The sequence below is a fragment of the Apium graveolens genome, unplaced genomic scaffold (genome assembly GCF_009905375.1).
Source record: "Apium graveolens cultivar Ventura unplaced genomic scaffold, ASM990537v1 ctg4555, whole genome shotgun sequence".
Classification (NCBI taxonomy): domain Eukaryota; kingdom Viridiplantae; phylum Streptophyta; class Magnoliopsida; order Apiales; family Apiaceae; genus Apium; species Apium graveolens.
The window spans coordinates 20658-92746 of record NW_027418593.1 but is presented as its reverse complement, the minus strand read 5'-3'; the positions used below and the strand labels follow the sequence as shown (position 1 = coordinate 92746).

General features: G+C 36.4%; 1 protein-coding gene and 1 pseudogene across 1 annotated transcript; both read left to right on the top strand.

The window, feature by feature from the left end:
• The first annotated feature begins 32723 nt into the window (after positions 1–32723).
• LOC141702033 (E3 ubiquitin protein ligase DRIP2-like) lies at positions 32724–39671 on the top strand. The gene is made up of 8 exons (XM_074505738.1): positions 32724–33049; positions 36335–36494; positions 37270–37369; positions 37659–37980; positions 38111–38502; positions 38591–38641; positions 39019–39091; positions 39233–39671. Exons 2-8 carry the CDS (start codon positions 36362–36364, stop codon positions 39404–39406), a joined length of 1245 nt encoding a protein of 414 aa, XP_074361839.1. The 5' UTR covers positions 32724–33049; positions 36335–36361; the 3' UTR covers positions 39407–39671.
• A 663-nt stretch (positions 39672–40334) lies between these two features.
• On the top strand, positions 40335–41762 carry LOC141702034 (acyltransferase-like; annotated as a pseudogene).
• Positions 41763–72089: the final 30327 nt, after the last annotated feature.

Genomic DNA, 72089 nt, shown 5'->3' with positions numbered 1-72089 from the left:
GAGAACTTGATAAAAAATTATTACATGCCTGCCTTTAGTGGATACATTAAATCAATTTCTTGTCAGGACAAGAAAAGTTTTTATTTTAATTTAAATAAACAATAGTTGTTTATTTTATTTTAATGATAAGGCTTATAATGTTGCACAATTAGTTAACAATTTATATGTTCTAAGTTGACTCAAATCAAACATTACCTCTAGCATTGTCGTTAAGTCATATTAATGAGAAACCCATTTCTGAGTTACATATAGATGAATACTTGGATAAGTTTGATTTTGAATCATACGGAATATGCGAACTTTGTCTCATTGGCAAAATAACTAAAGCTTCTTTTACCTGATCAGGTGAAAGGGCCACCAAACGATTAGGACTTATACATAATGATGTATGTGGTCGAATGCGTATGATGGCAAGGGGTGGCTTATACTACTTCATAATGTTTACTGATGATTTTAGTAGATATAGATATGCATGTCTTATGAAGAACAGATCCGATTCTTTTGAAGTGTTCAAAGAATATAAGGTCGAAGTAGAAATGCTAACAGAGGAAAGTATAAATGTTCTACGATCAGATCGTGGAGGAGAATACTTAAGCCTCAATTTCAAGAGTTTCTTGAAGGAGTGTGATAGTGTATCATAACTTACTCCTTCTGGAACACCTCAATGGAATAGGGATTCTGAGAGGAGATTCGTACCTTATTGGACATAGTGCGATCGATGATGAGTTAAGCGGATCTTTCACTCAGTTTTTGGGGTTATGCTCCAGAAACGGCTGTATATACACTTAACCAAGTTCCGACTAAAGTGGTTCAAAATACTCCGTATGAGATATGGACTGATAAATGTCATAGTGTGTCATTTATGAAAATTTGGGGATGTGAAGGGTTTGTAAAACGTTTAGCCTCTAACAAGATTGGACCGAAATAAGATAGATGATATTTTGTGGGATATCCAGGTGAGACTAGGGTATAGTTTTCATAATCCTTATGAGAACAAAATGTTTGTTGCTCGGGCCGCTTTATTTTTTGAGGGAGAACTACTTTCTAAGAAAATCAGTGGGAGGATAATACATCTCGATGAAGATCGAGAACCACATGATAATATTGAACCAGATTTGGAATAAGATCTGGATGTACATCAAAATGTTGAAAGTAATCTTGTCCAAGAAACACAGGTTATTCATAGATCTGATAGGATTCACCATGAGTCTGGTAGAAATTATGGATTTCTTTTGACTCAAAATGGTGATGTGATGCTTATGGATAATGATAAAGCCTTTCACCTACCAAGATGTTATGAACCGTCCGGACTCCGAGAGATGGTGAAGGCCATAAAATCTGAGATGGAATCCATGTATCAAAATAAAGTATTAAAGTTGATCCACTCGAAGGGGTAAAACCTATAGGGTGCAAGTGGGTTTTCAAGAAAAAAACTGACATGGAAGATAAAGTACAGACCTATAAGGTGCGACTAGTGGCAAAAGGTTTCAAACAAATTCATGGTATAGACTATGATGAGACTTTTTCACCAGTTGTTATGGTCAAGTCCATCAGGATTTTGTTAGCAATAGTTCTTACTTTGACTATGAGATTTGGCAAAGGGATGTGTTTGCAAGAAGGTTAGTGGTAGCCATGTGACATTCCTAGCATTATATGTAGATGACATATAACAGATATGGAATGACATACCTTCTCTATAGACTATTAAGACTTGGTTGAGAAATAGTTTCTCAATGAAAGACTTAGACGATACTACCTATATATTAGGGATCAAGATCTATAGAGATAGATTAAAGAGATTAATCGACCTAGTCGGAGTACATACATTGATAAAGTATTTTATGATGTAAGAGATAAAAAAGGATATGTTTTGATGTCTCATGAGATAGTGATCTCATAGGATAACTGCCCTAAATCATTAGATGATAAGGGTCATCTTAGAAAAGCTCCATATGCTTTGGCAATTGGATCTATAATGTATGCAATGATATGTACTCGACCTGATATTTTGTATGCTTTGAGCATACCGAACAGATACCAGTCTAATCCAGGTGATGGTCACTGGATATTGGTCAAGAATATTCTTAAGTACTTAAAGAGGACTACATATTTATTTTGGTATATGGAGAAGATAGGGAACTGGTTGTAAAGGGTTACACTAATACTAGTTTCTTAACGTAATTTCTAGATAGTCAATGATGATTATGTGTCTATACTTGGTTTGTGTTTTGTCTAAATATAAGTGATGTCAGCTGGAATAATTTACAGCAAGAACAATGATGATTCTATAATAGAAGCTGAATATATTGATATTTTTGAAATAATGAAGGAGACTTTTTAGGCATGCCCGTAAGTGATATCACCTTACTAATGAGATTAATAATCAAGGAGATATAAATGTAAAGTGCATAGTAATGATAGTGTTGCAGACGCACTGACTAAGGCTTTGTACCAGCAGAAGCACGATGGTTATACTAGTTTCATGAGTATTAGATACATGTGTGATTGGCTCTAGCGTAAGTGGAAGATTGTTAGTGTTTGTGCCCTAAGGACAACAATATGATGTTTTAGTTTAAGACATTAGGATTATTAATGTTTATGTTCTATCGATTATTCCCTGTATAGTTTATTAATTCTTGATTTACTGCGATATAAATGTTAGATTAATAAATATCCTTGAAATATGATATGCAATTCTATATCTCTAAGTATGTGACTTAGAAATGAGATTTTGAGAATAGTATCGATATTCCTAAAGGTCCCAAGTCGAGTATTATTATTAAGGGACAATAATAATGCACTAAGACTAGTATGTTTGTTGACTGATGATCACATCTCATTGATCATAGGTATAGTGATACTAAAGTCAAAAACACAGGCATATGTATATGTACATGGTGATGGACAAACCCAATGTGATATTCTACATGTCTGTTGTGTCATAAGTAATTCTCACAGTGATAATGATGTAATTGTCCTTGGACCTGAAGTCATTATATTTCTATACGAAAATTAATATACATTGATTCTATTAAAAGTTATCCTTGACCGGGTAATGATAAAAGTGTACATTGGGTATATCATGAATCGTATGAGAAATATGAATGATCTAGATGGAATTTAACCCTCCTATTTTAGGAGTAATATTATTGGCCTCTTGTGTGAGCTAAACTATGAAATGCGTGGCCACGCTCAAATGTTGATTTTATATGATAGTCTACTCATTGATCAAGGAAACCTGGATTAAACATTGATGAGGATGACACATAACATGCCTCTAGTTTAATCTATAATATTTGGTTAAAGGGATTATATTACATTGTACATTATTCATGAAAGATTTAATCGATCACCGATTCAATTATTATTACTTGGGTAGCAATGATGTATTACTAGATGCCGCTCATTGTTTACGGTTTAAATTAGATTTAAATTTTGTTGCCAAAGTAATAATAACCTATAGGGTCACACACCAAGAATGCTTGAATGATTATTTAATTTAAATTGGATTTAAATTATATTAAAGTAATTCGAATTATTTATAATATTAATTAAGTAAGACTTGATTAATTAGATAAATATTTTTATTCAAATTTATTAATATTAATTATGAAATTCAGTTGTTAAATAATTAAGTGTGACTTAATTATTATACAAATAGGAATTTTGAATTAGTAATAACTCCTAATTAGTTAAGAGTTATAACTCTTTTTCTACTCTCTATATAATATCTCTTGTGTGGCTGATTCTGTAAGCAAGACTTTTACGAAAAACCCTAGCCACCAAGAGAGAAGACGGAGAGAGTAAGAAGAAACGATTTTGTGCTAGTACACATCAAATCCTTGAGTTCAAGCATTCGTGTGGATACCGATAGAGCGTAGATCACGAGAGCGGGATGGGTGGTGATTGAACAAGCTTTGGATTTCCATTAGTCAACCAATTCGTAAAGCTTCTTAAGGTAAACAATCTGATCTACGAATTAAATATTTGTTTTTCACATGGATCCTGCGGTAGGTTTCGAAAGTTCTGATATTTCACGTTTTTAATTACTGTTTCCGTTGCATTTATGTGCTCGAAACCCATCACTTGAATCTTTAACTTGTATGTATTCTGTACTTAAGAGACATGTCGAGATCTCCAGTTTGTTCTATAGAGAAGTGATATCTCCATAAGTATAATGACTTATCGAGATCTCTGAGTTCTCTATGGTATAATTGACTTGTCGGGGTCTCTGAATCTTTGCATGTGAAATGACTTGTCGATATGTCTGAGATATCTACATCTAGAATTGACTTGTCGATATTTTTGGGATCTCTATAGAATATTTTGACTTGTCGATATCTATGGGATCTCTATATGAGAAATTGACTTGTCGATATCTCCAATTCTTCACATCTTCATTTGACTTGTCCATATCTCTGAGTTCTCTACATGTAGAAATGACTTGTCGATATCTCCAGTTCTCTATATCTTCATTTTGAATTGTCGATATCTCTGAGACTTCTTTATAAGCCATTTTGGAATTCACGATAAGTCATTCTTGACTTCTCGAATGATATCCCGATACAACTTGATCTGTGACTTGTCGATAGTTTGACTTAAAATATTTTTCATAGAACAGTTTTATTCAACTCCAAGCTTCTACACTTTTTTCTGAGGCATGATTATGGCTTGATCTTCTTCCAGAGTTTATTCCTTAGCTTGAATATGTTCACAGTAAAATACTCCAGTCTAATCTTCTAACCTTTTACAGACTCAAGAAATACAATACATAATACAAAATTTATTATCGAACAACTAAATCTCAGGGTTGTCAATGTGACTCAGTCTTGTTATTATATACGCATGTCTTGGACAAAAATAATCATTAATTATTCTGGAACTTCCGCTAAAATATAGGATCGATCGGTGACCGAAATTTTTTACTATTCATCTCATTGTTATTATATAAGTGATTTACATACACTTATTTATAGTATGGATCACTAATGCAGATTTCGAATTCCTTTCTACGTCTCACAACATAGGTGTCACAATATATATTTACTTATACAGTAAAGTTACTATTCATTAAATTTACACCAGAAAAGACTGATCCTCAAATACCGATGGAATACGCATTCATTTGAATCCCTAGTTATAACACCAAATTTTTAACATCCTTAAAATATTAATACTACTGTGAATACAACTTCTATCTAGTCCTTGGATTTAAATCATTTTATCTTCACGCTATATACTTAATTCATTCGGTGTATAGTGGATTTTCGTGAAAAATCAAAGTGCTCGTTTTTGAATTCTAACGACTATTACATACACTCAAAGTCATTACTGAACACTAATAAGGACTCGAAATTCCAATAACAAAACTTCTATATATGATCTCTAAAAATATTCTCATCAGCAAAATTACTATTCATCCCAAAAATTATAAATTAGTCCAAAATTTCGGGTTATTACATTTAATGACCTTTTCGACCTTAAAGTATGCGATGATGCATTCCTGAAGCATCGATGTATCAAATCGTACCTATTTACCCCATAGTATGAAAAATGTATTATTTAACTCCCACTGCACGATGGAAGCAAAAAAAAATTGAAACCATTACAAATGGACAGAGATAATTGGTAACTTCCCCAAAAGGTAGGAAAAATGGAGAACCTTCTTTAACCGATCCAAATAGGACTACCCCGCACCACGTATATAGGGATAATGGGATTGGAATTTTGCCTCATTAAAATACGGTGAATGTATGGTATTCGCATAATCCCCGCAAGGAAGACATCTCTCACTCGAATATAATTAATATTATATGGACATATAATAATATTAAATAATAAATTTTATATTATATAATAAAATACATTTATTTTATATTATACTTATGATTTATTACAATATGTGTGTGTACACACAAACACTTCTACTCAAATTAGTACTCCTTTATAAGATAACCTTGAGAACTGGTGATTTTCGTGGTTAAAATTGGTGATTTATTAAACTTAAATTTTTAGGTTTGCACAAAATTACTAATTTACCGAGTTCAAAATTTCAACTTTTCAAAAATTACCGATTTCAACTGTAGATATCAGTAGTTCTCACGGTTTTCATTTTAAAAATTTCTCACTGGAGTGCGACCATATGCATATATTATGTAACTAAAATAATATATTGTGTTTTTTAAATTATCTAGGCATTTGCATTTATAATATATGATATATAATAAAAAGTAGTTTCTTATCAATTTTTTGAAAATATTAATAATTAAATGGGATAGGACATATAATTGTTACATTCTTTGTTGAATATCGTTTATCTGTCTTACAAAGTTTTACTATCACTTTTCAAAGTGGAACAAGAAATCAGACTTCTAATATTAACACTACCGATAGAAATTTGTACATTCACTTTCTCATATGACTCATAGTATGGAAAAAACAACAATTTGATATCCGAGTGGTGAAAAGATATGTTTTTATAGTTTAAGGCTTTATACGTGTATCGTTCAACACTTGAAGGCAAAAAAAAATCATTATATAAACCGAGATTTTACCACAGTAAAATGCCCATTTATCCTTGCCAATTTGCACCATTTTGTACTTTGTTGCAAACTAAGAGTTAAAAGATTCATTTCTGGGGCGAAAACGTACATTTTAATACATTTAGACTCTATAAGTAAATCATTACATACCTTAATGGTTAAAATATAGTTAAATCTTAAAAAATAATCAATCAATTCTTGTATTCCAAAACCAAAGTATTAGATATTACTTGTGAGTGATTAATATAAATTTGCAGTACTTGAGGAAAGCTAATTGATAATTAGTACTAGAAAAATTATGCAAAATGTCAACGTTATTAAACTTATTATTCAAATACAATCGTTTTATTAAAAATTCTCTTTTTAAAATTTTATTTTCAAAAGTATGTTATGCAACCTTTATAATGCAAAATGCAACTTCATTTCAGTTTTTGAAAATGTTGAATTTGAATTAGATTTTTGTTACATAGTTGCTATCTAGTCGCAACTTGAGTCAACTTTAAAATCAACTTCGAAAAAAATGAAGTTGTATTTTAGTTTGTCAAAGTTGCAAATAATCTTTCTAAAATGAAATTTAAATATCTGCATTTGGGAAAACTGTTTTTTATAAAACCTTATGTTTGAAAATATATAATATAAAAGGGTATTTTTAAAAAAGAAAACTTATTAGGCAACTTACTTGCGGTTGTGTACACTTGTACACATGCACATCTGGTTTTAACGTCAAGTCTAGATTTTATGCCACTCTATGATATTTGAAGTTTGTATTTATCATTCGAGTACATCAAAATCTTGTATTTATTTATATATATATAATCATTTATTTATCTATCGACATACATTTAATTTATTGTATGTGAGGATAATGTAAATATATATATATATATTTATCATAATATTTGTATGAATAAACTTCTTTCATATATTAAAATTTTCAAGTTACATTTTATATTTAATTTTATACAAAAACATAACACAAATATACTCAATATAAAGAAATATAAACACAAAAAATATACGATTGTATTTAGGATGGTGTTTCTCTTATACAACATCAAACGAATTATCATCTCTATTGCTGACACTTAATTGTAGTCTGGAACATTTCATCTTGTTTGGTATAAGTACTATAAATCCCTAATACACTAATCTATTACTCGTTTCTTCATTTTAATATAAGAGTCATTTTGATTTTTACACATAATTAAGGTTTATAAAATAAATACTTTTACATTATTTTTAAAATTCTTTCTGAATAGTATTTAACATTCATAATTTTATTCAGAAAAATAATGTATGAAATACACCTTCCTTTCATATTTCAAAGTACGTGCTAAAAATTTATAGGGAGTAAAAAATTAAAAGTCACTAAACGTGGCTTTATTAATAAACTCTCTTTACTTTAATCCTGAGATAAAAATAAGTAAATGCAATATATATTATTTCTCTTTTAATATATTTTATTTAAGGAATTTGTTTATTTAGAATATCATCCGGATGATATGTGTTATGGATAAAAAACTAAAGTTATTGTTTGTTGTATTTATTGCTAAGGTTCGGGAGCTCAAGGCCTTTGATGGCTGCTCTCGTGTTTCGTAGCTTAACTCTGCCTTTACGAGATGCCTACGTATCTCTGTGAATTTGAGAATCAAGCCAAAAAACGTAGTTCTGATTTGTGGGGTGAGACCCCTTATATAGATGTTGGTGGTTCTTGAATTGGACTTGGTATAAGAGACTTGGTGATCAAGTCTCTGAATTAGAATGGACTTTGGGGTCCTAAATAGTAGGAAACTGATTCCTTATCCTTCTAGGTCCCTTAGAGGCTAATCTGCAAGGATTTATGTCCTCATTGAGACTCTTTTCAATAGCTGATTTTTTCCTTATTAATTAATTACGAAATTAATTAATTATGAAATTAATTAATATTCAGGGTTTTTGGGCCTTCTTTGTTCCATCTGGCCTGATCAATGTGTTAACCTTTTTGGTCTGAATGTCATACATCTTCTTATTGGGCCTAGTAGCCCAAATCATGTATAATTACTGTAATATTTAATTACATAATCATGATTTATTTATCCCTATCATTTCCTCCCCCCAACTTTTGGGAAACCGTATAAGATTTCGCAATAGTTAAGTTCGTTCATTCCCTTCCAGGGTATCGTTTTGCGTAAAGTGTGGAGCGACGTACACGCTTACAACGATTTGCCTTGTACGCGGCTTCAGGGTCGTTTAAAAACTTCCCCTTCTATTTTCTTACCTTCTCCCTATTTTTAGGAATTTTCTGGTATTTTTCAGGAATTTTCCCTTTTTTTCCGAGATTTTTTCACATTTTCTACAATTTTTCACAAATATTCTCAAATTTTCAGCCCTTTTTTGACCAAGATCCTAGTTGAAATTTCGACCTGGATCCTAGTCGAATTTTGGGCCAGCTTTCCAATCCTGGTCGAAGGACTTCGACTAGGATCCACGACCTGGCTTTCGATCAGGATCCTAGTCGAACCTTCGACCTGGATTTTGGTCAAAAACTAGTGTCTTTCTTTGCTTCCTGCTCGTTTGGTTTCGACTATGATCCACGACCTGGGTTTCGACCAGGATCCTAGTCGAACCTTGGACCTAGATCTTAGTCGAGACTTCTATGCTTATTTGCTTCCTGGTTGTTAGATTTCGACTAGGATTCACGACCTGGGTTTCGACCAGGATCCTAGTCGATTCTTCGACCTGGATTTTAGTCTAGGTTTCTGCACCCCGTTCTTGAAAAACATTGTGCTTGATTCAGAAATTCGACCTCGATCCTGGTCTGGATTTCGACCTCAATCCAGTTCTATTATACCCGTAATTTTCGGGTGTCTGTTCGAAAGAATTCGAACAGAATTCACGAGCTGAAATTCGACCTCAATCCTGGTCTATTATACCCATAATTTTTGGGTGTCTGTTCGAAAGAATTCCAGCAGAATTCACGACTTGGAACTCGACCTCAATCCTGGTCTTATTGGGCTTCCTTCTTATCCAATTTGGATTGGGCCTTATCTTTTTTAGGGCTTTGATTTGGGCCTTCTATTTTCCAAATCCTAATTGGATTTTGGCCTTCTATTTTCCAAATCTTAATTGGATTTGGGCTTTTTCCAAATCTTAATTGGATTTGGGCTTTTTATTTTTCCAAATCCTAACTGGATTTGAGCTTTTTATTTTTTCAAATCCTAATTGAATTTGGGCCTCCCATTGGACCTCTTATTAATCTGGGCTTAATATATTAAAACACCTTCTTTAGAATTCTCTAGAATTATCGGAAATTTCTTTGGAATTCCTTGGAATATTCTGGAATGTTCCTTTTCTGGGCTTTTTTCTTTGGGCCTTTATCCTTACTGGGCTTTTTGTCCCTTCAACTTCACTTTTTCTCCTATATAAAGGAGTGAGTAGAGTCTACTACTCTCACTTTCTAATTTCTAAATTCTCCTTCTTTCTTCTTCTATTAAGAATCTCAGAGCAATAACAGTAGGTCGGAGTATCTTAAGCCCCAAAGCCTTTTTTAGGAGCATTACTTTAGGTAAGACTTCTCTCTTTACTTTTTGTGCTTGTTTTTGCATAGTTTGCGTTTTAAAATTGTCTCCTTATGTGCCTTTTTTTCATATGGCTGATAAGAAAATGACCCATTTGGCCAAGATGAATGTGGCCAGAAAGTCCAATAAATTCCCCATTCGGTCAAGGTACACTTCCTTGATTAATATGATCAACACCCGAGGGGAAGGGTAGCCGTCAGATGCGCATCTAGACGCGCACGACCATATCAGTGCCTTGCGGGATCCAAAGGAGCTGGACAAGTTGAGCGGTTGTTTCAGAATCAAGGATCCTTCCAACCTGCTTGGGGAATCCGGGGCAAGGATTCGATTGTTGGCAACATAGTGCTTGCCAAGGAATGGTCTATGCATTCCATTTCCCCGATTGACTATCAAGACTTTGTCCTTCAATAGGACTTGGAGGCTAACGAGCTTTTCGGAGCTCAGGCTTTGGCGACGGTACGTCTTTTTCCTTTGCCATTCGTAGTTTTTTTTGCCTTTTTGATTTTTTCCATTTCTTACCTTTGTTGTGTATCTTGTAGGTGAACACCCATTTTCAAGGGGAGATTCACAAAGCCAAGGCTTGGAAGGTTGGCCTCGAGGATGCGAACAAGAAGCTGGAGGAGGCCAACCAAAGAATAAAGGCCCTCGAAGCCCAACTTGCCTCATCTACTTCTGACTTAGAAACGGCCCGGGCTGAAAATGTTATCCTCAAGGCTCAAAAGGATAAAGCCTTTGACGGCTGGATGGACACTCAGGAGTTGAAGGATTTAATGGTGGAGCATGATACCCTCCTTCATCCAGTCAGCTATAAGGAAGGCTGGGACGCCGCTGTGGAGGCCATTCAGGACGAGTTTCCAGAAGTCCTTCAACAGTCCTCCTTCCCTTGCCCTGTGCGAGTTCCAACACTTGGGGGCGTTACAGATAAGTTCGCTGATTTGATCAAGGACGACCCATCAGGGAGTCAAGGCCAAAGACAAAAGAGAAAGGAGCTCGAATCCAACTCTGAAGAGGAGGAATCTTCTTCGGAGGAGGAGCCTGAGCCTGTTATAAAGAAGGCCAGGGTAGAAGAGCCTCCAAAGCCAGTGTCTCCTAAACCAGCGTTTCCTGCAGCATTGAAAGAGCCTGAAGATAGTTCCGAGGGAACCTCTGCGGAGACTTCCGAGGGACCGACTGAAGAGACATCCGAGGAGACTTCGGATAGTGGTTCCGAATAATCCCAGCCTTCCAAGGACTAAGTTTTTATGTATTTCTTCTTTCTTAGACAATATTGAACTTTGTAGTTGACTTTTATTGTTTTCAGTCATATTTTGCCAAGTATCGTCGTATTTTTTCTTTCGATTTTTCAAACTCAAGTCTATAACTTGGTTTTATCCTTCACAATGCATCAATCTAATAAGCTGAGATTAAGTCGAAGGCTTTATATTATAACTTGGTAATATTGATACCTTACATGAAATGGGTTCAACCCTGATAAAATCTAAACATAGCTTCTATATAGAAAAATCCTAAGCAAGCAAAACTTCAAGGTGCTTTTAAACCTACTTGTCATACTGACAAGTGAGAATCGTACTTTAACTGTTCTACACATAGTAAACCTTCAGGTTTTGGGCATGCCAAGTTCTCGGGACTTCAAAACCATCCATAGTCTCCAGCTTGTAGGTTCCTCTACCCTGAACGCTCTTGACTTTGTATAGCCCTTCCCAATTTGGGGCAAGTGTCCCTTTCTATCCTACACCAGAAGCTTCCACTTTCCTCAAGACTAAGTTACCTTGTTTGAAGAACCTTTCTTTAACCCTTAGGTTGTAGTAGAACGAAGCTTTTTTCTGATATTCCATTATCTTCACATGTGCCTCATCTCGTACTTCATCAATTAGATCCAGGGCTAACCTTTGCCCTTCTTCATTTTCCTCAACATTGAAAGCTTGAATCCCGGGGGAGGAATGTGAGATCTCTATAGGAACAACTGCTTCTGCACCATATGCTAACATGAAGGGAGTTGCTCCAGTCGTGACTCTACAGGTAGTCCTATAGGCGCATAGTATGGGGAGTATTTCATCCACCCAGTTATTCCTTGACTTCTCGATCCTCTTCTTTAGTCCATCCAGGATTATTTGATTTGCCACTTCCGCTTGTCCATTGGCTTGCGGGTGAGCCACAGATGTGAATCGCAACTCAATTTCATTTTCCTCACAATATTTCTTGAACTTCTCATTGTTGAACTGTGTTCCATTGTCAGTGACTTGAATGCGGGGAATTCCATACCGGCACATAATACTTTACCACAGGAATTGTGCAACCTGCTTAGTTGTGATCTTGGCCAACGGTTTGGCTTCAATCCACTCGGTGAAATAATCAATGGCTATAATCAGAAAATTCCTTTGTGTCGTGGCCATGGGGAAGGGCCCTAGTATATCCATTCCCCCCATAGCAAAGGGGATGGGCGAGTTAATAGTGGTCAGCAGCTCGGGGGGTTGTCTAACAACTGGTGCATGCTTCTGACAGCGGTCACATTTTTTCACATATTCTTTGGCATCAGCCATCATTTCTGGCCAATAGAAGCCTAAACGGGTTATCTTATGAGCCAAGGCCCTGCCCCCAAGTGTTGCCATATATGCCTTCATGTACTTCTTCAAGAGCCAAGTGAGCCTCATCGGGCCTGAGTCATCTTAAGTAGGGAACCACGAAAGATCTTTTATACAGAATTCCATCTATCAAAGAGTATCTCAATGCTCGAACAGCCAATTTTTGTGCCTCAGTAGCATCGTTTGGTAACCAACCGGTTTGAATGTGAGCCTTAATGGGATCAATCTATGATGTCCCCAGGCCTATAGGAGCCACAAGCTTAACATCAATGCTCCGTGTTTTCAAAACGCGATAGTATACACTTCCAGAACTTTCTTCCATCTCAGATGAAGCAAATTTAGACAACGCATCTGCCTTAGCATTTTCCTCCCTTGGAATGTGCTCAACATGGCATTCATCAAATTGGGTCATCATGGCCCTTACCAGGCGGACATACTTAGCCATCGTTTCATCCCTTGCCTCAAACTCTCCCTTCACCTGGGATATGACCAACTTGGAGTCTCCACAGACTTTTAAGTTCTTGACTCTAAGTGTCCCTACTAAGCCAAGACCAGCTATCAGAGCTTCATATTCTACCTCATTGTTTGTGGTTGGGAAGTCTAGCTTCATGGCATACTCAATTAAGAACCCATCAGGGCTTTGTAAAACCGAACCTGCTCCACTTGAATTCGTTTTTGATGCTCCATCAAAATAGAGAACCTGATATTCTTTTTCCTTATTAACCTTCTCTTTATCCCCCTTACTAACTTCCTTGTCTTGAGGTATGTTAACTTCCTGTCCCCCGACTTCTTGGTTGGGTATGGTAATTCCACCACGAAGTCAGCTAATGCCTGGGCTTTTATTGTCGTTCGTGGCTTATACTTGATGTTGAACTCTCCCAGCTCTATTGCCCACTTGATCAATCTCCCACTAGCCTTAGGACTATCAAAATATTTCTCAGGGGCTGATTCGTTAGCACCTCAATTTGATGAGCCTGAAAGTAAGGTCATGACTTTCTTGAAGCCATTACCAAGGCTAGAGCAAATTTCTCAATAGTTGAATAATTCAACTCAGCACCATGCAAAATTTTGCTGACATAGTATACGGGTTTCTGGATTTTTAGTTCCTCCTTAACCAATACAGCGCTCAAGGCACTCTCTGAAACAGCTAAGTACAAGAATAAAACTTCATCCAAAGCTGGCTTGGCCAACAACGGGGCCTGGGCCATATATTTCTTTAATTCCTCGAATGCCTTCTGGTTTTCCTCATTCCATACAAAGTCCTTAATATTCTTTAGTGACTTGAAGAATGACAAGAATTTGTCTCCTGACTTGGAGATGAATCGTCCCAGCGCAGCAACCCTTCATGTGAGCTTTTGAACATCCTTGACAGTTTTTGGTGGTTCCATGTCCAGGATTGCCTTTATTTTATCGGGGTTAGCCTCGATCCCTCTCTTGGAGACCATCAATCCCAAAAATTTTCCAGACCCTACTCCGAAAGCACACTTTGTAGGATTTAACATCATCTTGTGGTACCTCAGGACCTCAAAAGCTTCCCTCAAATGGGTTATATGGTCAGTCTTTACTAGACTCTTGACTAACATGTCATCGACATAAACTTCCATAGTCTTGCCAATAAGATTCTTAAAAATTTTATTTACCAACCTTTGATAGGTGGCTCCTGCATTCTTAAGACCAAATGCCATAACTAGATAACAATAAACACTAAAGTCAGTGATGAATGATACCTCTGGAATGTCATCCTTGTGCATCTTGATCTGATTATATCCATTGAATCCATCCATGAAGCTCAGCATTTCATGCCCAGCAGTGGTATCTATCAAAGTATCGATCCTTGGTAACGGGAAACAGTCCTTAGAACAGGCATCATTTAGATCAGCAAAGTCCACACACATCCTCCATTTTCCATTGGCCTTCTTCACCATTACAGGGTTTGCTAACCACTCTGGAAATTGAATCTCCTCAACGAAACCAGCCTCCAAGAGCTTCTCCACTTCCTGTTTTATAGCTTCTTGCCTTTCTGGAGCAAAACTTCTTTTCTTTTGTTTCACTGTCTTCTGATTTGGGTCCACATTCAGCTTGTGAGTAATCAGTTCCGGGTCTATGCCTGGCATGTCAGCTGTTGACCATGCAAATACGTCACTATTTTCTTGCAAAAATTTCACCAACTTCCCTCTAAGGGGCTCCTCCAGCGTTGCTCCAATAAAAGTCACCTTCTCAGGATCTTCGGGGGCTAAAAGAATTGAAACCAAGTCTTCTGCTGGCTTTCCTCTTTTCTCATCATTCTCTCGGATATCCAGATCTTTAATAGGAAGAACCTGCCCCCCAACTCCATCTGCCCTCAAAGAGGCCACATAACAGCTTCTAGCCATTTTCTGGTCTCCTCTCTCTTCTCCGATTCCATCCCGGGTAAGAAACTTCATAACTGAATGGTAGGAAGAAGGGACTGCCTTGAAGGCGTGTATCCCTGTTCTTCCCATGATAGCGTTGTAAGTCGAACTGGCCTTCACCACCACGAAGTCCAATATCTGAGTTGCTTGCCTTGGTTCCTGTCCTATGGTTGTTGGCAACTTGATTATCCCTTCTACAGGGCACTCCACTCCCGCAAACCCATATATTGGCATGTCGGTTGGGGTCAATTGGGAGTCATTATATCCCATCCTCAAAAAGGTGTCATGGAGCAAGATATCCACTGAAGCACCATTATCCACAAGGACCCTTCTCACTGGGCTGTTCCCTATTATCGGAGTTATAACCAACGGATCATCATGGGGAAATTTCACACCCTCCAGATCAGAATCATCAAAAGACATTGTTACTCCTGTCCTGGCCCTCTTCGGGGCTTCCCCAACAATATGCATAACTTCTCAGGCATACGCTTTCCTGGAGTTCTTGGATAACCCACCAACAGTTGGTCCTCCAAAGATTGTGTTTATCACAGGCCTTCGGGGTCGTGGTCCTCCGAAGATTGTATTTATCACAGGTCCCCTAGGCTGGGGATTCCGCCCCTGATCATCTTGGTCCCTCCTACGATCTTCAAAGTTCTTTCTTCCATTGTTATTCATATCCCCTCCTTCTCTAGTGTATTTGTTCAATCTTCCTTTTTGAATGAGGAACTCAATTTCATCTTTCAGCTGTCTACACTCATTGGTGTCATGACCAACATCTTTGTGAAATCTTCAATACTTGCTTTTATCTAGCTTTGCAGGATCAGCCTTTAAGGGCTCAGGCCAACGAATATCTCTATCTTTCTCGATTTCCATCAAGATCTGGCTTCTAGGAGCATTCAGCTTAGCATATTCAGTGAACTTTTGCCCAAGTCCTCCCTTCTTGGGGGTTGAATCAGGGTTTTGCTCGGTTCTAGGATACTTGTCCTTAGCGATATACTCCAGATCAGTTTTCCGCTTCTTGCCTCCAGTGGTCTCATTACTCACTACGGTCTTCCTCATGCTTTCTTCCACCTTGATGTACTTCCCTGCCCTATCCTGGAGCTGCAACATGCTTTCAGGGGGTGTTTGGCTAAGGACATCTTGAAAAACTCATCCCTAGTTCCTTGTTGCAGTGCTATCATGGCTACCTTATCATCAAGGTCTGGGACTTTTAAAGCCTCCTTTGTGAAACGATTCAGATAGTCTCTCAAGGATTTCTTTGTTCCCTGCACAATGCTCATAAGAGATGCTGGACTTTTCTCATGTACTCTCCCGCTGATGAATTGCTTAATAAAAGCCTGACTTAATTCTCTGAACGACCCAATAGAGTTTGGGGAAAATGACTATACCACCTTTGAGCCATACCCGATAGGTTTTGAGGAAAGGCCCGACACTTAATAGCATCATTCACGGGCTGCAAAAGTAGTGCATTAGAGAATGTTCTAACATGATTAGCGGGATCTCCCGTGCCGTCATAAGCTTTTATAGTTGGCATCTTGAACTTCCTTGAGATATGGGCATTCATTCTATCTTCAGTGAAGGGTAGAGTAGGATCATCAGGATCCCCAAGGGGAAGAAGATTGCTTGGATCAGCCCTTGGGACAACAACCCTTCTCTGCACTGGACCATCCAGGTCTATGATAGGAGGAGGATTTCTCCCCCTATGAGGTACTTGGGGTCTGGTCGTTTGGTGCGCCTCCAAGTCGCGCCTCAGCCTTTAAATCTCAGCCTCGTGAGCCCTGATTATTTCCTGCACTTCTTGGGGATTTGTCCCTTGGGTGCTTTGAGGGCATTGGCTACCATCAGCCATCGGCTCTTTGCCAGCACGTCTCCTTCTTGGGGCTACTTCATCATCCGAAGATTCAGAGTCTCTCTCAGTGTAAGGACCAGAAAATTCTTGATCCTCAGGGATAGGAGCCAAACCTCGTATGTATGGGATGAACGCCCTCGTTCTTCACTACGTCCAGCATGTCCACTTCCTCCAACCTCGGGGTAAAGGGGCATCCCATAAGGGGGGTTAGTAGTAACAATAGTTGAATATTCGTACCCGATGGGTCGAGAATTCACAGGTGTATGTACTTGTTGAACTTGAGGATTCATACCTTGAGTAGTCGAGGGAATCGTCCCTTGTGGCTGAGGTTCAATTGCCCCTATCTGGGTTTTTCCTTGCGTGGTTGCATAGGTTGAGTAAGGATGTAATAACCCCAAAATTTTTCAACTTTTTGTAACCCTTATGAATAGTGTTTTAGCTGAATGAGAAAACTTTTCACGCCACACTATGTAGGGGTTCTGTTATGGATATTCTGGGATATTATTAGTACTCTATGAAGTATATAAGTGTATGTAAATATCGTCAGAACCCAATTCCGAACACTTTGGTTTTTCCCGGAAATCCATAAGATACGGAGAGAATTGAGTATAAGGTAACAGGATAAAAAAGGATTTAAATTAAAGGATTATAATAGAGGATCATAAAAAGGAATATAATGTATTGAGAAAGGTTAAGGGAACCTAAGTAATAAGATCCCGGGTATGATCCTTCAAACAATAAACGAGAACGAAAGTTAAGCGAACCGTACAATAGATCAGCGGTCATTAGGCAAACGATTAGGAAGCTAATCAAAGGGATTAATGGGAGTGATGTCATCCAACCAATAGAAAGAAGACAAGGAAGGAAGGATGACATCATGAGGATGAGGTAAGCATGACATGGGAAGAAGGGAGGTGTGGTTGATTAAGGACCACACAAATTCAAGGGCAAGGTAGTAATTTGCTAAATTAAAAACAAAACCAAGCCAACCAAGCTAGCAAATCATTTCATCAAAAAATCAAAAAATCAGCCAAGGCATTTGTTCATCACCTAGCTCTCGGCTTTTCACTTTTTTTTCAAAGCTAAAATTCTCAAAATCAAGATCCAAGCATCCTTAATTGGTAAGAAAATTCCCTAACCATCTTTATGCTTAGTTATGGCTATATCATGAGTTTAAGCCATTAATTCTTTCTCTAGCTTCTCCATTTAATCAATGAAGAAGACAATGAATAGTGTTTTCAAGTTTTTAACTTGAACTTTTTCTTGTTTTTCTTAAAGATCCAAGCTTTCCTAAGGCTTCTCCAAGCTTCTTAAGGCTTCCTAGCTCCACCCACCAATCCAAGGAAGGTATACCATTTTCAAACCCTAGGTTCATATATATTATAAGGTGATTTTGATGAGTAGGATGTTATTGTAGTTGTTGTTATGATTAGAGTTTGAGATTTGGAATGGTAGTGAAATGAAATGGTAATTTTGTGGTTTTGATTTAAAGAAACTTAAGAATGATTAAAGTAAAGTTTAAGCATAAGTATGAATGGTTAAATTGAATTGGTTGGGGTTGTTATGATGTGATAAGGATGGAGGATGGTTGTATGTTGGATTTGAGGTTGATTTGGGTTGTTTGTGAATGGGTTAAAATTTGGAAATCACGTAAACATAGCCGTCGTAACGTCCGATTTTCTTTGGACTGTTTTTGTGCATAGCATTAGGACCCGAGAACCCCCTGCTAGATTGTGACCACTGCCATGTTTAGATAGCTCATGTTACGAGCTTCGTTTTGATATGTAGTTCGTCCGATTCCGATTTACGGTTTAGGAGAAACGACCGTTTCAAGTAACGGCGTTTCGCGGACGAAACTTTTTCCCTCGCCTTACTTTGAAACATAGGTTAAAGACCAAAAAGGGTTAATTAATGTGTGAAACATTTATGGTAAGTGCGTTAGGCAGTTGGTAAGTCATTCGCGAAGGAATCGCTTTAAAACTCGTAAAGGTTAAGTTATTAAAATGGTGGAGTCGAGGGTACCCGAGTGACTTAAGCGAATCGGTGAGCGTAAAACTAGCATTAGAGTCTAAGTTAGTTAAAGCATAGATTTACAAGTGATTTTGGTTTAATTCCAACTTACTTGTTGTTTATAGGTTACCAGACTCGTCCCGAGCCTTTCTCACCCCCAAGTCGCTCAGGCAAGTATTCTATCCGATACACTGTTGTTGTGATGTAAATGTATGCATATGCATTATCTTGTGATATTGCATGATTGTTATTAGCAAATTTTTGCGATATATTGTAGCATGTGATATGGTATATATGCATGCCTGTTTTATATTCTTGAAATATATATCTGTTGGTTATTTGATAATACCTATGCTAGAGGATAGTTGTATCTTGCATATACCCTTAGTATAGGGACCCAAAGGTGAAAATATTTTCTAAAACCGGGAGTCGAGGATCCCGAGTAGATTTTATATGGGTATGGATATATATATATATATATATATATATTTATATATATATATGGTTATAGTTTTCCAAACTATTAATCGAATAAGGTTTATTCGATAACTTTAAACTTCATTTTATTATTGAATATTATTTCGAATATTATTCGAGGGCTTATGACTCTTTTATTTATTTATTGAATATTATTTGAATATTCATTTGAGGATGTATGACTCCTTTATTTTATTTAATGAATATTATTTATAATATTCATTCGAGGTATTATGACTCAGCTTATTTTATTTATTGAATATTATTTGAATATTCATTTGAGGATCTATGACTCCGATTATGTGCTGAATTATATTCTTTATTTTATTAAAGAATAAGGTGTTAATAATCAAACTTATTTTCGATTATTCAACTAAAGATAATACTTTCATATAAGTATATCTTTGGTTATTTAATGTTTATTTCAAGTATAAGTTTTAATACTTCTACTTCTATTATTTTTATAAAGATTATTCTTTATGGGAATATTAATTAAAATAATAATATTCAGTCATTTTCTAAAATATTCTGGGGACTGATTTACTTCATTAAATCAGCCTTACTCCAAACACTCTTTAAAGTGTTTTCGAGTCTTCAAAATGATTTTTAAAAGTCAGAGCGGATCCCAAAACTCATTTTTATATTTAAGATCTTCCTTTTAAGGGGATTTAAATACTCGCTTAAAACCTGGGGAATCCGGCTCTGTGGTGTATTTTATATTCGCAACAAGGTTGCAGATTTGGTAAATGAATTGATTACTTGCCCAACGTTCGGGAAGTAAGCCCCTCTCATTGAGTCGGCATAAGCGACAGGCCGGGGTACGGTCTATTATTGTGTAAGTGGCTCAGTGGGAGTCCATCAAATGCATAAGTGGCTGAGTGGCAGTCCAGCATAGGTCTTAATTATGACCAGGGTGATGACCAGTGGGGAATTCGTCCATCTACTAGTAGAAAAGGTTACTTATTGGTATCTTTGCCTGATCAGCAAGATATCGGGTTTATGCCAAAATTCTTTTCCTTTCCAAAATTCATTGGATGTTTCGAACTCTGTTCATACTTCACATAACAGAGGTTCCAGGAAATGTTTTCGGGATATATATATATGTGGATATATATATATATCGGGACTAAATAAAGTATCTCATAACTTTTTCATTCAATAATATTTCAAAGATTGAATCTATTCAAGTCTTAACTTGTGGTCTCATCTATGGGATGTTTTTCTTAAAACTTATAATACTTTGAACGGTGGCAGTTCAAGTAACTTTATATGATATAAGTGTGGTGAAGTATTGGTAACTTCATTCCTTGTTTTTACTTATATCTAGCAAGTAATTATCTTGCATATGATAGAGATGCTATTAAGTATCCATTTAGATACTTATATTATTGTTATCACTATACATATTATCTTGCGAGCTGTAAGGCTCACTCTTGCTTTATGTCTTCATCACACAACAACAGTTAGGAGAGATGGCCAGACTCCAGCAGACCCAGCGCAAGCGCGTGGGAAGCGTCCCGCGTCTTCCCGCTGATGTTGTAGCTGCTATAGCTGCAGAGGTAGATCCATTGCAGTTTAGACCATCTACTTTTGAGAATCAAATTATGTATAATTATAACTTGTGGCAGATAATGGCAATTAACTGTAAATTATCAAGTAATCATTTTGGGTTGTAATAATTTTAAATTGTGGATTCAAAGACTTGTACTTATTTCAATTTCATCTCTGAGACTATAACGGGTTGTGGTGTGTGTTAGTGTGGGGTCACAGTATGAGGTTATTTATTATTAATTAAGTGAAGTGATATTGTGGAAAGAAAGACCGTGACAACCCGGATCCCCGACCCCGGATCTTGGGGTGTTACAGAAATGGTATCAGAGCTAAGCGTTATAAACCTCAGAGATGATGCGACTATATAATAATAAACTCACAAAGATAATAAGAACTCTTGCCAAGTTCATGGTCGGACTACTTAAAGTAGTACTGACAGCTAAAACCCTTACGGGAACCCTTATAAGTATCATGATAGTAACTTAGCTCGTTTAATGTGTAGGCGCCTGAGATGGAGGACCCTGAGATGTACGAGCGTGAGCATGATGAGGCATTGCTGGATGTTGAGGATCAGGAGGAGCCTGAGATGGAGGAGGATGAGGAGGACCCCCCAGAGGAGCCTGAGACGGAGGTCATTGCTGTTTCAGATGAGGAGGACCCGGATGAGGTCCCAGTAGCTGAGGAGTGTGTTGGACCTATGGTAGTGTATGATGGTATCCCTTTACCCACACTTCCGGTGGTCAGAGCCCCTACCCCTCCACCACTATCTTGGATTCCTGATGATGACAGCTCAGAGACCCATACTTCCGAGCCTAGGCAGACCGAGGAGGCACCCTCAGCGGCTCCGGATTCACCACCTCTTGACCCTGCCCAAAGACAGTCTTCGTTAGCTCATGGATATGTTCAGGATGTTTTGAGGACCCGAGTGGTTGTTGCCGAGGCCCGACTGGATGAGGCCAGGAGGGAGTTGGATGCAGAGAGGGCGGGTAGGCGTACCCGAGCTTATGAGACCAGGGCTTCTATACCCCGATCCTTGAGGAGGGAACTTACGGGGATAGAGCTCACGTCCCGAGCGAGACTCAGATCTCTCCAGGGGGACAGGCATGGTAGGATCTCCAGGCGGCAGGCCGACTATATCTTCCGTCGTGCGATGGAAAGGGTTTGGGAGCTGACCCGTTCCGGTGTGTGATTCAGGATTGATGATGGAATAGTCTAGTTGTCTAGTTAGCCGAGGCCTTAGTAAGAGCCAATTTTCCGGGATAGTTGACTTGTATATAGCATCCCTTTTTCTGACTAGACAGATAGACTCTTGTGTATCACTTTTGGGACAGATGACTGTAGCACTGTTGTACTTTTGACCAGATCAAACTATGTATTCTCGCAGTATGTATATATTTGTTTCCTTTCGGTTCAGTTCCATAGTGACGGGATCACTGTTTTATTATTATTATTACTGCACTTCGTATTAGAACTTTCTTAAATTAATAGAATTGCGATATACGTTCTCCCCATTATAAGAGATGTGCAAGGCACAATGTTGTATATGATTGTGACCTAACGTTGAATTTTCTCAATAATTGTTTTTATTATTATCAGAATCATGCCGCCAAGAAAGATTGGAACTAGGGCGAACCCTGGGTCTGAGGACCAGGGAAGCCATAATCAGGACAATAGAAACCAAGAACACAGTGAAGAGGAAGATGAGGATTATGTGGAACAGGATGACTCCCTATATGAAGAGGAAGAGGAAACGTATGATGTTGAGGGATTCGAGATAGAGGCTGAAGAAGGAGAAACCGAGGTTGAGCAACCAGTACCAAACCCAGGCATGGATCCCATGAGCCAGTTCATGCAACTCCTAAGACAGAATTTGGAACGTCAACCCAACCCACCCCCTCAAGGAAGTAACAATGCAGTGGCAAACTCTTTCAGGGCTTTTAAGTCCCTTAAGCCCCCTGAGTTCCATGGATCAGCCGACCCAGTTGAGGCAAGGGCATGGTTAAAGGAAATGGAGAAATCTTTTGAGATTTTGAGTATCGATGAGGCACAGAAAACTGTATTTGCTACCTACCTTCTGAAAGGAGAAGCTAACTACTGGTGGGAGGCCAAGAAAAACATGGAGACAGATGCTATAATAACCTGGGAGAGGTTTAGTCAGTTGTTTCTGGGAAAGTATTTCCCGAGGTTTATGGAAAACCAGATGGAGCTCAAGTTCTTGGAGCTAAAGCAGAATAACTTGTCTGTAGCAGAGTACGAAGCGAAATTTACTGAGTTATCAAGGTTTGTGCCGGAGTTTGTGAGCACTGAGGAAAAGAAAGCTAGGAGGTTTCAGCCGGGACTGAAACCATGGATTCAGAATAGGGTGGCAATCCTTGAGCTTACGGACTATGCCACTCTGGTGCAAAAGGCAACGATTGTAGAAGTTGGAAGTGAGCAGATGCAGAAGGAAAGAGAGAAGAAAGGAATAAAGAGGAAAAGTATGAGCATGGGTGGAGGTTCCGCAGGAAGGAGCTTCCCAACTAGGTTTAATCGAGGAGCAGTGTCCCTGCCAGGAAGGAACACTGGGTTTAAGCGACCAATGAGTGTGAGTGTGAGCCAGGGCGGCCAGAAGTCAAGAATGTCCTATTCCAACCAGTCTCGACCCCCATTGCCAGCCTGTAACATATGTGGAAGGAATCACACTGGGGAGTATAAAGAAAGGCCAGTAACCTGCTTTAAGTGCGGTCGGGAAGGCCACTATTCAACTAAGTGCCCATCATCAACCCCTGCCGTTGTTCCAACCACCAATTGTCATCAGTGTGGACGCCAGGGTCATTGGAAGAAGGATTGCCCAATGAACAAACCAGCAGCTTCGGGAGCAAGCAGGGCTGCTTCTAATAAGCCACCTACTGCGAGGACTTTCAACATGACAGTCCAGGATGCTATGAAAGATTCAGATGTGATAGCAGGTACCCTTTCTCTAAATTCAGTCAGTGCAATTGTTTTATTTGATTCGGGAGCAACTAAATCTTTTATATCAAAGGACTTTGCGCGTAAGTTAAGACTTAAGGCTAAACCTTTGATAGAACCCTTACAAGTAGAAATAGCCAATCATGAAATTATTCCTGTTAACCAGATTCACCCCGCCTGCGAGATAGGCATAGGGGAGCAATCTTTCAGTGTTGATCTGATTCCTTTTAAATTAGGGGAGTTTGATGTGATTTTGGGAATGGACTGGCTATCTAGCAACGATGCTCAGATAGACTGTAAAGGGAAGAAAGTTAAGTTAAATATCCCCGGGAAGAAAGAAGTTATATTTAGAGGAAAGAGGCAGACGCAGAAATTTTTGACTATGGCTCAGGCCAAAAGGATGCTACGAAAAGGAAGTGAGGCTTACCTAGCCTATGTGGTGGACACACAGAAGGAGGTGCCCAACTTACAAGATATTCCAGTAGTCAACGAATTTGAAGATGTATTCCCCCAAGACCTTCCGGGATTACCACCCGATAGAGTGATTGAATTTGCTATTGAGTTGGCCCCAGGGACGGCGCCAGTTTCAAAAGCACCTTACCGGTTAGCCCCGTTAGAAATGAAGGAATTAGCTATCCAATTGCAGGAACTCTTGGATAAGGGTATGATAAGACCCAGTGTGTCCCCGTGGGGAGCACCAGTTTTATTTGTTAAGAAGAAAGATGGGAGCATGAGGTTGTGCATAGACTATCGAGAATTGAACAAGCTAACCATAAAGAACAGGTACCCATTACCTAGGATAGACGATCTGTTCGACCAATTAAAGGATGCTGTTTATTTTTCCAAGATTGACCTGAGAACTGGATATCACCAACTAAAGATTAAACCCGAAGATATTTCCAAGACAGCGTTCCGTACCAGGTATGGGCATTATGAGTTCTTGGTAATGTCCTTTGGATTAACCAACGCCCCAGCAGCTTTCATGGATTTAATGAATAGAGTATTTAAGAATTACTTGGACAAGTGTGTGATAGTTTTTATCGATGATATTTTGATCTACTCAAGGACTGAGGCAGAACATGCAGAGCATTTGAGGATAGCTCTAGGAATACTCAGAGAGGAGCAGTTATATGCCAAATTCTCGAAGTGTGAATTCTGGCGGAAGGAAATACAGTTTTTAGGACATATGATCAATAAAGAAGGAGTATTGGTCGACCCCTCCAAGATAGAGGCGGTCTCAAATTGGGAAAGGCCAACCACACCCACAGAGGTAAGGAGTTTCATAGGATTGGCCGGCTACTATCGTAGATTTGTGCAGGACTTTGCGAAGATCGCAGCCCCTTTGACACGACTTACTCGTAAGACAGAGAAGTTTGAATGGACGGAGAAATGCGAGAACAGTTTTCAGGAATTAAAGAAAAGGTTGATAACGGCTCCGGTATTGGCATTGCCGGATGGAAAAGGAGATTTTGTGATATATAGTGACGCGTCGCACAAAGGATTAGGATGTGTGCTTATGCAGCACGGTAAAGTTATCGCGTATGCATCGAGACAACTGAAGAAATACGAGGTTAGATATCCTACTCATGACCTTGAGCTCGCGGTAATAGTATTTGCTTTAAAAATTTGGAGGCACTACTTGTATGGAGAGAAGTGCGAGATTTTCACAGACCATAAGAGCCTCAAGTACATATTTACGCAGAAAGAGCTCAACATGCGCCAGAGGAGATGGTTAGAACTAATCAAGGACTACGATTGTGAGATTCTCTATCATCCAGGGAAAGCCAATGTGGTGGCTGATGCCCTTAGTAGAAAGGAAAGACTCAGAATGATAACGACTTCGGAAGAATTGATAAGGGATTTTGAGAGAATGGAAATAGAGGTAAAGGTAACCGGAACCGGAACTGAAAAGCTTTTCGAGATCTCAATGCAGCCAGAATTATTGGAAAAGATCAGATTGTGCCAGGAGAAAATAATGAATGAAGACAGAGAGTCAATGACTGGAGAAGAGATCCATACTGAGAAAGATGATAAAGGGATAATGAGGTACTCCTACCGAATTTGGGTTCCGAATGTTCAAGAACTTAAAGATGAGATTTTGGATGAAAGCCATAGTTCAAGGTATTCCATTCACCCAGGAAGTACCAAGATGTATAGGGATTTGAAGGAATATTACTGGTGGCCCAACATGAAGAGGGACGTAGCAGAATGGGTGAACAAGTGTTTGACTTGCCAAAGAGTAAAGGCAGAGCACCAGAGACCCAGTGGACTTTTGCGACCCCTGGAGATTCCCGAATGGAAATGGGAACAGATAGCGATGGATTTTGTTGTAGGCTTGCCAAGGACGAAAGCCAATCACGACGCCATTTGGGTAATTATAGACCGACTGACAAAGTCAGCTCATTTCATTCCTATCAACGAGAGATACACAGTCGATAGACTGGTGGACATTTACCTTAAGGAAATAGTGACGCGACATGGAGTCCCAGCGTCCATTGTCTCAGACCGAGACCCAAGGTTCAACTCCAGATTTTGGAGGAGCTTTCAGGAATGTGCGGGGACCAAGTTAAAAATGAGTACCGCGTACCATCCCCAGACGGATGGACAGAGTGAAAGGACCATCCAGACACTAGAGGATATGTTGAGAGTCTGTGCAATAGACCTTAAAGGAAGTTGGGATGATCACCTGCCGTTGATCGAGTTTTCTTATAACAATAGCTTTCATGCTAGCATCGGAATGCCGCCTTATGAGGCCTTGTACGGAAGAAGGTGTCGATCTCCCTTATACTGGGATGAAGTAGGAGAGCGGAAGATGCTCGGACCCGAAGTGGTCCAAAGGACCAAAGATATAGTGGATCTTATCAGAGGGCGACTTGTAGCAGCCCAAGACAGACAGAAGAAATATGCAGACCTAGCCCGAAAGGACAAGGAATATGAAGTAGGGGACTTAGTACTGTTGAAAGTATCCCCTTGGAAGGGATTAATGAGGTTCGGAAAGAAAGGAAAACTAAGCCCAAGATACATTGGACCTTTTGAGATATTAAGACGGATTGGGAAGTTAGCTTACGAGCTGGCCCTACCCCCTAATTTGCAACAAGTTCATAATGTGTTCCATGTGTCAATGCTAAGGAGGTATCATCGGGATGCCAGGCACATAGTGGAGTACGAGCAGGTGGATATACAGCCAGATCTAACTTACGTGGAGAAGCCAGTAAGGATTATGGATACGAAGGAGCAGGTGCTTCGGAACAAAGTGATCAAGCTAGTCAGAGTACTATGGCAGAATCATAATGTGGAAGAATCGACTTGGGAACTAGAGAGCGCAATGCTAGAAAAGTACCCCCAATTGTTTTCTGTTTGATTCCGGGACGGAATCCTTTTAAGGAGGGGAGACTGTAATAACCCCAAAATTTTTCAACTTTTTGTAACCCTTGTGAATAGTGTTTTAGCTGAATGAGAAAACTTTTCACGCCACACTATGTAGGGGTTCTGTTATGGATATTCTGGGATATTATTAGTACTCTATGAAGTATATAAGTGTATGTAAATATCGTCAGAACCCAATTCCGAACACTTTGGTTTTTCCCGGAAATCCATAAGATACGGAGAGAATTGAGTATAAGGTAACATGATAAAAAAGGATTTAAATTAAAGGATTATAATAGAGGATCATAAAAAGGAATATAATGTATTGAGAAAGGTTAAGGGAACCTAAGTAATAAGATCCCGGGTATGATCCTTCAAACAATAAACGAGAACGAAAGTTAAGCGAACCGTACAATAGATCAGCGGTCATTAGGCAAACGATTAGGAAGCTAATCAAAGGGATTAATGGGAGTGATGTCATCCAACCAATAGAAAGAAGACAAGGAAGGAAGGATGACATCATGAGGATGAGGTAAGCATGACATGGGAAGAAGGGAGGTGTGGTTGATTAAGGACCACACAAATTCAAGGGCAAGGTAGTAATTTGCTAAATTAAAAACAAAACCAAGCCAACCAAGCTAGCAAATCATTTCATCAAAAAATCAAAAAATCAGCCAAGGCATTTGTTCATCACCTAGCTCTCGGCTTTTCACTTTTTTTTCAAAGCTAAAATTCTCAAAATCAAGATCCAAGCATCCTTAATTGGTAAGAAAATTCCCTAACCATCTTTATGCTTAGTTATGGCTATATCATGAGTTTAAGCCATTAATTCTTTCTCTAGCTTCTCCATTTAATCAATGAAGAAGACAATGAATAGTGTTTTCAAGTTTTTAACTTGAACTTTTTCTTGTTTTTCTTAAAGATCCAAGCTTTCCTAAGGCTTCTCCAAGCTTCTTAAGGCTTCCTAGCTCCACCCACCAATCCAAGGAAGGTATACCATTTTCAAACCCTAGGTTCATATATATTATAAGGTGATTTTGATGAGTAGGATGTTATTGTAGTTGTTGTTATGATTAGAGTTTGAGATTTGGAATGGTAGTGAAATGAAATGGTAATTTTGTGGTTTTGATTTAAAGAAACTTAAGAATGATTAAAGTAAAGTTTAAGCATAAGTATGAATGGTTAAATTGAATTGGTTGGGGTTGTTATGATGTGATAAGGATGGAGGATGGTTGTATGTTGGATTTGAGGTTGATTTGGGTTGTTTGTGAATGGGTTAAAATTTGGAAATCACGTAAACATAGCCGTCGTAACGTCCGATTTTCTTTGGACTGTTTTTGTGCATAGCATTAGGACCCGAGAACCCCCTGCTAGATTGTGACCACTGCCATGTTTAGATAGCTCATGTTACGAGCTTCGTTTTGATATGTAGTTCGTCCGATTCCGATTTACGGTTTAGGAGAAACGACCGTTTCAAGTAACGGCGTTTCGCGGACGAAACTTTTTCCCTCGCCTTACTTTGAAACATAGGTTAAAGACCAAAAAGGGTTAATTAATGTGTGAAACATTTATGGTAAGTGCGTTAGGCAGTTGGTAAGTCATTCGCGAAGGAATCGCTTTAAAACTCGTAAAGGTTAAGTTATTAAAATGGTGGAGTCGAGGGTACCCGAGTGACTTAAGCGAATCGGTGAGCGTAAAACTAGCATTAGAGTCTAAGTTAGTTAAAGCATAGATTTACAAGTGATTTTGGTTTAATTCCAACTTACTTGTTGTTTATAGGTTACCAGACTCGTCCCGAGCCTTTCTCACCCCCAAGTCGCTCAGGCAAGTATTCTATCCGATACACTGTTGTTGTGATGTAAATGTATGCATATGCATTATCTTGTGATATTGCATGATTGTTATTAGCAAATTTTTGCGATATATTGTAGCATGTGATATGGTATATATGCATGCCTGTTTTATATTCTTGAAATATATATCTGTTGGTTATTTGATAATACCTATGCTAGAGGATAGTTGTATCTTGCATATACCCTTAGTATAGGGACCCAAAGGTGAAAATATTTTCTAAAACCGGGAGTCGAGGATCCCGAGTAGATTTTATATGGGTATGGATATATATATATATATATATATATATTTATATATATATGGTTATAGTTTTCCAAACTATTAATCGAATAAGGTTTATTCGATAACTTTAAACTTCATTTTATTATTGAATATTATTTCGAATATTATTCGAGGGCTTATGACTCTTTTATTTATTTATTGAATATTATTTGAATATTCATTTGAGGATGTATGACTCCTTTATTTTATTTAATGAATATTATTTATAATATTCATTCGAGGTATTATGACTCAGCTTATTTTATTTATTGAATATTATTTGAATATTCATTTGAGGATCTATGACTCCGATTATGTGCTGAATTATATTCTTTATTTTATTAAAGAATAAGGTGTTAATAATCAAACTTATTTTCGATTATTCAACTAAAGATAATACTTTCATATAAGTATATCTTTGGTTATTTAATGTTTATTTCAAGTATAAGTTTTAATACTTCTACTTCTATTATTTTTATAAAGATTATTCTTTATGGGAATATTAATTAAAATAATAATATTCAGTCATTTTCTAAAATATTCTGGGGACTGATTTACTTCATTAAATCAGCCTTACTCCAAACACTCTTTAAAGTGTTTTCGAGTCTTCAAAATGATTTTTAAAAGTCAGAGCGGATCCCAAAACTCATTTTTATATTTAAGATCTTCCTTTTAAGGGGATTTAAATACTCGCTTAAAACCTGGGGAATCCGGCTCTGTGGTGTATTTTATATTCGCAACAAGGTTGCAGATTTGGTAAATGAATTGATTACTTGCCCAACGTTCGGGAAGTAAGCCCCTCTCATTGAGTCGGCATAAGCGACAGGCCGGGGTACGGTCTATTATTGTGTAAGTGGCTCAGTGGGAGTCCATCAAATGCATAAGTGGCTGAGTGGCAGTCCAGCATAGGTCTTAATTATGACCAGGGTGATGACCAGTGGGGAATTCGTCCATCTACTAGTAGAAAAGGTTACTTATTGGTATCTTTGCCTGATCAGCAAGATATCGGGTTTATGCCAAAATTCTTTTCCTTTCCAAAATTCATTGGATGTTTCGAACTCTGTTCATACTTCACATAACAGAGGTTCCAGGAAATGTTTTCGGGATATATATATATGTGGATATATATATATATCGGGACTAAATAAAGTATCTCATAACTTTTTCATTCAATAATATTTCAAAGATTGAATCTATTCAAGTCTTAACTTGTGGTCTCATCTATGGGATGTTTTTCTTAAAACTTATAATACTTTGAACGGTGGCAGTTCAAGTAACTTTATATGATATAAGTGTGGTGAAGTATTGGTAACTTCATTCCTTGTTTTTACTTATATCTAGCAAGTAATTATCTTGCATATGATAGAGATGCTATTAAGTATCCATTTAGATACTTATATTATTGTTATCACTATACATATTATCTTGCGAGCTGTAAGGCTCACTCTTGTTTTATGTCTTCATCACACAACAACAGTTAGGAGAGATGGCCAGACTCCAGCAGACCCAGCGCAAGCGTGTGGGAAGCGTCCCGCGTCTTCCCGCTGATGTTGTAGCTGCTATAGCTGCAGAGGTAGATCCATTGCAGTTTAGACCATCTACTTTTGAGAATCAAATTATGTATAATTATAACTTGTGGCAGATAATGGCAATTAACTGTAAATTATCAAGTAATCATTTTGGGTTGTAATAATTTTAAATTGTGGATTCAAAGACTTGTACTTATTTCAATTTCATCTCTGAGACTATAACGGGTTGTGGTGTGTGTTAGTGTGGGGTCACAGTATGAGGTTATTTATTATTAATTAAGTGAAGTGATATTGTGGAAAGAAAGACCGTGACAACCCGGATCCCCGACCCCGGATCTGGGGGTGTTACAAAGGAGGTACCTCCACAGTTGAAGAAATCACTTGGGTTGTCCCCGTTGGTATTTCTCCTCCAAGGGCTCTAACTGTTCTCCGTATTTTCGCCATGGTTATTGTTGTGCTTTCCCACAGACGGCGCCAAATGTTATGGATAAAAAACTAAGGTTATTGTTTGCTGTATTTATTGCTAAGGTTCGGGAGCTCAAGACCTTTAATGGCTGCTCTCGTATTTTGTAGCTTAACTCTGCCTTTACGAGATGCATACGTATCTCTGTGAATTAGAGAATCAAGCCAAAAAACGTAGTTCTGATTTGTGGGGTGAGACCCCTTATATAGATGTTGGTGGTCCTTGAATTGGACTTGGTATAGGAGACTTGGTGATCAAGTCTCTGAATTAGAATGGACTTTGTGGTCCTAAATAGTAGAAAACTGATTCCTTATCCTTCTAGGTCCCTTAGAGGCTAATCTGCAAGGATTTATGTCCTCATTGGGACTCTTTTCAATAGCTGATTTTTCCCTTATTAATTAATTATGAAATTAATTAATATTCAGGGTTTTTGGTCCTTCTTTGTTCCATCAGGCCTGATCTGGTCCATCAGGCCTGATCAATGTGTTAACCTTTTTGGTCTGAATGTCATACATCTTTTTATTGGGCCTAGCAGCCCAAATCATGTATAATTACTGTAATATTTAATTACATAATCAGGATTTATTTATCCCTATCAATATGAATTAAATTTAGTTATTTATTAAAAATAACGAATAAAATAAATAACAAAATTGGCTTGGGCAATTTTAAATACCATTATACAAATAATATCATGTATATATATATGTACAAATTAATAAATTAATATCCACTAGATAATTTCTTAACATCAACATGTGTACTTTTTAAAAAATAAAGCATATTGTATGATTAAATTATACACGTCACTCTGCATATGGTATATATCAACAAAGTCAAACCTTCATAAATTAATATTCGTAAATTAATAAAATCTCAAAAATAATAATTTTCTCTGACCCCAACTTTAGCCAGTTCAAAAAATGGTCAATTGCAATAAGATAAAAAGACTATAATTTTTAGAAAAATCCTGTATAAATAGATGTACCCAATAATATCATAAATTAATGATTCTTAATCATCATAAATATCTATTACAATTTTGTAATACATGAATCATAGTTATCTGTTAATTTTTAAAACTTAAATTTACTTTAAACTTAAAAATCCCAACCTTACTTATTTTATACAAAAGTATTACTTTTGATGATAAGTCATATATGTCTTTTGATGCGTTTGAGTGATTCTTTATATGTAACGTTATATCCTATTTGATAGTATTTTGATTGTAGAACATGTGTGGTCTACAAGGTCTCCGATAAAATAGTGATCTATCTAGAAATTTCCTCATATATATATATATATTATGTAAGCACGCATGCAATGTGCAGATGACATTTATCAACAGATTTACGTGTCCATATATCTGTAGAAGAATTTTTTTTGTCTTATTGACATGGTACGCTAAATTCCCCCATTCACACCATAATTCATTACTAGCATTTAATTCGCACCTTCCTGTGTCGATTGGATATACAAAACTCTCAAATTTTTGGTTGATTGCTTCGACTTTTCTTTGTTGGTTTATTTTCGGTATCACTTTGTTCTTCTAGCGGCGATCTACTTCTCCGTCGTTGATTATCTTTTGGAAGTTTCAGTCTAATAGGATTGAAGATCCTTTGGTTGATCATGGAATCATGCTTGATTTGATTACTTTCCGTCAATTTAAGTAAGTTCTATTGAATATAGTTGTGTTTATACAGTTTTATCATGTTGATTCTAGTTACAAATTAACTTGCATATGATTTTTTTTATTTGAATTGGTTAAATTACATTACATAACTTTTTATGCAATTATATGCAACTTCTGATTATTTTAAATATAATGTGTACAACCTAAGAGGGCTTAATTAAACCTTTTATGTATTAAAATGTATAAAATTTTGAATTTGTATTTAGTTAATACTGGTTGTAGATTGGCTTATTTCAGTATCTAATTAAATTACAGAAACTTAGAGCTTGGTTGTCTTTGAAAGTTACATTTGAAATGATTGAATTGCACTATGCAACCAGTGCAACCAGTTATTCGAATAAATTTTTAATTAATTAAAAATTTACGTTATGATCTATTAGTCGATTTCAACTGCAACAAATATGGTTATGAACTTGCAAATCGTATTTGCTATTTTTTTTTCAAAAATAAGTATTTTGTAAATTTTTTTAAAATGTATAAAGTAAAATGCACTTTGTATAGCTTTAATTATTGTGTTGGATCATTTAAGATATTTCACTCAGAAACTATTACGTGTTATACTGAACTTCAGTTTTCGCTATGAAGTGCACCTTTCCATTAAAACACTATGACACCTTTAATAAATAAGTCGAAAACATGAGTAAAACGTATTTTTTTCCTTCATTTTCTTCCTTTCTTCTTCCTCAACTCCATTTTCACCATTATACATGTTAGTCCTAAAGTATTGTAGAAGGAGGGGGGGTTGAATACGATACCTACAATTCTCTTCGGTTCGTTTCAAGTTCTTCTTTAAAATTACGAAATCAAAAAAATAGGCACAAATAATTCAAGGAATATTTTTTTTATTAATATAAGTCTTGAGGTTGCTACCCTCTAATCAATAATGATCAGCTACAATAAATTCAACAGCATAATAGTATGTTTACAAGCTCAATAAATATGGCATTTAATGAAGCTTCGTAAAGTTACAGTTGGTTGCTGAGAAGATAATTAGCAGAGTTAATTCATTATGCTCATTTTGTGTAGACTTCACAATTATCCCATTATGTGGCTTCATTACAGCCACATCAATGTAATTGTGCTTTTATAATCATAAATTAAGCAAGGCTATTACTTGCGCTTAGAGTGAGATTCACAAGTCCTTTACTTGCACCAAGAGGAGAAAGTTCCTTGCCTTAGAAAGTTCTCCTATTTGCGCCAAGGAAGAAACAATTCTACCCTTAGAATATTTTTCCAGTTGCACGAACGGAGAAAAAGACTTCACTTGTGCCTAGCCTCCTAGTTGCGCCAAGATGGAAATATTTTATTCCTTAGAAACTTTTGTACCACTTGCGCCAACAAGGAGAGAATTCAGTTCTTGCGTTAAAACTTTCTCTTAGTTGCGCCAAGTGGGAGAAATATTCTATACTTAGAATATCTTCTTCCTACTTCCGCCAAGAGAATGTTTTTCACTTAGAACTTTTTACGATCTTTTCTTAATTTAGCTCAATTCCTTCCATTCTTTGATTCACTCTATATTGTATCAGCTTGATTTCTTCTGAATAATTAAGTTAATCTTTTTCTGATATGCTAACTCTTAGTGCACTGGTCTGGTTCACAAACGACTAGCACTAAATTGAATTCGTTCAACCTCTTTGCAATTCGGGGCTGATAAAGCATGTTGCTCATTCATTGCTTCATACACTGAAATCCTTGATATTTAATATTGAAACCAATACATTTTATTGCCACTAAAAATCCTTTGAAATTTATTATTCACTGAGATTTGAACATATTAATGAACTTCTTTCCATGACCTAGTTACGAATTAAGTACATAAATTCCACGTTTTGATTCTTTGAATTTATCCAGTCTTCATCTTCGGAGTTCATGTGTTTCACAATTAATATTATTCATATATTTCTATTTCATATTGAGTTATAATCCTCAGTTACATATTACGTTACATTATGCTTTACAATATCTTTTTTGACAAATTAAAACTTTAATATCTAATTCAGTTCTTAACAAAATCAAGTCATTTAAGTTACAATAGAATCATATATTTCTCCTTTACAAATTGATAGTGATTTTTCTAGAAAAAATTTAGTTCAAGAAATTTGTATATTTTGAACAATATAACTGAACATATATATTTGATACAAATACTTTGATTGCTTATTTTATGCTTGTGAAACCTTATTTTTTAAGGTTCATATTCAAATTTGATATTTCGAACAGAATTTTTCATATCCATTTCGATTTCTTTTTGTTGTGTATATACATATTAATCTCATTATTGATTTTAATGTAATTATAGAAGAGAAAGAAACAGTTTTAATGCAAATGAATCTATTTCTTTATAAAATGAATAAGATATCAAGTTTAAAGCTCTCGGAAAATTTATCAACGGTGAAAATGGTGAAACAGAAGACACACAACGTAACAAATAAAATTTCAGTATTGCACATTTCATCCTAGTATAAAAATGTGTTAGTTTTTGAAGTATAGTAGTGACACACTAACCGTAAGGTATACGAATTTATATTTACAACCTTTTATATTAGTAAAATAGTATTTTTTTTGTAAAAAATGAGAATTTTTGCAAAACCCTTTTTGATAGTAAATTTTGGAAAACCCACGGTTGATGTGTATTCTCATACTCTTCTCTTTTCTCATATAACAAGCTATATGTGTATTTTTGTGCTCCCCACATAAGTTCAATACGTTTCAGTTTTCACTCAATCAACTCCACTATAACTTCTCTCGAGTATTATATATTTATTATTTAACAAACAACGTGCCCTCACAATAATTTTTAATGTTTCGACTTTAATACAGCTTTTTTCAATTAATGTATTGTGTAGTTTATTATATTGTAGTTTCTTAAACTCTTTCTTCATTTGATAAAGAATTTTCTTAATGATATATATGTGCTCTTAGCATGGTTGTTAAAATCGGTAATCGGTATTAATCGGTTTAGGTATCGATTATGGATTAATCGGCAAATCGGGGATTAATCGAAATAAAAATCGGATATAATTAAATATTTTAATAATATTTAATATATTTACCTTATTTATTATGAAATATATAATTTAAAAATATTTTAAAAACTATAATCACATTTCAAAAAATAGATGGGCCAAATATATTTTAAGGATTAATGGGGGATTTTTAGAAAGGGGGTCTTAGCAAAGACTTGAAACTACAATTTTGCATTCCTTAGCTACGGATTATTTTAATTATTTTTGATGGACATACATTTTGTCGATTTTGTAGATAGTGAGCCCGTGAAAAATTACAAAGATGGCAACCAGCGACAACAATGATCGTGAAAAAGTTACAGTTAGGAAGGAAGTACTGGAAAAGTTGTTGGCATGCACCATCTGCAACAACATATTTGAAGATCCTGTTACCGTCACAGGGTGCCTTCATACTTGTGAGTGTTTTTGTGTGCATAACATGTGTGTTTTCGTATGTGTCTTGCATTAATCCAGGTCTGAATCTTACTATATTGTTTATATTCCCTTAAAAATCTTCAAATTAGGCTATACTAAATTAGTTAATTCTTTTGGCTTGTTTAATTTTTTCCTGCTAACCCCCCTGAATGTAAATCCTGGATCCACCGCTCTGCATATATAGCTGTCCATAACAATTATGTAGTGTATGTTTGTGCGCGGTGCAGTAGTTGTGTATAACATAAGTTAAATTATAAGCTGCTACATTTACAATTTCAGGCGTTGATGTTGGGTAAACTAGCTAGTTGTATATCAGGGAAAATATAATGGTTATTCGATGGAAGTTAAATTCATAAGGTCACTACTGCAGTTAAACCTTGATACCTCTTTGAATTGGTAATATTAGTTCTCCATATTTGTTTCCAGGGATTATAATCCCCTGACTGTTACTTTGTTGACCTCAAATTTGAAGGACTATTATCCCATAGATCTCCTGTTGAGGTTTATTGTTAGGCCTAAAACAGGTTACTGGAAGCTACATATGAGGCGCATTTATCTAATTGTCTCACAATTGCATTTCACTTGAGCAACACCTTCATTAACTATGTTTTTTCTGTTTGGAGTTAATATTACAAGAAAGTGTTTGTAAATATCGCTTGATTAGTTTTTTTTTTTTGTTTTCAATCGACACTTCTTGTTCTCCTTGTTCGTATAAATTTTAAGAATTACTGATTCTCATCTGAGTTTGCTCGACAGTTTGCAACAGGTGCATATGCAAGAAGATAAAAAAAGAAAATTTGACTAGATGTCCTGTGTGCAACATCTATCTTGGTTGTATGCCACTGGATAAGCTACGGTAATGAATCTCGCTTTCTATTAATCCAAAGCAAAAATAACAAATTACAGCCCTTCTTTTCATGAAGTTCAAATGTAACACTTTAAATCAAGACAAGTAGTGCTTAGTATGGAGCAGTTGAAGGGGATTTGCACGCTATCATACAGTTTGTTGCTAGATATTATCTCTCAGTTTTTCTATGAATAAACACACAGACACTTATATCATTTACAGCTTTTCTACATATTCAACTCTTGTGTCATGTGCAAATTAATTAAGAATATATACGAGAAATTGTTGATATTTTCAGGCCAGATTACAGCTGGAGATGGATTAGAGAAAAAATTGCACCTTCTTTAGGACCAGCAGTGAAGGTTGATGATGAGCCTTTAAGTAGAAAAGCAGAGCAATCTGTCCCATCACCTGCTAAAAGAAAGAGGCGACTCCGTTCGGTGAACAAAGGAAACCTATCAAGTTCTTTTGGTAGACATAAAAAAGAGAAAGGAAGAAAGGTATTTTCTTCTCAAGGATCAGAATCTCCCTTTGACAATCCAGAAAAATCAGTGGATGGACGCTCCAAGGGTTTAAGATTAAGCATTGATTTAAACAAATCTGCTCAATATGATAACCAGGTCAGTCTCTATATATATATGAGTTTGTGTCATGCGTATGTGTACGTTCACACTTTTGCCAATGTTTTTTACTTTTAAGCAGACCTCTAGTTGATGTGCTGATTGTATTATTACCTTGATTCTGCATAAGTTTTCTGCTGGAGAGTCTTCTAAGCAACAAATCCCAAGAACAGGTAGAGAGAGAAGTAAAAGAATTCACAAGCGAACTGAGCTGGTGAGTAAATTTCTGAAACCACTAACAGAAGCAGAAAACACCAGAAACTACGATGAAACTGTTACAGTGGGAGCATCATCCAGTAAGGCTATGGATGTATCCAAGCGTGAAGTCAAGAGCTCGGGAAAGAACTTGAGAAACCGGGATGTTGAGACTAGACTTACAAGAAAGAATCGAGGCAAGAACAAATTAATGGATGTACCACAAGGATTGGATGTTCGTTCACAAACTGTTGCTGATACTTCAAGCAATCAACATGCAAAAAGAGTAGTGCCAATTTGGCTTTGCTTACTTTCTTCTGTTAACCAGTGAGATTATACTCTTGCTAAGAGAAGTTGGTTGGTAATATAGCCATGTTATATATTTGTTACTTATGCTTATGATTCATAATTGTAGGAAAGGAGTAGAACCTCTGCCACAGATTCCTCGCAGCTACTTGATGATCAAGTAAGTAATGATTATATTAGTTGCTCTTTCGTACTGCTTCTTAACTTTGCCAAAAGCTCATTATGCTTCCATTTCGAAGGAATAATAGATTGTTTACAATGCTATACTTAGTAAATGAATAAACTTTTCTTTCGATATGGTATATATTCCATTAAGAAAATTGCAAAAATGTATACAATCAGATGAAGGTTAACTTGTATGTTAATACAGAAAGTAGACCTGACTTTCTGCTGAAAATTATGTCATGGAACGTATTGTCATCTGTTTTTTAGGACTTAAGTTTGGCTTGAACATTGCAAATATCTCCTGCTTTCTGTATAATCACTTAATCAGCTATTCAAATTTAGTGATTATTATTCGCTTCATCTGTATCTTAGGGATGCTGCTCTTCCAATTTCGTTCATCAAGAAGTACCTTTCGCAGTATCTGAGCCTTGATAGTGAAGAAGAGGTAACTTAAATTATCTATTCGTAAGCTTCCTCAGTTATATTTCTAAATAACAGATATATATATATATATATATAAATGGTAAATGATGGCAGAAACTGTGACTTAGAATTCCTGATTGTTCTTAAAATGTGATATAAATAGGTGGAGATCAGCTTGCAGGGTTCGCCTCTTCCTTCCAACTTGGAGCTACATGCAGTAGTCGATATCTGGTTGCAACGAATGTCGAATTCAGAACAAATTTCAATAAAGGTGGGAGACTCTGCTAAAAATTTCGTCATGGTACTTTCTTATGCTCGAATGCACCGGAACAATTGAAGTTGCTGGTTTTGCATACTGGGTAGATATATCATTATATCTATACCAGAGAACTTTATCCCGTGTTCACTTGCAGTTGACTGCAGGTCAGCCTGCATAAAACTTGTACTTGTGTTAAAGATTACCATTAGACATTCACATCTTTGTATTTTAACTAATTTAACTGTAGTGTGATTTTGGTTCATCATTTCTTTACATTTTTAACAAAGATAAAAGATAAATTATCAATCATGAATAAGCTCGGAGGTAATACAAAGTAGCACGTAGAGCTAAGTGTTCCCCTCTAGAAAAACTAGTTCATTAAAACTTTGGTAAAAAATTTGGGAAAGAATTTTGGGGAACATAGGACTGCTTTTGATTATATGTGCTCAAATATACTCCCTCCAACTCATATTATTTTATCTGTTTTGACTTGTATTTAGTCAAATTAACTAGTTTTTGACTGATAATTAAAAATAATTTATGTTTCACTTTAAAAAATTGGAAATATATTTTAAATAGAATTAATTATATTTTTTAATGATGTAAGTTTTTAAATTTATTTAATAATAAACTAAGAATAATTTGCGATCAAAATATGATAAAGATGATTATATATTAGTCAAAATAGGACATATAAAATGGGATGGAGTGAGTATTTGATTATATGTTGGTGAGTAGTTGATAGCTATACTCCAATTCCTTGATTATATGTGAGTTACGTGTACATAATTGTTTATAGAATGACATGATAATTTAGACCTCTGCATTTTATATTAATAGGACCAATGAAATTTTTTCATTGTGTTACATCACCCATGTCATGTCATTTTGTGACAATTTTTTGTAACTTTTTTTTCATATATCATTACTCTTTTTTTTTTTAAAAGAGGGGTTCATTTTAATTAAAATATAACACATATTATTTTGTTTTGTATCCAGTGTTGTGCATCAAGCATTTTCAATAATTATATGTATCTAGTTAGCGGTCTAATTGGATTTAATATCTGTGCAACATCCTAAATGACGATCATGGGAGTAATTAGAAGGCAGCTGCATGTTATCTCTGAATCAATAACTAACATTAAACCAGCTTCTCCTACACCCTTGAAGCTCAAACAATACAATATTCCTTTCCATGATCGCATGGTTGGTGATCCTTATATGCCAACAATATTCTTCTACTCCAATCCACAACCATTAGCTAGTAAAACCGTGATATCAAATCTACTCAAAAACTCTTTATCCAAGACACTTTCTCAGTACTATCCATTTGCGGGGAGGCTAAGTTCTTCCGGTTCCTATGTGGAATGCAACGATGAAGGCATTCAATTTGTTGAGGCCAAGGTAGCATGCAATTTATCGGAAATCGTGGAAAAACTCCTGTCAAGGATGAAAAAGATGGCTATGGTCATCTTTTTCCTCCTGGTTCAATATGGCATAATATATCGTGTACTCGAAATTTAATGGTTGTTCAGCTAAATTATTTCTCTTGCGGGGGAATAGCTATAGCTGTGAGCCTTTCACACCGTGTTGCTGATGCTCTCACTTTTTTGTCATTTATACGTTACTGGGCAAGATTGTCCCGTGACACAAATGATCAAGAAAAACTAGTGCATTTTCGTCCCTGTTTCGTTCACGAGATGCAGCTAACACAATCAAGTTATGACGATTTATCTGTAAATGAAGTTTTGGTTCGCAAAAAGCACTGGATCACTACCGAGATGGTGTTTCCCAACTCAAAGATTGCAAAACCGAGGGCCGAGCTGGAAGTGCAAGACAAACTAGATGGTGTAAAAAATTATCAAAATTACACGCGAAATGAGCTTGTGACTGCACTGCTTTACAGAGGTGCTGTACTTTCCGCAACTGAACCAAACTCTGGGGCCTATACTAAATCGGTTTTGTTGCAAACGGTAAACATGCGTCCTCTTATTGATCCTCCACTGCCAGAAACAAGTGTTGGCAATCTGATTACTCATAATCACATTCCCACAAATACGATGAATGAGATCAAATTAAATACATTGGTAGGCCAAATCCGAAAAGGGAAGATGCAGCTAAGAGGATCAAAGAGTATAGTCAGAAAAGAAACCAGGCCATTATCGGTCAATTACAAGCCTTACTATTTTAGCAGCATTTGTAATTTCCCGTTACATGATGAGATGGATTTCGGCTGGAGAAGGCCCGTTAAAGCTGCAGTTGTGGACGCACCGTTCGTTGATTGCACATTCTTGATGGATACTCCAAGTGGGGATGGTATAAACGCCATTGTTGCTTTGAAAGAGGAAGATATGAAAAATCTCCTAGTGGACAAAGAGCTGCTTGCTTATGCTTCTTTGAGTAATATTTAGAGCCCCTTTGGTTAAACTACAAAAAAAAAATAGACTTTGTATTGTCATTGGTTTTTGCAACTAATTTTAATCGATAAATAATTTTCAACTGCTTACCCCTCTCACAACAAGTACCAGGGGATCTAATAAGGGGCACCGAAACATCGAAAAACGTGTCCCCCTAAAATCACTAAAATGAAATTTTACTTTTTTTCATCATTAAAATTTTCAAAAATATAATACCCCTATAAAATTCAAAATTACAAGGACGTCTTCCCAAAATTACTCGATGTCCCCCTAAAAATCCTGATTACTGAGCGGTGAAAAATTCAAGAAACTGATTGTTGTTTGCGCAGCTTTTCATGACCATTGCCGATTTCCTTTCGGAGTCGGAGTTTGTTTTTCTCAAAATTATTGAGCTAGGGACTAATCTCGGATTTTAGTCCTCTTACCTTTATTTATTTTTTCTGATAATCTGGGTTAAATTTTAAGCTTTTCTTGAAAATTCCTAATAAAAAATAAGATGAAATAAACTATCTCAAATACAGCTAACCTGGGGTAAACAACAAGATCAAGATCACATGATAATAAAAGATCATAATTTGTTGGTAGACTTTAGTGTTGGGAAAACCAATAATACTGTTAGATATATTTTATAATGTCATGACTAATATGATTTATATTTAGTTTTCAGATCTTACTTAAACAATATCAGTACTTATATTATCAGGAGATGGATATCAGAACTTAAGTACTGAAGGACATTCAGATAAGGAAATCAGCTGGTTAAAGGATAGAAGATCGAGACAAACATAAGAAGAGATATGCATGAAAAAGGAATTCTATGAAGAATAAAATACTTGGAAGAAAAGATATCTGATTGATATATTTTAGGAAGCAGAATTATATTTCATATCAATTAGCGATTATCTTGTAACTGTGTAGTATATAAACACAGACATAGGGTTTACACTATAAGTGTTATCACAATCGAGAAGATTATTCATTGTAACCCTAGCAGCTCTCGTGATAGTTGTTCATCACTGAGAGAGAACATTTCCATACTGTAACAGAGTTTATTGTTTCAATAAAGTTTGTTTTCTGTTACTTGAGTTATTAAAGTTCGATTTGATTGTATTATACACTGTATTCACCCCCTCTACAGTGTGTGTGACCTAACAAGTGATATCAGAGCCTATCTGTTAACGCACAAACAATTTAAAATCCAAACACAATCATGTCTGAAACAGAAACTCTAACTAAGCCCACCAAAACTGAAGAACCTCCTAAGACACAAATTCAAAGCCGATATGAGACTATCAGAGTTCCCATATTGAGACCATCTGAATATGCCGTATGAAAGGTGAGGATGACCATGTTTCTGGAAACTACAGATCCAGAATATCTTGATAGAATCAAGGAAGGGCCTCACAAACCAACCAAGCTCGCTGTTGCAGTTGCAGGTGAAGCAGCAAAGACTGTACCAAAGGAGAAGATTGATTACACTGCTGAAGATATCGCATCAATTGCTAAGGATGCTAAGGTACGACACTTACTGCATAGTGCTATTGATAATGTAATGTCAAACAGGGTAATAAACTGCAAGACTGCAAAAGAGATATGGGATGCCCTGGAAACAAGATGTCAGGGAACTGATACGATTAAGAAGAACAGGAAGACAATACTCACTCAAGAGTATGAACACTTTGACTCAAAGGCTAATGAGTCATTGACTGATTTATATGATAGATTTGTTAAACTCTTGAATGATTTGTCACTGGTTAATAAGGAGTATGATCTTGAAGATTCAAACCTTAAATTCCTGTTAGCTCTTCCTGAATGATGGGATTTCAAGGCAACAACAATAAGAGACAACTATAATCTTGATGAAACAACTCTTGATGAAATTTATGGGATGCTCAAGACTCGTGAACTTGAGATGGAACAAAGAAGCAAGAGGAAAGGAGGAAAGTCAAGGACAGTTGCTCTTAAGGCTGAAGAAGAATCCCCCAAGGCAGCTACCTGAAGGAAAGACAAGGGTAAAGCTCTTTTCACAAAGTCTGATACTGAGTCATCAAGTTCTGAAAGTGATGATGACTCAGAATCTGAAAGTTTGCCTGAGACGGATGTTGATGAAGAGATGATGAAGCTGTGTGCTCTTATGGTGAAAGGGATCACAAATATAGCATACAGGAAGTTCAGGAAGGGAAAGAAGTTTTCCAGGAAAGGCACAAGTTCTGATAAGAAGAATTTCAGAAAATCTGAGAGCAGAGGAGGAAAGTTTGACAGAGGAGATTTTACAAATGTCAAATGCTACAACTATGGTGAGAAATGCCACATATCTCCTGATTGCAAGAAGGTCAAGAGTGACAAAGGCAAAGCACTTGTCACAAAGAAGAAAAGCTGGACAGACACCTCAGATTCTGAAAGTGAGGAGAATTATGCCTTGATGGCAAATGCTGATAAGGCAAGTGCTGAAAGCAGTTCTGATGCTGCTAAATCTAAGGTACCTCAAACTACTTATGCTTTTCATACTGATGATATTAATGAGTTGAGAAAATATCTTAAGACCATGTTTATTAGTTATAGAGATCAAACTTTAACATGTGAAAGATTAACTTCTGAAAACCTGGCTTTTAAGAAAAGAAATGATTTCTTAGAAAAGGAGTTAGTTATGTTCCATCAAACTCAGAAAGATAGAGATGATGTCTTTTATGTTAGGGATGAAGTGCTAAAAATGAATGAATCTCTAAAAGCTGAGTTAGAAAAGGAAAGAGAGGTTATCAGGACTTGGACTAACTCTGGCAGAACAACTCAGAATCTGTTAAGTAGTGAAAACTGGAAAGAGGACTTAGGTTATGGAGAGGATAAGAATGATAAAGGAACTGTAGATGTTAAGCCTATAGCTGTTAAACAAAAATCTAAGCTAAAGCATGTTAAGTTTGTAGCTATAAAGTCTGATAATGAGAAATCAGAAGTTAAAAAGGAATTAACTTCTGACAAACTAAAACAGGAAAAGACAGCTGAAATAAACGTAGGCTTAATGACAAAGAAGCAGCTTAAGCATAAGCTGAAAGATGTTAAGAATGCAAACAAGGTAAAATCACCTAGGTAAAATAGTAATGGAAAGAAATGTGTGAATAAAAGTAATGATTATAAGCCTGTTCCTGAAGCTCCTAGGAAAACGTGTCATAACTGTGGAAGTTCTAACCATCTGGCTTCTTTTTGCAGGAAGAATAAGAACATAAACTCCTTACCTTCAAAGTCAGGAGTTAAGAGTCAGTCTGTTAGATATAAGCCACAAAATCCTTGTTTTCATTGTGGTAGTTTATGGCATTCAATTTATACTTGTAAGAAATATCATAGTTTGTACTATGATTATTATCAAATAAAACCTTCTTTAAAGAAAGTTTCCATTGTTCCTTCTAGTGTAAGTTATGATTCAAAGTCTGATAGTGTAAATTCTGATAAGAAAAATGTTAACATAAACTCTGATGCTAAATCCGCTGCAAATGTTAACAGACTTAATAAGACCAAAAGATCCAAGCATGTCTGGGTCCTTAAAACTAATCATTAGTGGTCTTTGTGATTGCAGGGCAACAGGAAAAACATCCTAGTTCTGGACCGTGGATGTTCAGGACATATGACTGGAAATAAAGCCCTGCTATTAGACTTTGTGGAGAAAGCTGGCCCAAGTGTTTCTTATGGAGATGGCAACATTGGAAAAATATTGGGATATGGCAATATCAATCTTGGGAATGTCATCATTAAAGAAGTAGCTCTGGTCTCAGGACTTAAACACAATCTGCTGAGTATAAGTTAAATCTGTGACAGAGGTTATCATGTGGATTTCTTTGAAGAATACTGTGAAGTTGTAAGTAAATCTATAGGCAAAGTTGTTCTGAAAGGATACAGGCGTGGTAACATCTATGAAGCCAAGCTTTCAACAAGTACTGATGGTTCTGTAATCTGCCTGATGAGTAGAGCATCAATTGAAGAAAGCTGGAATTGGCACAAGAAACTCTCTCATTTAAATTTCAAAAATATAAATGAGTTGGTCAAGAAAGATCTTGTGAGAGGACTGCCAAAGTCAGTATTTGCTCCTGATGGCCTTTGTGATTCTTGTCAGAAGGCCAAACAAAGAAAATCTTCATTTAAGAGCAAGACTGAATCATCAATTCTTGAGCCTTATCACATACTACATGTTGATCTATTTGGCCCAGTAAATGTCATGTCTATTGCAAAGAAGAAATATGCTTTGGTCATAGTGGATGAGTTCACCAGATACACATGGGTGTATTTCTTGCACATAAAAAGTGAAACTCCATCTATCTTGACTGATCATGTCAAGCAACTGGATAAATTGGTCAAAGATTCTGTGAAAATTATAAGGAGTTATAATGGTACCGAGTTCAAGAATTCGATAATGGAAGAGTTCTGCAAAAACCATGGAATCAAGCAGGAATTCTCTGCTCCTGGAACTCCACAGCAAAATGGAGTTGTTGAAAGAAAGAATAGAACTCTCATTGAAGCTGCACGTACAATGCTTGATGAAGTAAAGCTTCCAACCTATTTCTGGGCTGAAGCTATGCAGACTACTTGTTTTACTCAGAATGCAACACTTATCAACAAGCAAGGAAAGATACCATATGAGATGGTGAAGAAAAAGAAGCCAAATCTGAAGTATTTTCATGTATTTGGATGCAAGTGTTTTGTTCTTAAGACTCATCCTGAACAGCTATCCAAGTTTGATCTAAAAGCTGATGAAGGGATCTTTGTTGGATATCCACTTTCCACAAAAGCCTTCATAGTCTATAACTTGAGAACAAGAGTGGTCATGTAATCTATCAATGTCTCTTTTGATGATAAGAAGATTACTGGACTTGAAGATTTTATTGATCATGATCAGCTGAGATTTGAAAATGAAGACTCAAATTCTGATATTGAAAATCCTGACAATCTAAATCCTGATACTACAAACTCTGATGGATCAAACTCTGATGTTATTGAAACTGTGGTAACTACGCCAAAGGTAGATTCACCTATGCAGGGGGAGCATACTCAAGATATTTCCACATCTCAAGAAGCATCAGAACATACATCTGGCTCTTCAAGTTCTGATTCGTCAAGTTCTGATAAGCCAAGTACTGATAGTTCTAAAAATCTAAATTCTGAAGAATCCAACTCAGAGAGCATAGTTTCAGGGGGAGCATCAGAAAATGTTAATGAAGACAGCATGGATCATGGGGGAGCATCCAGTTCTAGAGAAAACCTTCCATCTGCAAGGAAGTGGACCAAATCACATACACCTGATTTGATAATTAGAAATCTTGATGCAGGTGTCTGAACTAGAACAACTACTTCAAGTGAATGTCTTTACAATTCTTTTCTTTCTCAGACCGAGCCAAAGAAAGTGGAAGAAGCTCTTCAAGATGCTGATTGGGTGCAAGCAATGCAGAAAGAGTTAAATGAATTTGAAAGAAACAAAGTCTGAACCCTAGTACCAAGACCAAAGAACAGATCTGTTGTTGGTACAAAATGGGTATTCAGAAACAAAATTGATAGTGATGGCATAATTACAAGGAATAAGGCAAGGCTGGTTGCAAAAGGATATTCTCAACAGGAGGGAATTGATTATGATGAAACATTTGCACCAATTGCTAGATTGGAAGCCATAAGGATATTTTTGGCTTATGCTGCTCACAAAAAGTTTACTGTCTTTCAAATGGATGTGAAAAGTGCTTTTCTCAATGGAGAATTGGAGGAAGAAGTATATGTTGAATAACTTCCAGGCTTTGTAGATTCCAAATATCCAGATTATGTCTACAGGCTTGATAAAGCACTTTATGGACTTAAGCAAGCTCCAAGAGTATGGTATGAGACTCTAGCTCAGTTTCTTCTGGAAAGTGGATTTAACAGAGGAACTATAGATAAAACACTGTTCTACCTCAACCATGGAAAGGACTTACTTCTGGTCCAGATATATGTTGATGATATCATTTTTGGTTCTACAAATGACAGACTTTGCAAGAAGTTTGCCAAACTGATGCAGTCAAGATATCAAATGAGTATGATGGGGGAACTTAGCTATTTTCTGGGCCTTCAAGTCAAGCAGAATGAAGAAGGCACTTTTATTTGTCAAACTAAGTACACCAGAAATTTGCTGAAGAAATTTGGAATGCATGATTGTTCAAGTGCATCCACTCCCATGGCCAGTGCAACAAAACTAGAAAAGGATACTGGTAAATCAGTAGATATTACTGATTACAGAGGTGTGATTGGCTCTCTAGTCTATCTTACTGCTAGTAGGCCTGATATCATGTATGCTACCTGTCTTTGTGCAAGATTTCAAGCAGATCCAAGAGAACCTCACTTAACAGTTGTGAAAAGAATTTTTAAGTATCTTAAGGGAACAGCTGATCTGGGATTGTGGTATCCCAGAGAATCAGATTTTAAACTAATAGGTTACTTAGATGCAGATTTTGCAGGTTGCAAAATTGACAGGAAAAGCACAAGTGGAAGCTGCCAATTTCTTGGAGGCAGATTGGTTTCTTGGTTTAGCAAGAAACAAAAGTCAATTTCCACATCAACTGCAAAAGCAGAGTACATTGCTGCAGGAAGCTGTTGTGCACAGATTCTTTGGATGAAGAATCAGTTACTGGATTATGGGTTAACATATTTTAAAATACATATTTACTGTGATAATCAAAGTGCTATTGCTATGACTGGTAATCCAGTTCAACACTCAATGACAAAGCACATCAGCATCAGGTACCACTTCATAAGGGAACATGTGGATGAAGGTACAGTGGAATTGCACTTTGTTCCAACAGATCAACAACTAGCAGATATCTTCACAAAACCACTGTGTGAAGCTACTTTTACAAGATTGGTAAATGAACTTGGAATGGTTTCAGGTTCTTTCTCTAAATCTGCTTAGTTTTGTTCTGATGCATCAGACTTTATGATCAGTATTTATAGAAATTACTCTCTTTATGTATTCTGTACTTAATTGAAAATTGCTTAAGTACTGAATGTTGTCCGATGTGACTTTCTACGCTCTGATAGTGATATGTCTGTTTGTGTAACTATTCTATCCTATGAGGATACATGTGCTAGATGCTGACCTAGTAGTCTTCAATAAACTAGAAATCCCATGTTAGAAGTAATTATTGTTATGGAAATCTATTGACACAAGCAAATTATGATATTGAGCTTAGTTGAGTTTACTTTGTCTATCTTATTACTAAGTCACAAACTAGAATAATGCTTCTCATCTGTTAAGTTCTGATGCTAATAAATCTGTTGAATGTACTAAGTGCTGATAAACCTCACTTATCAAAAGAAAAAGAAAAAGTATCAAGGAATAAAAATCAGGTACTCCTTTGAGGTCTAGAGTAAAAATGTGGAAGGGACGACTCAAGTGCATTGCTGGTATTAAGCAATATGCATCAGAAAAGCAAAATATTTTCTTGGTGACTTTTCACACTCTATGATTACTGGAGAAATACTCTGATAATAGCATAAATTCTGATAAGCAGTCGTGACTCACTTACACTGAGAAGCCACTGTACAATGGAATTTAAAAAGATACACAAAATTAGCACAAAACAGTTGAGGTGGACTCAAGCATGAACTCATTCAATAGTAGGCTTCAGAATAATGACAGATTTTAAGTAATGTTTTAGTTATGCCTTATTTTTAAGATGTACTGAAGTGAATCAGACTTTACTCTTTATCTGATATTTAGCTTAATGCACACACTAAACACTCCATATGAATGATGAAAATTACTGTGGTGATCTATGTTATTTTAGATGAACAGTTTATGTGTCAGTTTGCATAAATTCTGAGGACAAGTTCTGTTGAACGTTCTGATGATTAAGTTTTGAAGAATCTATATCAGAATTTGTGTGAAAAATTACAAAGATAGGCATTCATTTTTCGAGTTAAGAAATCATGTTCTGATAGCTGTTAAGTTTTGATATAAGTCTAAGTTCTGATAGTAAATTTTGATCCTTTACTTGACTTATTTGTGGATAAAATCTAAAAACAGTCTCATCTTAAATCAGAATATGTTGAGGCGGAATATTAACAGTCACTATAGTTAGGGATAGTGGTCCACGTACATGCACAGTAATTCTTACTTGTTTCTTGTGTGCATTAAACCCTGTTTTCCCTTTCCAATGACTGTTTTTCCTCTTCCAAGTTTCAGGAGACGAGGTAGAATTAATTCTACCTGTCAGCATTAAATTTCCTTGCGTCTTCTGGCATTCTCTTGCCTATATAAACGAACACTTCACATCAGCCTATACATCAATTCTTTCCTCAAACACTTACTCTCTTTTCCCTCATATACACAACATCATGGTTAACTACAATATGTTTTTAAACTATGAGACCTTCAACATGGAGTTAAGCTGTGAAGCCTGGAAGCAGGAATGGCACGTCACTGCCATTCCTGATGAGATTTGGGACTCAGTTCCCCAGGAGGTTCTAACCCACCTCCCGTTCTTCTACATGGACTACCATCGCCATCTGGAGCGATTGGAGGAGGAAAGGTCGGAAGCTCTCCGCCAGCAAGAGCGAATCATCAGACTCGCTATTTTGTTTGTCGAGAGTAGGAAGAAAAAATAACTTATTTTCTTCTTCCTGTTTTTCTTCATCGTCAGTCTTGCCCTGCTTCTTGAGCTAGGACTAAGGCTGTTGATGTTAGGTTTAGAAGCTTAGGACAATCTTGTAAAGTTCTAATGTAATTTAAATTTCATGAATGTATTCTCTTAATATATTAATGAAATTTCTACTTTTTGCAAGTTCTTTGTCTCTTAGATGTTTGTAACTTAAATGCACTGATAAATCCTGATATATCCATGTTCTGATGACCATTTCTATTTTAATTTAAATTAAGTCTTGATCTTGCAATATCAGTACTTATTTACTTGATTTAATTTTGGTCATTCTCATACTTGAATTTCTTCTCAGAATATTGGTGTTGCAGTGAAACATAATTGAATAAGTGGGAACAGTTTCAATTTTGAATTAAAACTGATTTACCTCGATTAATGGAATTACTGGGTAAGTGGAACGGTTTTTCCTTGAAAAACTGCAAGTGGGTAAGTAATGATTACTGTTTTTCCATGCCCATTAACTAGTGGGTAAGTGGGCATGTCTGACAGGTGTCCAACGGTTATATTTTTTTTCAAGTATAAGTAAGAGAGAGAGAAGATTATACAATCTTTTATTTACTTTTACACTTTATCTCTCTTTCTTTGCTTTTACTCTCTTTTATCTCCTGACATTGGTTTTTCATACAGACATTTTCTCAAACACCTAACAGGCAACTTTTAATTTTCGATTTTTCTCATGGCACCTAAGGATTTGATCATTGATGGAGCTAAGTTCGTTCCAAATAACTATGCTGCAATTCTTGATCATGCTGAAGCTCCATCTGAGTTGCATTTTGTGCAAGATCTTCTTGCACACAGTGAAATTGGGTATGCATTGACCCAACCTTCAGTCTTTTCAAGCCAACAAGTTCTGACGTTTTGGCGGACTGGGCACTTTGATAATGGTGGTACAAATGGTACTCCCAGTATTATTTTCGAAGTGGATGATTCTACACATGTGGTAACTCCTGGTACAATTCGAAAGGCCCTACATTTACCAGAAGGATGTACTTTTTCAACCCCGTAGAAATCAGCTCTTCAAAAGCTAATGGCCAGTTTGGGGTATGAGCAGAGTTTGGCAAAGTTTGGGCAGTTGAAACGGGCTCATATCAGAAAGGAGTGGAGCTTCTTCTTCGACTGCATCACTAAAGCTTTTGGGAATAAGTGTTCCAATTTTGATACCATTTCTATAATGAGTCAGCACATCGGGTATGCTATCATTAACCAAACTCATTTTGATTTTGCAAATGTTGTGATAGGTTTTATTGGGGATAGGATGACAGAGGATAAGAATGTTGTCTACTTTGCTAGATTCTGTCAGCTATATATAATTTCTGTTGTGCTGATGAACCCCAACCTACCACTGACTTAACTCCACCTTTCAAAATTGCAAAATGAGCCTTTAATGACTTGGTAAATGCTGACCTTAAGAAAAAGGTGGTTAGACCTTTACAGATTCCTCAGTCTGTAAAACAGATCTTGGTAAATGCTGATCCTCAAACCTATAGATCTGTTTATCCTGATGTCCAACCCACCACCACATCCCAAACACCACAACAACCATCAGAACTTACCACTCATACTACTCAACCTACCCTGAGAACATATCTCAAATCATATCTCTTAACTTCACAGACAGCTCAACCTTCATTGTAACACCCCCAGATCCGGGGTCGAGGATCCGGGTCGTCACGGTCTTTCTTTCCACAATATCACTTCACTTAATTAATAATAATAACCTTATGCTGTGACCCCACACTAACACACACCACAACCCGTTATAGTCTCAGAGATGAAATTTAAATAAGTACAAGTCTTTGAATCCACAATTTAATAGTTATTACAACCCAAAATGATTACTTGATAAATTTACAGTTAATTGCCATTATCTGCCACAAGTTATAATTATACATAATTGATTCTCAAAAGTAGATGGTCTGATCTACAATAGATCTACCTCTGCAGCTATAGCAGCTATAACATCAACGGGAAGACGCGGGACGCTTCCCACGCGCTTGCGCTGGGTCTGCTGGAGTCTGGCCATCTTTCCTAACTGTTGTTGTGTGATGAAGAAATAAAGCAAGGGTGAGCAGCAAGCCCACCAAAATAATATGTATAATGATTTACAATATATGAGCCTACTCATAATACTCATGAAAGTCTTGGTCAAAAGAAATGAACCAAGTTTGATATCTTAATGCGATGAAGTCGCAAAATATTCAGTATATATACATATATACTTTTCAAAATATTGGAAGTCCTCTTCCATGCATAATATACACAAAGTCCCAGTGTATAACTGTATAAAAAAAATATCGTTGCAAGGTGATCTCATATATCTAACCTTGTTTCAACGTTTTTCTGAAAACCTTTGTCATTCCTAAGACAATTATTAATTAGATATAAGTTTAAAAGATGAGGTTACTAAATACCCCAATATACTTATATCTTTCCCAAATACTACTTGAACTACCACCGTTCAAGTTATAATTAGTTTCAAAAGTTCATCCCACTGATGAGACCACAAGATAAGACTTGAATAGATTCAATCTTTGAAATATTATTGAATGAAAAAGTTATGAGATACTTTATTTAGTCCCGATATATATATATATCCACATATATATATCTCTAAAACATTTCCTGGAACCTCTGTTATGTAAAGTATGAACAGAGTTTGAAACATCCAATGAATTTTGGAAAGGAAAAGAAAACCTTTGGCATAAACCAGATATCTTGCTGATCAGGCAAAGATACCCATAAGTAACCTTTTCTACTAGTAGATGGACGAATTCCCCACTGGTCATCACCCTGGTCATAATTAGGACCTTATGCTGGACTGCCACTCAGCCACTTATGCATTTGATGGACTCCCACTGAGCCACTTACACTATCATGGACGCCCACTGAGCCCATGTTGCTTATGCCGACTCAATAGATGGACTTACTTCTCGAACGTTGGGTAAGTAATCAATTCATTTACCAAAACTGCAACCTTGTTGCGAATATAAAATACACCACAGAGCCGGATCCCTCAGGTTTTAAGCGAGTATTTAAATCCCCTTAAAAAGGAAGATCTTAAATATAAAATTGAGTTTTGGGATCCGCTCTAACTTTTAAAAATCATTTTGAAGACTCGAAAACACTTTATAGAGTGTTTGGAGTAAAGCTGATTTAATGAAGTAAATCAGTCCCCAGAATATTTAGAAAATGACTGAATATTATTATTTAAATAATATTCCCATAAGAATAATCTTTATAAAAATAATTGAAGTAGAAGTATTAAAACTTATACTTGAAACGAGTATTAAATAACCAAAGATATACTTATATGAAAGTATTATCTTTATTTGAATAATCGAAAATAAGTTTGATTATTAACACCTTATTCTTTAATAAAATAAAGAATATATTTCAGCAAATAATCGGAGTCATAGATCCTCAAATGAATATTCAAATAATATTCATTAAATAATATAAACTGAGTCATAAGCCCTCGAATGAATATTCAAATAATATTCAATTAATAAAATAAAAGGAGTCATAAGTCCTCCGATGAATATTCAAATCATATTGAAATAATAAAATAAACTGAGTCATAACCCTCGAATGAATATTCAAATAATATTCAGATAAATAAATAAAAGGAGTCATACGCCTTCGAATAATATTCAAAATAATATTCATTAATAAAGTAAAAGGAGTCATAAGTCCTCGAACGAATATTCAAAATAATATTCAATAATAAAATAAAGTTAAAGTTATCGAATAAACCTTATTCGATTAATAGTTTGGAAAAACTATAACCATATATATATATAAATATATATATATATATATATCCATATCCATATATATACAAAATCTACTCGGGATCCTCGACTCCCGGTTTTAGAAAATATTTTCACCTTTGGGTCCCTATACTAAGGGTATATGCAAGATACCGCTATCCTCTAGCATAGGTATTATCAACTGAACCAACAGATATATATTTCAAGAATATGAAATAGGCATGCATATATACACCATATCACATGCTACAATATATCGCAAGATTTTGCTAATTAACCAACATGCATCTATCGCAAGATAATGCAAATACATATATTCATCACAACAACAGTATAACGGATAGAATACTTGCCTGAGCGACTGGGGGTTACGAATGGCTCGGGACGAGTCTGGTAACCTATAAGCAACAAGTAAGTTGGAATTAAACCAAAGTCACTTGTAAATCTATACTTTAACTAACTTAGACTCTAACGCTCGTTTTGCGCTCACTGATTCGCTTAAGTCACTCGGGTACCCTCGGCTCCACCATTTTTAATAATTTAACCTTTACGAGTTTTAAAGCGATTCCTTCGCGAGTGTCTTACTAACTGCCTAGCACACTTACCATAAATGTTTCATACATCAATTAGTCCTTTTTGGTCTTTAACCCATGTTTCAAAGTAAGGCGAGGGGAAAAGTTTCGTTCGCGAAACGCCGTTTACTTGAAACGGTCGTTTCTCCTAACCGTGCATCGGAATCGAACGAACTACATATCAAAACGAAGCTCGTAACATGAGCTATCTAAACATGGCAGTGGTCATAATCTAGCAGGGGGTTCTCGGGTCCTAATGTTATGCACAAAAACAGTCCAAAGAAAATCGGACGTTATGACGGCTATGTTTACGCGATTACCAATGTTTAAACCATTCAAACCCATTCCAAATCAACCTCAAATCCAACCTCAAATCCATCATACAACAAACATCCATCCTTATCTCATCATAACAACCCCAACAAATCCACATTAACCATTTATACTTATTCCTCACATGAACTAAAAGCTTTACTTAGGTTCTTTAACTAATTACCAAGATTTACAACTCCAACAATGCAACAAAACCAACTAATCTCTACAAACTCAACCAAACTTCAACCATTCAAGCATCATGCTTCACATATGCTATATCAAACACATTCAATCCTAATTACTCAAAACTAAAGCTAGGGTTTGTAGTTTATACCTTCCTTGGAGAGTGGAGAATCAAGAGAATGGCTTGGAATCACCTTTAAAGCCCTTATCCAAGCTTAATCTAAACAAAACTTCAAGAACACAAATTTTAGTTCTTGAAAACACTATTCACCATCTTCTTTCATGATTTATAGAAAAAGATTGGCTTGGAATTAGAAGCTTAAACTTATAGGAAGTATGTAACTATCCATGGGGAAGCTTAGATAATTACCTTGCTAAATAGTAAGTGGAGGAGCTTGGACTTTCATTTTTTAAGAAAACCACCCGAGAGCTTCATGAACAAGCCTTGGTTGCTTTTGATTTTTGATGAAAATGATTTTTGCTTGGCTTGGTTGCTTGGTTTTTGTGCTTGCTTTAGTCAATTACCTTCTTGCCCTTGGATTTGTGTGGTTCTCATTCAACCACACCTCCTTCCTTCCCATGTCATGCTTATATCATCCTCATGATGTCATCCTCCCTTCCTTGTCCTCTTTCTATTGGTTGGATGACATCATTCCCACTAATCCCTTTGATTAACTTCCTAATCGTTTGCCTAATGACCGCTGATCTGTTATACGGTTCGCTTAACTTTCGTTCTCGTTTATCGTTTGAAGGATCATACCCGGGATCTTATTACTTAGGTTCCCTTAACCTTTCTCAATACATTATATCCTTTTTTTTATGATCCTCTATTATAATCCTTTAATTTAAATCCTTTTTATCCTGTTACCTTATACTCAATTCTCTCCGTATCTTGTGGATTTCCGGGAAAAACCAAAGTGTTCGGAATTGGATTCTGACGATCTTTACATACACTTATATACTTCATAGAGTACTAATAATATCCCAGAATATCCATAACAGAACCCCTACATAGTGTGGCATGAAAAGTTTTCTCATTCAGCAAAAACACTATTCATAAGGGTTTCAAAATTTTCCAAAAATTGGGGTTATTACATTCATCCTCATGACCTACTGTGAAGCCTTCATCTTCCAAGCCTAAGAGGACAAAGGCTGTTCCTCACACACCTCAGAAGAGAAGGAGGATTGTTTTGAGAGATGAGTCTGATAGTGAGGAACAAGTTTCTACTTCGAAACCTGTTGTTAAAGAAGCTGAGAAAGTTCCTTCTCAGAAGGATTCTGGAATTGGGGGATCTAAGCTTCTCAAAAGGCATAGAAGAATGACTTTTGCTGAACCTCCCAAGGAATCCCCATCTTCAAAGAGATACAAGAAATAGAGAGCTAAAAGTCCAGTTTCAGATGATGAGGAAGCAGCAGCTAAGGAAGGAGATCAGGAATCTCTGATCTCACAAGAACAGGAATCTGCTCAAGCCACTGCTTCTCCATTAACTCCAACTCAGGAAGCTGCTACAGAAAAGGCCAATACACCATTCGTGTCTTTTGTTCAAAAGACTGTATCTCCTGTTGATCCAGGCACAAGTGCTGAAATTGATATTCAGAACCTGGTTGTGCCTAAGGTACTTTACTTAGAAGCTCCAACAACAATTAATCCATCAACAACACCTGTTACTGATGCTACTCAAACTCCAGAATTATCAACTACACCTTCTCTGCATCTAGATGATGATGATCAGAATATAGGTAAGCATCAGAATATGGTTGTTGATCAGAACTTGGAACCAGATCAGCATTTAGAGGATGATGCTGAAGCCTCAATTGCTTCTCATACTGTTGTTTTATCAGAAGAAGCCGATTATGTAAGTTCTGATGCTGCAAATGCTGATGATACTGGTGATGTTGCTCCAAATGCAGATGCTGATGAACCGGGTCCTTCAGGACATGCACCCCAACCAACTATTCCTAAAAGTGAATTAGTTACAAAGTTTGTTACAAGAGCAGCAGCAGTGCCTTGGAGTGAAACTCCTGCAGGACAGGAGTGGACTAAGGAATGGAACTCAGTTACCTGTGTTCCATATGCAAAGAATCTTGCTGAGCACTTGACTAAAGCTGATGAGATGTTAATTACTGATGATTTCAAAACACATCTTCGAGTCACTGCATTGAGTACTAAACATCTGCAAGGTCTCCATTCAACTACTCATGCAGAGTTACATAAGATTCAGGAAGAATTAATCAAGCAAGAACAAGTTCAGAAAATTGACAAGAAAAAATTCTTCCAACCTACCTTTGACAGAGTTGCTTATATTGAGAAGACCCAAGAGAAACAACAATCTCAGATTGATGATATTTTGAAGAATCAAGCTTCTCAGCAATCTCAACTTAATGAAATCCTAGCCTCAGTGTAATTGTTTGTCTCTCTTCTCTTACCTGCTGATGCCAAAAAGAGGGAGAAAGTAATTAAGTCCAAATACAAAACTGATAAGACACTGAAGAGGAAGGATGATGAAAAAGATGACTAAGGAAACTTTGGAATGGGTGGAGGTCATAATCAAGGTAGAGGTTTCTCATTAAGAAAAGCTGAAATCACAAGTCACAGGACAAGTTCTGATGCTGGAAAAAGAATTACTTCTGCTACTGGTAAAAGGATAAGTTTTGATGAACTTTTAGATCTTGATGAAGAAATATCAAGACAGTTATTTCTTCAGGAAAATCCAGGAATGGACTTGGAGCCAGACTTAAATCAGAAAAAGTTAAATCTAAATCTGAAGCTTCTGGTAAAAAGAAACTTCCAAAACTCAAAGGCATTGTGATAAAAGAAAGGACAAATCCTGAAGCAACCATGGCTAAATCACAACCGCAGATAGGTCCAAGGTCCAAGGGCAAAGAGAAAGTTGGTGAACCTATCAAGGTGTATGTGCCTCCTGTGAATGAAGAAATTACTGATGAAGATGCTGATCTTGCTCTGACTTCAAGAAAAGTTTCTAAGACAACCTCTGACATGGCTCAAGTTGTTCAGAGTCAAGAGATAGTTAGTTCTGATATCTCAAAGAAGCAAGTAACCTCTGACATAGCTCAAGTTAACTTGATATCAGAAGATAAATTAAAGGAAACCTCTGACATTGCTCATGTTAAACCTTCAAAGAAACTCCTACCAGGATTCACTAAAGCTAAACAGACTCAACCTTTGAAGACTGCTGCAAGTGGTTTTGAAGCAAGAGTAGTTACTGGAAAGGAAGCAAGTGATAAAACTGGATTGGGAAGTACTGATGAAAGAAGAATACAGAACACTACCAATGATCTAACTTCCTTAAGTGAACCAGGTATTGGAGCAACTCCTGAGAGATTGAATCAACTGGAATTTGTACAAATGGTTTACCATACCTACTTGAAAGAACACATCTTGTTGTACTTCATGACAGATGGTAGGGTTTATCATATAAGGGAAAATGCCATTCCATTGAAGTATTTTGTAGAACTGGAGCATGTATTATTCTTACTTCAAGTGAATGACAGAATAACAGAAAGTGCTGCAAACTATTTGAAGAATCAGATTCAGAGACAGAAAAGGCTTTATTCTGTTAAGTCTGACAACACATATCTTCCAAAGTACAGAGATCACAAGGGTGATATAGTTGAAATGAAACCTAACAATGCCAAGATTATAACTACCTTTCTGGGTTACAGGGCTGTGGAATTCAATCTTGAGTCTGATAAGGCGTATTTGATCAGACTGGATCAGGATATAAGAAAAGCTAGAATTAATGATCTCAGGGCTGTAATCGTTCAAACTGGTGAAGATACTGCAGAACTTAAAGATGCTAAAAGGAGGATGATTGATGAACTCAGATATGCTGAGAGATGTTTGTTGAAGAACTATCTCAGAACAACTCCTGACATCAGAGAGATCAGAAGATGAAGCCAAGTCAAGATCTACAACTACTTAAATTCTGATATGAATATAGACTGAAGTTGTTATCAAAAGTTAAAGATTGGTAAAGCTTTAAGGACTGTAAGTTGTAGTTATCTAGTCAAATTCTTATGCATTTGTACTTAATGTTTTTGACATCATCAAATATCTGTTAAACTTGTATATTATGCTAATTTACAAGTTGGAGGAGATTGTTAGATATATTTGATAATGTCATGGCTAATATGATTTATGTTTAGTTTTCAGATCTTACTTAAACAGGATAAATCAGTACTTACTGGCAGTCAGGACTTAAGGATATCAGTACTTATATTATCAGGAGATAATCATCAGAAGATGGATATCAGAACTTAAGTACTGAAGGACATTCAGATAGGGAAATCAGCTGGTTAAAGGATAGAAGATCGAGACAAACATAAGAAGAGATATGCATGAAGAAGGAATTCTATGAAGAATAGAATACTTGGAAGAAAAGATATCTGATTGATATATTTTAGAAAGCAGAATTATATTTCATATCAATTAGCGATTATCTTGTAATTGTGTGGTATATAAACACAGACATAGGGTTTACACTATAAGTGTTATCACAATCGAGAAGATTATTCATTGTAACCCTAGCAGCTCTCGTGATAGTTGTTCATCACTGAGAGAGAACAGTTTCATAATGTAATAGAGTTTATTGTTTCAATAAAGTTTATTTTCTGTTACTTGAGTTATTAAAGTTCGATTTGATTGTATTATACACTGTATTCATCCCCTCTACAGTGTGTGTGACCTAACAAGTACAACGACTAAATTAACAAAATGGGGTAGTTATATAACGAATAACAAGAAAAAGGGAAATTACCAAAAATGAAAACAAGCCACGAAGGTTGAAAACATAAAATAATCAGAAACAGTAAAATAAAACAAGACGAGAAAGAAAGCTTATCGTAATGAAGCTTTCAACACAGCTAAGTTATCAATCCCTCAAGAGGAAGAGGTTGTTCTTGAAGAGTTTATTTCCCTTACTTACTATGTCTAGAGTCTGCAATAACCCTCTCAGGATAAAACAACAATAGAACACCGGGCTCACAGCAGCACGATGTTCAACGGCGATCAGACATCAGTCGCCCAGAAAACCTATGTATGTATGTATGTATATTTTTCAGATAGAGAGAGAAAGGAGATGAGATGAGGAGGCTGCTAGGGTTTCTTACAGATGTATTTTCACCATTTGTATATCAAAAACGTTTTTATTATAATCCCAAAAACATAACTGATCTGTTTTTAATTAAAATAAATATTTTACTTAAAACATATTTCAATATGAATATTATATAGAATTATAACAGTTAGACAGGCCCAAGCCCATAAATTCTAGGCCCATTAACAAATTCATATTATAATAAGTCATTATTTATATAATTAAAACAATAGTAAAATCCCTCGCCCAAGTCGCCTCGCGTATGCGAGACGCCGAGACATTCACCCAAATCGCCCTTCGACCCGACCCTTCCCGACGTGACGTGAAGTGTCGTGGCGAGGCAGCGGCGGAGCGTGCGTGTATGTGCGCGCGAGGCCCAAACTACACCCATGCATACCCACATGCCTTGGTGGTTGTGCACTACACTTGCATGTTATACAATATAAAGCCACCAACACTCTTTTACCATATCAATGTAGTACTCAAGTTTTTTACAACTTAATCAACCACAAACCCATTTCAAGCTAGCCATTACAACTCCATTTATTTATGGATTCCACTAAGAAAATGTCTTAGATCCAAATATGAAAGTTTGAGTCCTCTTAGAAAGGAACAAACTTCCAACTATTAGTCATTGTTAAAAAGAACCCTGAAAAAATTCATGGCCATGAATTTATATTCATGCCCATGAATCTTTGCTGTATCCTAGAAAAAATTCATGGTCATGAATTTATATTCATGCCCATGAATCTCTGCTATATCTCAAGTTGGTTTCATTTTCTAACAATCCCCCACAAATCCATACAGAAATACATATTTGATTTTATCATGACTTGTTTTTCAGAGTCGGTATCCTTCCGGGTTTGAACCCTCCTAAGTCCTCTACTTCGATGGCTACAGTATATAGATGGAATATTTCACCTTGAATCTTTATCTGTGTATTGTAACCACACTCCATAGGCGACGATAAGTAAAAGGCTATGGTCAGATCAACGGCTTTGAGATGTTATGGTCGTGTCTCTATCCTGTTCATCAAATGCTTCAAGGAATAACCCTTTCCTCTAATTACGACCTCACAATAACATTCGCTTAGTTGGGCATCTCCAAATATGTATTGCTAACATCTCGTCTTACGACTTGACCCCATTCAGAGTTCTAAAAACTCTTGATATACTAGCAGTTTCAATACCTTTTGAGGTTTCCAGGGGATAGACTCAGATACGAAGTATCAATTTATATATAGTAAAGGTACTACTGATTCATCCTTACAACTTGTTATTACCATATTGAATACACTTCGAGAGATCTCTTCTCAGGTGTATTGGGTTCCCGCTATAGATGAACCATGATGGTTATCAGTCTCATCCCCAACCTCGACTTAAGGACCACAACATGCTCAAGCCCCTTAGTCAAAGGATCAGCTATATTATTCTGAGTTCCTATGAACTCTATAGCAATAATCCTATCAGACACAAGACCCCTTATAGACTTAAGTCTAACTTGGATGTGTCTCTTTGTTTTAGCATTATGTTTTACACTTCTGATCTTGTCGATAGTTGTACGGCTATCACAATGAACAGAAATGGTAGGAAGCGGTTTGCTTACTACAAGTAACATTGACATCAGTCCATGTAACCATTAAGCCTCCGTCCCCGTGGCATCCAATGCACACAACTCAGCCTCGAACGTAGACCGAGTAATTAAAGTCTGTCTAGAAGACTTCCAGGACACTTTTGCACCCCCAAGGGTGAACAAATATCCAGTCACTCCATCGGAACTGAATTTTCTAGCTATCCAGCTTGCATCACGGTACCCCTCGAGTACCCCCGGAAATCTCTAGTAATGCAAACCAAGGGAAATAGTTCCCTTAAGATATCTAAGAACTCTATCCAGTGCCTCCCAATGAGTCTTGTTCGGACAACTTGTATATCTAGCTAACTTAGACACAGAATAAGAAATATCCGGTCGAGTCACATTAGCAAGATATTGCAAACTACCAATAATCTGAGAATACCTTAATTGAGACACAGGAATACCAGAACTATTCTTGATAAGGCCAACTTTAGAATCGAATGAAGTACTAGCGATTCTACAATTTGAATAACCATACTTCTCAAGTATAGATTTCTCTATATAATGAGACTGTGACAAGGTTATTCCATTAGTTGTCCGAGTCAACTTGATCCCAGGAATCACACTAGCTTCACCCATATCTTTCATCTCAAAATGACTTTTCAAGAAACTCTTATCTCGTTAATAATCTCAATATTGGTTCCAAATAACAAAATATCATCCACATATAGGCACACAATCACACATTCATTTCCTCTAACCTTATAGTAGACACAATTGTCACTATCATTAACTAAAAACTCAAAGCCTAAAACAGTTTCATCAAACTTCTTATGACAGTCTATAGGAGCTTGTTTTAGGCCATAAATGGATTTGACTAACTTAAATACTTTCCTCTCGTTACCAAAAGCAACAAAACCCTCAAGCTGATCCATATAAATCTCTTCTTCAAGGTCACCATAAAGAAAAACTGTCTTTACATCCATCTGATGGATGATAAGACCATGTATGGAAGCCAATACAATAAGCAATTTGATTGTTGTCATTCTAGCAACAGGAGAGTATGTATAAAAATAGTCAATTCATTCTCTTTGCCTAAAGCCTTTAGCAACTAGCCTAGCCTTGTACTTATCTATTGAGCCATCAGGGTTTAACTTCCTCTTGAAAATCCATTTACATCCTATAGTAGAACACCCAGTAGGGAGATCGACTAACTCCCATGTTCCGTTAGAAACAATAGAGTCCATCTCACTCTTCACAGCACCTTTCCAGTGCCTCGACTTCGAAGAATCCATGGCCAGACGGAAAGTTAAAGGTTCATCCTCGATATTGTAAGTGACATAATCACTTCTAAAGTCCTTGACTACTCTTGCACGCTTACTCCTTCTAGGTTCATCTACTTCATTGGGAGTAGAGCTACTACTAGGATCCGCCCCCATATTCGACATCCTTTTCACATGATCGGGAATGGAACTCGGTGTGCGAGTGGGATCGTCATCAGAATTACCTTGAGGTATACCAGTCTTTATAGGGAACACATCCTCAAAGAATGTTGCATCACGAAGCTCAACTATCGTATTCACCACAATACCATCTATGTCAGATTTTAAGACTAAAAATATCATATCAATTGTGGTTTCAAGATAGCCCAGAAAGATACAATCAACAGTTTTCGGTCCTAGTTTCTTTCTCTTGTGTTCAGGGATAAGCATCTTGGCTAGGCACCCCCACACACGAAGAAAATTCAAACTAGTTTTATGCTTTATCCACAATTGATAAGGAGTATTTCCATGTTTTTAGAGGGACTCTGTTCAGAATATGGCAAGCCGTATTCAGAGCCTATCCCCACATGTACTTAGGCAATCCCGAATTAATCAGCATACTGTTAATCATATCTTTAAAAAAAAAATTCTTTCGCGCTGCCACCCCATTAGAATCGGGTGTGTATGGTGGAATAACCTCATGAACTATTCCGTTGCTTGCGCAAAATTCATTAAACAAGGTACTCGTATACTCACCACCTCATCAGATCTCAAACATTTAAGTACTTTGCCAGTTTGTGTTTCAGCTTCATTTTTATACATAATGAATTTATCTAGTGCTTCATCTTTATGTTTAAGCAAATAAACATAACAATATCTACTACAATCATATATAAAGGTAATGAAATATCTACAATGATCCTTAGTCAACACACCACCAAATTTACATATGTCTGTGTGTACTGGATCTAACAATCCAGAATCCCTAACAACATTATAAAATGGTTTCTTTGTTAGTTTAGCAGTCACACATACTTGACATTTAGTTTTCTTATCAATGGCATGTTTTGGAATCAACTCTAAATTCATCATATTCTTTAGAGCACCAAAATTTAAATGACCAAGTCGTAAGTGCCACAAATCAGATGATTCTACATAATTAACAGAAGGAGCAACACTATCATTAATAAAACTGCCCAAAACAGGCTCCACATTTATTAAAAATAAATCGTCAGATAAGTAACCCTTGCCAAAAAATGTACCAGTATGTGTAATCAATACTTTATTACATTTCAGAGAAAGTTCAAAGCCATTTTTAACTAAACAGCTTCCACTAATAATATTTCTATGAATAGAGGGAATATGATGCACTCTAGTGAGAGATAGAATCCGTTCAGAAGCAAACTTCAGGTCCATATTTCCTATTTCGAGCACTTGTGCAGAACTTGCATTCCCCATCGTCACTGTCACTCCATGAGTCTGTTGATAAGATACAAACAGAGTAATATTAGCATAAATATGCACATTAGCTCCAATATCAATCAACCATTCATTAGACAGATAAGTGGAAAGTAGTTCAGGGTTGTAGTTAACATACTCGTCGTCGGCTTCAGAGGCAACAACCTCACCAACAACCATGTTAGCCACAGGCCCACTAGTGGTTGCAAGTCCAAGCACAGTGTTTGCTTGAGCTACCACTCCAACTTTCTTCACTTTATTCATAGGACAGTCCTTGCTCCAATGACCATCATGTCCACACGACCAACATGGTTTGTTTTCCTTTGGTTTCTTAGCCTTGTTCTTGTCAATTTTAGGTTTAGTGTTATCCTTTTTACTGATAGATTTCCTTTTCTACCCAACAGTCACTACGTTCACCTTCGAACTGCTCCCATGTTTAACAGGAATCACATGTCCTTGTTTGGACTTGTGTATTTCCTGCACAGAGATGTCCAACATAAGGTTTGTCCATGTGATCTCTCCTTTCTATCTTTTTAGGGAGAGAGCAAACTCCTCCCAAGACTTAGGGAGTTTTTCAATCACATCCATCACCTTAAACTTCTCAGGTAAGTCCATTTCATACTCACCCAAAACATGCACCAACATCTCGAACTCATGTACTTGATCAGTCATGGACCTGGTTTTTATCAATTTGAACTCAAGAAACCTCGCCAAAGAATACTTCTCAAGAACTTGAGAATCAGTATTATAGGTTTGGTCCAGCTTCTCCCACAACTGCTTAGCACTATAGGCATCAGATGAGTAAACGTCAAACAGAGTGTTCGCTAAAGCAGCCAGAATGGCTACCCTAGCCACCTCATCCTACTCAGCCCATAGCGCATAAACAATCATAGTTTCAGCCTTTTCTTGATCCACAACAGGAGGATCATGCTGCACCACCGGCCATAGACCCTTAACAGTTAACCAAAGCTTTATATTTTTCTGTCAGCGAGAAAAAGAAGCCCCCCACTGAATTTATCTGACATGCCCGATAAATCAATAGGCTGCGGAAATCTATACGTGGTCCAATCTATGGTGGACGCAGTAACTCCATAACCAGAACCACCATCAACAAGAGTCTTCTCAACATTAACAGGAGTCTCACTTTCGTTAACCATCTTGTTAAATTGCAATATAACAAATAAACTCTTCAAGATTGTTGGGAAAACCAATAGTACAATGACTAAATTTACACAACGAGGCAGTTATATAACGAATTACAAGAACAAGGCAAATCACCAAAAACGAAAACAAGCCACGAAGGTCGAAAACATAAAATAATCACAAACTGTTAAATAAAACAAGATGAGGAAAAAAGCTTATCGTAATGAAGCTTTCAATACAGCTGAGTCACCAATCCCTCAAGAGGAAGAGGCTCTTCTTGAAGAGTTTATTGCCCTCACTTACTGTGTCCAGAGTCTGCAATAACCCTCCTAGGATAAAACAGCAATTGAACACCGGGCTCACAGTAGCACGATGTTCAACGGTGATCAGACCTCAGTTACCAAGAAAACCTATTTATGTCTGTATATTTTTCAGAGAGAGAGAGAAAGGAGATTAGATGAGGAGGCTGCTAGGGTTTCTTACAGATGTATTTCACACCATTTGTTTATCAAAATTATTTTTATTATAATACCAAAAACGGAACTGATATGTTTTTAATTAAAATAAATATTTTACTTACCAAGCCCATAAATTTTAGGCCTACTAACAAATTCTAACACATAAAATTTTCTATTAAAATATTATAATAAGTCACTATTTATTTATTAAAACAATAGTAAAATCCCTCGCCCAGGTCGCCTCGTGTACGCGAGACGCCGAGACATTCGCCCTTCGACCCAACCCGACCCTTCCCGATGTGACGTGACATGTCGTGTTATGGCGAGGCGGCGGCGCGCGCATGTTTGTATGCGCGCGAGGCCCACACTACACCATGTATACCCACATACCTTAGTAGTTGTGCACTGACTCCGTTGAGTTTGCCACCGTAGAACACAACAGTTACACCTACGGTTGTAGTCTCGGTTTTCTTGTAGCTTGGGGATTTTTGAATGCTACTTTAGGACATGTTATACAATATAAAGCCACCAACACTCTTTTACCATATCAATATGGTACTCAAGTTTTTTACAACTTAATCAACCACAAACTCATTTCAAGCTAGCCATTGCAACTCCATTTATTTATGGATTTCACTAAGAAAATGTTTTAGATCCAAATATGAAAGCTTGAGTCCTCTTATAAAGGAACAAACTTCCAACTATTAGTCATTATTAAAAAAACCCAGAAAAAAATTCATGGCCATAAATTTATATTCATGCCCATGAATCTCTACTGTATCCCAGAAAAAATTTATGGCCATGAATTTATATTCATGCCTATGAATCTCTGCTGTATCTCAAGCTGGTTCCTTTTTCTATCATTTAATAGTAGTAATTTTCTTTATATATTGAACAGAATTCTCAAATCTACTCAAATTTTGGATGTTATATTTAAATATTGTATAAAAATAACACAATGCTAGAATTTATGCTTTTGCATAGCATTTTTCTCCCAAAAACCCCTTGAGCATTTTTGTAGTCAACTAATGTAATGCTCAACTGCCAACATAGGTGTTTATGTTGATAACTCAAGGGGTGTTAAAAGAGATGTAGAGAATGAGCTGCAAGAGACTGCCCATATATTATCAAAGGTCGTAGAATTGAAGCCTATGAGCTTACTAGTCATGGGCTAGCTGAGAAACACATACCTACTTCATGGATAACTTAAATTAAAGGTCAGTTGTGAGTTGAGAACTCGGCTTTGGAGAAGCAATGCATCACTATTTGAAGAGGATTATTATTCTAATGAACGAGATAGTGAAGCTTGCAGTAAAGAAGAACTTGCATCAGTTCTCATCAATGTTTGTCAAGAGTGTGAAGAGCTCCTCATTGAGGCAGGCAGGAAATATAGACTAGCCTTGTCAATTGACGCAGATGATATGAGAGCCTTGTATAATTGGGGTCTTGCCTTGTCCTTCCGAGCATAATTAATTGCAGATATTGGACCTGTAAGATCCTCAACATGACCCAACTGGTTTTTAATCTTTTTCGGCATGAATTTGTATATAAAAAATTCAAGTATGAACTTTCACATGCTATAAGAATAGAGCCAAAAAGGAGTGCATTAATGTTTCTTGTTACATGGCATGCTTTCGTTTTTATTATATCTTAACCAGTTTTACAAGTAGCATAGTTTTTTTTCAAATACTTTTGTTAGTTGTAGTGTAAGGATGCAACTACAGCACTAATGCATCACAATTTTACAACTTTTTTAATGACTTCTAGGAAGCAGCTCTTGATGCTGACAAGGTGTTCCTGGCAGTGATTGATAAATTTGATACAATGATGTCGAAAAGCAACACTCATGCACCTGATGGGACGTTACGATTTTCTATGTTAACCCTGTAATTATAGATTTGATTTTATTTCTCTACATCGAGATATGACTCCTACTATTATATGCATGCATAGGCTTTATAGAGTTGGAAAGTAGATAGCGACTTCAGTGCCTAGATGTGCCTAAAGGATAAATCCATCCTGCTGCCTTTTGACAGTTTTTAATTATTTTATATGGAGTATTACTAGTTACCTCAAGTTAAATTTATGTTTTAATGACTAAATTTGTTTTACATGAAGCATTCTCGATCATACCTTGTTCACAAAATAGAGGATCGAGTTGTTAATATTCTATCTGCGGATATTTCTTCTTTCTTTATTTGTCCACATGAATTTTTACGAATAACGGAGGATGCACTAAAAACATCATTTTGACCATTTTTAATTATTTCATATGGAGTATTACTAGTTACCTCAAGTTAAATTTATGTTTCAATGACCAAATGTGTTTTACATGAAACATTCTCGATCATACCATGTTCACAAAATAGAGTATTGAGTTGTTGATATTCTATCTGCGGATATTTCTTCCTTCTTTATCCACATAAATTTTTACGAATAACGAAGGATGCACTAAAAACATCATTTTGACCGTTTTTAATTATTTCATATGGAGTATTACTAGTTACCTCAAGTTAAATTTATATTTTCAATGACTAAATGTGTTTTACATAAAATATTTTCTCGATCATAACTTGTTCACAAAAGAAAGTACCGAGTCGTTAATATTCTATCTGCAGATATTTCGTCCTTCTTTATTTATCCACATGAATTTTTACGAATAATGAAGGATGCACTCAAAATATCCTAAAATTTAAAAATTATCCCCTCTTAAGTAAATTTTGACTTGATTTCTGTTACTACTTAAAATAAAATAAGATGAAGTACATGCAAGTTTTTCGTTTATACACATTAAAGTATTTAGGAAGAGAGAGTGATTATTCATAAATTTGTTTGAGTTCCTGAATAAAATCCGATCCTTCCCAATTCTTCATAGATATCTGTTAGGAATATGTGTATCAGTTTGATGATAAGTTAAACAAAACACTTAAGTAGAAATCTAGTGATTGTAGCCTCAACGGATAAGACCATCTTGGCTATCTGTTGAAGGAGTAGCTTTACTTAGCAATAAGTTTAGTATTGTAGCACATTTCATTCTCTGGATTCAAGTTGTAATTCTTAGATGTTGTAGGAAAGTATCAGTCATGTTGACTACTAGTGGATATGCAAATAGGAGGGCTAATTGTAAATATTTCATGCCTTGTAATTTTGTATAAGTGAAGAAGTATCAACTGATATTGAAGACCTTCAACGGATAAGAAACAAAGCTTCAACGGATGTCTCTAATGCTTCAACGGATAATATCCATCAACGGATAAGTGCTTCAACGGATAAAGACTTCAACTGATAATGCATCAACGGATAAAGCTTCAACGGATAAAGCCTCAACGGATAAGGCATCAACGGATGAAAGCTTCAATGGATGCTTAGTTCATTAGCAGTTGATAGTGACAATTCGTAAGCTGACAGAGGCACATGGGTTGACAGAGATAAACTGGAATGTGGAAGCCTCTAGGAGGAATCAAGAAAATGCAGCATTCCCATTCTGATGCAAACAAGGAAGTATTCAAAGATTCACAGATTATCCTAGATTGCATTGGATAGAGAAATGAAGAAGAAACATGTGAAGAATCCTTTCAATTGTATTTTACAGTTTTGTCTTCACTTGTAAACTTGGTGTTATATAAACCAAGTAGCAGCTAGTAATTAGATAAGAATTTTCCTGAGCTGTTTAGAAATATTCAGAGAGAAAATTATCTAGTTTGTACTAGGAAGCAACTGTGATTTAATTCTTTGAATCACAGATTTTCTGAAATAACACATCTCTGGTGGAACAACAAATCCACCAGAAAAGTTTTTAAGATCTCTGTGTTCTTTACATTTGTGTTTGAATATATATCTGTCTGCATTGGCTTTAAGCAATTCACACTTGTTTTCAGAAACACTTAGCCTTATAAACTGCTCAAAACTTACCCCCTTCTGTAAATCTCATTGTTAGTCCACTTGGAATAACAATTGGTATCAGAGCAAGCTCTTAACATACAAAGAGTTTAAAGATCTATTTTGCTAACATCATGAGTGCATGGAAGAATCCTCCTGCTACCATTATGAGTAGGAAGGATATTGGTATAAAGATCCCAGTCCTGGAAAAAGATAATTATCATCACTGGAAAGTGAAGATGCATTTACATCTTCTTTCTCAAGATGAAAGCTACATCAACTGTATTGAAAATGGTCCCCACATCCCTCACAAAGTAGCCACAACTGCTACTGCAACAGTTGCTGTTGGACAATCCATTCCCAAGCCAAAAGCAGAATGGACTATTGAAGACATGGAATAAATCCGCAAGGACAAGAGAGCCATGAACATTTTGTTTAATGGCTTAGATCAAGATATGTTTGACAATGTCATCAATAGCCAAACTGCAAAGGAAGTTTGGGATACTGTACAAATCATCTGTGAAGGTACTGAGCAGGTCAGAGAGAACAAGATGCAGCTTCTTATTCAACAGTATGAATATTTTCACTTTGAAGAAGGTGAATCATTAAACGATACCTTCAACAGATTTCAGAAACTATTAAATGGATTGAAGTTGTATGGTAGAGTGTACCAAGTCAAGGATTCCAACTTAAAATTTCTTAGGTCTCTGCCAAAGGAATGGAAGCCCATGACTGTCTCTTTAAGAAATTCTCAAGATTATAAGAACTTCACACTTGAAAGATTATATAGAATTCTGAAGACTTATGAACTTGAAATGGAGCAGGATGAGCTGTTGGAAAAGGGAAAGAGAAAAGGAGGAACAGTTGCTCTTGTACCTGACAGTGAGAAGATGGAAGCTAGGAATGAGGAGAAGACAATGCCAAGTCTCAAAATTAGCATAAGCAAATCAGAATTAAGCAAGGGTAAAGAGCAAGCAGCTGAGGATGAAGACAATTCCAGTCAGGATGACTCTGATGATGTTGATGAACATCTGGCTTTTTTGTCCAGGAGGTTTGTAAAGATGAAGTTCAGAAAAAATACAAAGTTCACTAAGCCAAACAAAAATATGGTGGACAAATCAAAGTTCAAATGTTACAACTGTGGCATTAGTGGACACTTTGCAAGTGAGTGTAGAAAGCCAACTTTTGATAAAAAGAAATTTGAGCAAGTTGATTACAAAAAGAAGTATTTTGATTTACTCAAACAAAAGGAAAGAGCTTTTCTCACTCAAGATGATTGGGCAGCAGATGGGGTCAATGAAGATGATGATATGGAATATGTCAACCTAGCCCTGATGGCTAATTCTGATGAAAATGAAACTAGTTCATCAAGCAACCAGGTAATTACTACTGATCTCTCTCAGCTTTCTAAACATGAATGCAATGAAGCCATAAATGATATGTCCAATGAATTATATCATTTGCGTGTTTCCCTTAAATCACTAGCAAAAGAAAACACTAGGATCAAGGAGAATAATGTGTTTTTAAGTGATAGGAATGTTGTGTTAGAGGATCAGGTAATTGAGCTTGAAAAGATAAAACTTAAATGCTTGACTGTTGAGAGTGAACTAGCAGAAGCTGTTAAGAAAGTAGAAATTCTTTCTAAACAGTTAGAAAGTGAGCAAGAGGTAATCAAGGCCTGGAAAACATCTAGGGATGTTAGTGTTCAGATTGCAAAGGTTCAGGGAATTGAATCATTCTGTGAGGATGCCTGGAAGAAAAACAAAAAGGAGTTAGAATTAATTGATGGATTGTCAACGGATGTGGAATCAACGGATGATGAAAGTTATCCGTTGAAGGAAGAAAAGGAGCATCCGTTGAAGGCTCATCAATTAAAACAGGCAAGTTCTTTTAAAAATAAAACCTCAATAAAAAGAATGATTCAACTCTCAAGAACTTGGTCAAAGAAGGAGCTA

What these genes read in the sequence shown, in the direction of transcription:
- LOC141702033 (XM_074505738.1), top strand. Translation starts at nt 36,362, where the DNA reads ATGGCAACCAGCGACAACAATGATCGTGAAAAAGTTACAGTTAGGAAG. An exon ending in CTGCTCAATATGATAACCAG is followed by an intron (nt 37,981 to 38,110) that starts GTCAGTCTCTAT and finishes ATTCTGCATAAG; the next exon opens with TTTTCTGCTGGAGAGTCTTC. An exon ending in TTACTTTCTTCTGTTAACCA is followed by an intron (nt 38,503 to 38,590) that starts GTGAGATTATAC and finishes TCATAATTGTAG; the next exon opens with GAAAGGAGTAGAACCTCTGC.